This window comes from Gadus chalcogrammus, chromosome 15, assembly GCF_026213295.1.
Source record: "Gadus chalcogrammus isolate NIFS_2021 chromosome 15, NIFS_Gcha_1.0, whole genome shotgun sequence".
NCBI lineage: Eukaryota > Metazoa > Chordata > Actinopteri > Gadiformes > Gadidae > Gadus > Gadus chalcogrammus.
Window position 1 is genome coordinate 7,307,463 of NC_079426.1, and position 71,106 is coordinate 7,378,568.

Below are 71,106 nucleotides of genomic sequence, written 5' to 3' on the forward strand. Positions count from 1 at the left end.
TTATCTGACCCTTCTGGCCCAGCCCCTGTGTTCCCCAGCCCAGCTGAGACCATGTCTTTCTTCAGCTGCACCGTGGAGATCACCAACTCCAGCTCCAGCGTCCTCTTGCACCCAGAGTAAGCCCTTCATCGATTGATAAACATCATCAGGGTGTTGAAGCCATGCTAAATTGTCGAGGCAAGTCCTTGGTCACATTGGTATGTTGGTTTGGGTGACGTTAGAATGTCACTTGTCTCTGTCCCCATCTTCAGAAGGATCCTGCCGAGGGGGAAATGCTCCGTGCCCCTGTCACCCCTTCTGAGGCCGGGCTCCAGCGGCAGCGCCTCCTTCATCAGCCCCGCAGGCATCGACTTGGACTGTCAGTTCACCTACAACCTGCCTGACAAAGTCGCCATGCTGGCCGTCTGGTTCAAAGTGCCTGCTGAACGCAGCAATGATTCCAACAACTACCAGGTTGCCCTCTTTGACCCAAGATCGTGTGACAAGAAGAATCTCCTCCAACGCATGGGCCAGGGCTCAGAGAAAGAAACTCTGAGCACCTGCTGTTACGACTTGGTGGTCCGAGCCACCATGTCTGACACAATCAATGCCGTGCTGAAGGTGGACGTCAGCGATCTTATCCTTTATGACAAAGGGGAGAAGTAGTTTCAACCACATCAATCAGATAGTTGTCATGAAACCAAGTTTTAAAAATCAATACACAACAATGGATGTCTGAGTAGGTTACCCTCTTAAAAAATGTATTAAAGCCTTAATCATGATAATTAAGTGTTGTGTCATTATTTACACCTCTGTTTATCTGATTACTTATTTTATACGAATTACCCTATTTTCCTATAAGCCACAGGAGCGTGAAAATGTGGTTGAAAGAGGCTGCTTCCTAGTGTATGTCACATTTTATAAGGCAAAACTTCCTCACCTTTTACACGTACTGCCCAACGCTGGCGTAAATCCTGAACAAACTGTTGAATAGCCGCGTTGCCGGTCAAATGTTCAGGGAGTAAGCGTTTGTAAATAAGTGTAATTGTTTTTGAGTATTTGAGGGTTTTATCCTTTTTACTGTACAGGAAGTTATGGGATGGAGAGGAGACCGTTTCTTATGAAGGTATTATTGCAGCAAAAGTCTTTAGCACCTGTAACTGCAGAATTTGAATGCGTACACTAAAGTCACAGTAAATTTGAAGTCGTATATATTTATTTTGCATGTGTACTCTAAAGTCATAATGTGTAACAGTACATTTGTAGTCGTAATATTTTTTATACCATTGTAAACACAAAATAGGGTCTACGAGTACGTAAATCTGTGTTACAGGTGCACAAATCCTTTTGCTACAATTATTACAGCGCAGTTGGTGCAAAACACATTCGCACACCCGTGTTTCATAATCTGAGAACATGCCCAAAAGGTGTGCATTCGTAAACCCAAATTTGAACTAATGCATCAGAAGTTGCACATCTGTGAACGCCATGTTAATTCGTCATTTTAATGAGCGAGCACAAATCCATTTTACAACTGCTCGAATCTGCTCCTTCAAGTCTCAGCTGTGTTTTTTTTTGCAGGTTGTTTTGCACCACGTCTAGGTGGTAAATGTGTAGCAAAAGTATTCGTATCCGTAGATGCCAGAGCGTCCCCGAGCGGGACAAAATAGTCCCGCCCATAATTTCCTAAACCAATGAAAATCGCCGGCAGGGATGCATTTCTCAAATTACACTGGGACCCACCGCGTGCCAGCCATGGAGCTATAAAGATCCCAGCATACTCAGCGCGGGATATGTTTCTTTCTGGAGAAGTGAAGAGGGCGTCCTACTGAACGGAGGTGGGTATCCTACATTATGTTAAATGAAATGACTTAGTTCAAGTGAATTCTCCCCAAAGAATTGCATTAACATTTCTGAACTTATGTTATGGCGACCATTAAAATAGGCCTACATTGAAGGACATTTGCGGCATGTTAAGGAAATACTTGGGGGGAATTCACTTGAACTAAGTCATTTCATTTAACATAATGTAGGATACCCACCTCCGGGGCTTATTTTCCCGATAATGACCTGCGTTCCATGCATTATATATCATCTCATCTCATCTCATCGTCACCCGCTTATCCGGGGTCGGGTCGCGGGGGGAGCAGCTCAAGCAGGGGGCCCAGACTTCCCTTTCCCTGGCCACATTGACCAGCTCTGACGGGGGGATCCCGAGCTCTCTTCTCCAGAAAGAAACGTATCCCGCGCCGCAGAGGGACTATTTTGTCCCTTTCCTCACCTATGGTCATGAGGGCTGGGTGATGACCGAAAGGACGAGATCGCGGGTACAAGCGGCCGAGATGAGTTTTCTCAGAAGGGTGGCTGGCGTCTCACCTTAGGGATAGGGTGAGAAGCTCAGCCATCCGTGAGGAACTCGGGCTAGAGCCGCTGCTCCTTTACTTAGAAAGGAGTCAGCTGAGGTGGTTCGGGCATCTGGCAAGGATGCCCACTGGGCGCCTCCCTTGGGAGGTGTTTCAGGCACGTCCAGTGGGGAGGAGACCTCGGGGAAGACCCAGGACTAGGTGGAGAGATTATATCTCAACACTGGCCTGGGAACACCTCGGGATCCCCCCGTCAGAGCTGGTCTATGTGGCCCGGGAAAGGGAAGTCTGGGCCCCCTGCTTGAGCTGCTCCCCCCGCGACCCGACCCCGGATAAGCAGATGACGATGAGATGAGATGAGATGATATATAATGCATGGAACGCAGGTCATTATCGGGAAAATAAGCCCCGACAGGGCAAACAGGCGACCGACGCGCAGCGGAGGTGTCTTGCTTCGACCTGAATGACCGGCGACGTTCTATACATTATCCCGCTTATTACAAGGCTACTTGCCAAGACGAAAAAACAACTTCACATGGTGTGTCTTTTTACAATTTATTTGTTAGAGAAATAGTCCGCCAAAGACGTTGACGTTGCTTAACAACCGAAGACGCTGGGGTTGACAAGTTACCGGACTACTACCCATGCAAGTGAACGGAGCGTTCCACGGCATTCAGCAGACCCGTGTAATAAATGCCTATAATATTTCTGTTTATGGCATAGATTTCCTTTCAGATTAGGCCAATAAAGCAATGATTTAAAAAAAAAGTGCGAATGGAAATTATTGCGGCTGGCAAAAAATGATCGCTCATTTTAATTTATCGCGCAATTAATTGATTTATTGCATATCGCGACAGGCCTAGGGACACGATTCAATAGATTAACTTGTGCGCATGAGCACGAAATCATGTGATACCGGGTTGCCAGGATACACACATGAGCAGCATGCATGACCCCTCAGAGAGACACTAACTTTTCCTGTGGGGGGCATCGAATCGAAGGCATAATGAAGAGAGAACACCATCTTTTATAGGTTGTGAAACAGACACCAGACAATACATCCGCCACATCGCTGACACCCCAACATATAGATGTGTTTGTTTTTAACTTTTATATAAATTTGTAATCTAATTCCACTTCCTGTATACATTTCAATATTATACTTGCCAATATCGGAAATTCCTCAGATACTGCCTAAAATGCAGTATCAGATATCGGCGAGTAGGCTAGTCTATGCGCCGATCCGATACTATCACATGACTATCAGCTCATATACTACACAGGCAAAGAACATCACAGACACTACGGTGTTATGCTGCGTTTGTTAACGGTCGGTCGGGGGTCAACCATTCAAACAAACAAATGGTTAATGAGAGTAAGTAAATATAAACCACACCAACAAACAGGGGCCAATGTTTCTTTTCCTTTCTTCTCCCCCCCGGTTGTGTGACATGATCAGACCCCACAAGCAATTACAGGCCAATGACAAAAATCAAATCAAATACATTTGTTACCATGGAACCGGCAAAGTTAGCTGCCTTCGTAGTTATAGCTCTACTAGGTGTTAATTTATTATTGAATGATGGGCAATCTGTCATGGACTGTCTGTTTCCTTGTCTTGTTTTGGTGTGTTTCCTGTTTTAATTTGGTATCTATCTTGTTTCTCCCCATGTCCGGTCAAGTTGCCCTCCTGTGTGATTACTGCTCCCTCCCCTAATGTGTTTCAGCTGTTACTCGTTGTGTGCCCTGTGTTTGGTATTTAAGCCCTTTGTCTTCCCTTTGTTCCTTGTCGGATCATTGTAGTTTGTGGTGAATTGTGTCCTGTGTGTTACCTGTGCCACCCGTGTTACCCGTGCCACCCGTGTTACCCGTGCCACCCGTGTTACCCGTGTTACCCGCGTCACCTGTGTTCTCGGTGTTCCTTGCCTTTTGCGTTAATAAATGATCCTTTACCTGAACTGTCTGCTATTGGGTCCTACCTGCCTGCCTGCTAACCGTGACACAATTGGCAGTTCGGCCAAAGTACAATCCAAGGTCAGTTTCCTGGAAAACCTTTTTCTTTCTACTTAAAGTTAAAGGTTAACATTTTGAAGGAAACCAACCAAAGAACCCTCAGAGCTGTCTGTCGCCTTGTATGGTTGATGCCGCCGTCGGTGTGTGAATGTGTGCATGAAAGGGCTAACGGTGAATGTTAGGCAATATTGTAAAGCACTTTGAGTGGCCACTAGTTAAAAAAACGCTGTATAAATGCAGTCTATTCACCATTTATCAGGCTGATCTTTGGCGTATTTCTTTGACACCCAAACAAGATTTTAATTAACAAGAGTACGATAATACGAAGTACAAAATACAGGGAAATGTGATCCAAATAAATCATGCCTCCTGTTTCTGGCTCATCACACGCAAAGATTGCATGGTCATTGTTGAGTGAGGCTTTGGATTAGTGTATCCACAAGAACATCATTCTGTTTACAACCTCACCAAACTTAATAACCCATGAAGTACGCTGACTGAGTCGGAACCATTGACAACGTCTCCTGGGTTCAAAAGGTTGCAGAGATTAACAAGTTCCGGGAAGAAAACAACGATTTCATGTAGGATATAATTGAGGATTAAATCATAAGTAACATGTTAGTTATTTATTAAATTCATAGCGAAAGGTGAGGTGAGGAGAAGAAATACTGAGGCTAGGCCAATGAGAGGCAGCGATAGTGTGGGTTGGAGATAAGGTGGGCATCACCAGGTCTTGATTCCCTGAGTGAATAAAACCTGAGGTTGGAGAGAGCTCCAGCACAAGTTGACTGGTACCCGTTCGGAGCATCACTCTTCAGCCCCAGCTCGCTGCCTTCCTCATCGTCGCTTCGTCCTTTTTTTTTTAAACACTAAAAAGGGTAAACTATTTTTTCTCTTGCATTACAATTCAAGGGTTCCCATTGTAAAAATCTGACTTTTTCCAAACTTTACACTTGGGATGTTAACAGTTAACTGTTTAGCTGTTAATCTCAAATATAATTTGACAGATTAACAGATAAAAAAACGAACTGTTTAATTGTTAATCTGTCAATTTATACTAACTACAAAAAGATATACATCTATAAAAATAAAGAGTTGGCCCTAAATATTCTAATTGTTTAAGTATCCCTCGTTAATTTTGGAATCAAACATTATAACTGTAATTTCGGTTGTAGTTTAGTTCATCAGAACGTCATCAATTATTGACGTTATTTTGCCTTAAAGATTTCCTTTACCTTTAATATGTGAGGTTGTCAGGCATGATGAAATATTAATGCATACTGTTGTTATGTACTTTACACATATTAGGTATATCCAGGCTTTTAGCAATTCAGTTTCAGCTTTTTTCCTCTCAACAAAGAGTATTGAGATCGTCGAGACTGACAAAGCTGTCAAGATTTGTCACAAGGAGGACTTTAAACTAACCGATAGCCTGTTAGCCTGCTATATTCTAACCGTGACCAATTGGCTTCATAGCTGGTATCATTAGTTAGTTGTAATAAAAGCCTGAGTAATAATCTGCTTTATTTAATAATGCTGGAAGTATATGCTCACACAAGCTTGACAACCAGTGGACACACAACAAAAACAGATATAGGTGTTTAACTATTTGAATATACCTTTGGAAACTTAACTATTATCTGAAGTTGGAATTTGAGATCATGCATTGGGGCCAGTCTTTTTTTCCAATGAAGAAAAGCATTAAAAAACATTTTACCGGTCACAGAATTCCATCCATTTTTAAAGCACTTTTATTCTTATAATTTAATGGTTTATGAGAAGTAAACAGGTGTCGGTTATCTGTTGGAAAACAGGTAGAACTCACTTTACACACAGAAACGATGAAAAATGTAGATTGGAAACATTCCGCCTCTTTGAATTCCTTAATTCTATATTTCGCTGAAATTGCACTTTATTATGAGCATTTAGCAGACGCTTTTATCCAAAGCGACTTACATCGGTTAACAGCCAGCTCGTCAGGAGCAGTTAGGGTTAAGTTTCTTGCTCAGACAGAAATCAACACTCATCTAGGAGGAGCTGGGGATTGAACTAGCAACCTATCGGTTACAAGACAACTGCTCTACCTCCTGAGCTAAGCCGACCTATATTAATTCACAACATAAATAATATGGCTGATTCACTTTTGATAATTGGTGACGTCGCTCATTATTTTGTGTGTTCTCCAGCCCAGCAGAGACCATGTCTTTCTTCAGCTGCACCATGGAGATCACCAACTCCAGCTCCAGTGTCCTCTCGGACCCAGGGTAAGCCCTTCAGCGATTGATAAACAACATCAGGGTGTTGAACATGTGCTAAATAGTCGTGGCCAGTCCTTGGTCATATTGGTCTGTTGGTTTGGGTGCCGTTCAGAATGTCACTTGTCTCTGTCCCCATCCTCAGGAAGTTCCTGCTGGGCGGGCAATGCTCCGTGCCCCTGTCACCCCTTCTGATGCCGGGCTCCAGCGGCAGCGCCTCCTTCATCAGCACCGCAGGCAGCGACTTGATGGCTGTAATCGTCTACAACCTGACTGACCAACGCATGCTGGTCGTCTTCTTCAACGTGGCTTCCGACCGCAGCAATGAATGGTGCAACGACTTCGCTGTGGGCATCATTGACCCGATCGAGTGTGACCACAATCTCCTCAAACTCATGAGCAAGGGCTCAGAGAAAGGCCCTCTGAAGGCCAGCAAGGCTGTTGCTTGGTGGAACAGCTTGGTGGTCCGTGCCACCATGTCTGACACCCCCAATGCCGTGCTGAAGGTGGACGTCAGCAACGTTCCCCTTTCTAACAAAGAAGGGAAGGCCTGCTCTAAGTGATGACCGGCTCTGTGTGAAGACCCCCTGTAGTTTCAACCACATCAATCAGATGGTCGTCATGAAACCAGGTTTTCAAATCAATACACAACAATTGGTGTCTGTGACTGTGTAGGTTACCCTCTTAATAAATGCATTAAAGCCTTAAACACAATAATCAAGTGTTGTGTCATTATTTACACCTCTGCTTATCTTACGTCTTTACTTCTTTTGTACACGTTACCGCATCTTTCATAAATAAGGCCGCATTTATTATAAGCAGCAGGAGCGGTAAAATGGGGTTGAATATTTCAAAACACCACAAAGAAGCTGCTATGTAGTATATGCCACATCTAAGAAGGCAAAAGTTCCTGACCTTTGACCGAACTGCCCAATGCTGGCGTAAATCCTGAACAAAACGGTTGAATAGCCGCGTTGCCGGTCAACTGCTCGGGGAGTAAGCATTTGTAAGTAAGCGTAATTGTTTGAAGATTGTTTGAAGGTATTATCCTTTTAACTGTAAGACAGGAAGATATGGGAGATAGAGGGGAAGCAAAGGACCAAGGGCAGGAATCAAACCCCGGTCACTGCGGTAATGACTGGGACTTAGTAAAGGTCCCATGGCATGCCACCAGGTGTGATTAGCCGCTACAAGCCATTTTGGAAATCTGCTCCTTATGCCATCAAAGGTGGGCGTGTCCATCTAGATGTGTGACGGATAGATGAGCAACGTTTGCTACAGTCCACTGGGTAGGCTGGTAGACTGATCTATCCAGCACACATCTAGGTGGACGTGCCCACCAGTGATGTCATAAGGGGCAGACTCCCAGCCTTGGCTTATGCACTTCATTAAGGTAGACCCCAGACCAGTGACGGACTGGGATTAAAAAACGGCCCTGGCATTTTCACCCACCAGCGGCCCACACAGGGACGCGCACGCATGCGCGTGCTCGCAACACACAGATATAACTTCACCTGCACGGAAATAACACACTTTTGTAGCCCCATTGGTGATGAACGTTCCTCACTGTCCTTCTGTATTACTCCCTGCCCCTGGTCTGTTTACTTAGTGTCTTGTACATTACTGTTAGCACTGGTGCTACTAGCTGAAGCTGCACTTGGCGGCTTAAAAAAAAAATCGGTCAGTTTCGCACATTTTTCACTGTCAGCCAACAGTAATTTCCTGGATTTCTCTCTCTTTTTCTCCGCTCCTCCCTTCTGTCGCTTAATTCCTCGATTCATAGTTCGTACTCATAGTAACCTCAGCAGACTGGTAGGCCTATCTTCCAACTTTTAACTTCCAACACAAGTCATTGCTTCATTAACTTTTGTAAACCAATAATACAATTTAAAATACAGTTTCAAACATCAAACAATTTCAAACATTGCACTTTTTAAACATCTGATTGAATAAGGCTACGAAATAATGTAGACCGATGTCAATATTAAGGGCAACCATGACTGTAGTATATAGACTCATATCTGGTATAAATACTTATTCGTTTCCTATTATGAAGCATGAATAGGGATTTAGAGACTGCTTGATAGTTGGCCGAGAGATAATATGGGGCCGCGTTGCGACGAAGCGGCCGCGCAAACCCGACAAGCATGACTCCCCGTGATTGGCCGGCCCAGGATATACAAATGTTCAGCACGGTTTCCGTCGCCATCGCAGAAACTATTTCACAGAATACGGTTTCCATGCGACTTCAGGTAACTCCATTTATATGAGCAATACCAAGCTCTGTAAGTAGCTAGGCAGCTCTATGTGTATGTACGGTTTTCTGTGTGTGTGTGCGTGTGCGTGCGTGTGTGTGCGTGTGTGACCCGGGACCTGAAGATGACGATCTCCTCGGGGGGGTCGTGGCGCCGCCTGTACTGCAGCAGGCAGATGTTGCAGGTGTCCTGCCGCGGCACCAGCCCCCGCGTCACGCTGGCCCGCAGGTGGGCAAGGGACCAGTGGAGGTCGTGGTTCAGCAGGCTGGTGGTGGTCTCAAGGAGGGTCTGAGGGGGGGGGGAGGGACAGAGAGGAGAAAAAGAGAGAAAGAGAAAGAGCCATAAATAAACAGGATAATTAATTTATAATGACAATAATTAATCATATACGGTGAATGTTAATCAATATTTTTTATAATGTTTACATTTAAATTGAATGTATGTCTTCTTTCCATATTTGACCTTGTGATCTCTGTTTAGCACTGACCCCTGTCCTGTCCTGGTGCGTTGACCCTGTGATTGGCTGCCCTACTTGAGGCCTCAGACACTTAAGGCGTGTGAGTTTGTGGTGGTACCTGCTCATAGTTGAAAGTGTGAGTGTGTGTGAGTGGTACCTGCTCATAGTTGAAGGTGTGAGTGGTACCTGCTCATTGTTTAAGGTGTGAGTGTGTGTGTGGTACCTGCTCATAGTTGAAGGTGTCCAGCATACCCAGGATCAGACCCTGGATCTCTGACAGCTTCCCTTTACCGTACACTGGGTCCTGAGACGCACACACACACACACACACACACACACACACACACACACACACACACACACACACACACACACACACACACACACACACACACACACACACACACACACACACACAAATAAAATCAATAAGCATCCTGCCCATCCACTATAGAGGATAAAAAAGCTCCAGTATTAAGGACAAAAAATGATCAAATCCACCCTGCCGCAGATGTTATTGTTATTCTTTTTTGATTTCCTGTTTATTAAATCTTTTTATTCTCCTCCCCTATCTCCGGCAGAATGCAGCTGGGACTTGAATGTTCACCCAAAATAGGACTTTTAGGAAAGAGGAGCTTTCTGTAAACGACGGTGTTATTTCAGATAAACGTGCCTATCGGAGCATGTTGGAGAACTCCCGCCAGGCGGACGCAGGTGAGGGGGGAGTGGCCTAACGTACACACCTGCAGGATCCTCTGTATCCCTTACCCTCAATGTTATGTATGCATTAGACAGTCAACAGTATGCATTGTTATTCCCATGGCCTAGGGGGCGCTCTACAGCACCGGTTAAGTGTAACTGGTAACATTGTTCGGGTGCTAGTAAATCAGAGTTAAAATGGATATCAACGTCTCGACCTGCGTTCAACACGCACATGATGCACGACAAAACGCTTCCAGAGGGAGCAAGGAACGGTACGCTCAGTCAGGGGCATGAAGTGTAAACAACAACATCTGAATAATCTAAACTGGTACTCCCTGTAAAATGGGGGTGGATTGACAGGTAACGCATGGATAGAAAGTGCAATTATATATACAACCACCAGATGGCGCCGTTTCAATTCCATTCAAAAAGCTTTATGGCACGACTATTGTTGTGAACATTATTGCCAATGCATTACTTATCTTTATTTTTTGTACCTGATGGAAGTATGTTTTCTTTCCCCACGAGAGTTTTGTACTTTGTTAATGCTAAATAATAATAAAAATAAAGATAATAATATAATAATAATAATTATATATATATGCATATAGATAATATATATATGTTTTTTTTCAATACATTGTTAGTCAAGGCGGGGCCCTAGTGTTGTTAAGGCGGCCGCCTTAACCATACAGTGCTGGGGGAAACACTGACAATACAAACTTAATACATGAACGTCAAACATCAGAGAAGATGAATGACGATGGAACGAGCTGATAATCATAGAAGAGAGAGATGGGGTTGAGGCGAGGACAGACCTTGTTGTAGGGGAAGGTCATCCACACTTTGAGGGAGGGCTTGAGAATCTGAAACAGAAGAAATTGGATTTACATTTACTTTGATACATGTGTTAATATTATATGATATAGATATATGATATGTTGGTAAATACGATGGTTTCAATCACGTGCCATAAAATAAGTTAAACTGACCATCTTGGGACCTCTTGACCAACAATTCTACAATACCTAAGAAACCAGTTGCTTTTTTATTTTTATCATTAATGGGGAAAAAACACCAACATGGCTTCTTTGAATGTGTGTGACGTCATACACTGAAACCATCCTTCCCAATTGCATTTGCTGCTTCTTTTTCGTTCTGCTATAGTTGCGTTATTCGGCCGCTGTTGCCCCCAAAACGTTTTAACCGGGATCATCAGTTCATGCATCCCATAATGACTTCTATTCTCCGCCGACCCTGAACCAGAGCCCTTACCTTGGTGAGGGAGCCCATGGCCAGCAGGGAGTAGGGTGTGATGGGGTGGTCCCTCAGGTCCGGGGGGGTGTGCAGTGGCTCGATGCAGCACACCTCCCCCTTAGAGCCGCTGAAGAGACAGCGCGAGTCGCACGACCGCATGCCCATCACCCTCCTGGCAGAGGACGACCAGACCGTCAGGACACACGTGTGTTTGATACGCTCGGTCACCCTTCTTACTTAAAGCAGCACCCGTTTATTTCCGTCCACTAGAGGGCAGCAGATACAATCATCCTTTCATTAACGCCAGGTTATTAGGCTAATGGTCATTTTTCATAATTCAATTAAGCGGGCCATTTATTTATTTATTAATTAGACATTTTTATCCAGAGGGAAAGTGGTTTATACGATTTCCAGTGCATTTGAGAAAAAAAGTCTTTCAGGAGCAGGTTGAGATTAGGCCATTAGAAGGAGGTGTGTTGTGTAGTACTTGTTTTCTCCAGGTCATTAACATGTTGTGTGGTACTTGTTAATTGCATGTCATTAACATGTTGTGCAGTGCTTGTTAACTCCAGCCCATTAAAATGTTGCGTGCAACTTTTTAACTCCAGGTCATAAACATGTTGTGTAGTTCTTGTTAACTGCAGGTCATTATCATGTTACATGTTAGTACTTGCTTGGTGTATTTGTATTTGTATTTACCTGAAGGCCAACTCAAACACTGATCCGCCGCTGTCGTTGTTGTTCATTAATATCTTTGCTGACTGAAAACTTTTTTATTTAGTGTTTGACAATTTTACATTAACATGCACTACTGGAGTGTGTCCTAAAACTTTAACGAGTAATATTTTAGTGTGTACTAAAGCCTTAACAAGTAGTATTTGAGTGTGCACTAGCACCTTGACATGCAGTACTGAGTGTGTAATAGTACATTGACAAGCAGTAGTGAGTGTGTACTAGTATCTTGCCAGGCAGAAGTGAGTGTGAACTAGTACCTTGTCAGGCAGTAGTGGGTGTTTACTAGTACCTTGACATGCAGTAGTGAGTGTTCACTAGTACCTTGACATGCAGTAGTGAGTGTGTACTAGTACCTTGACATGCAGTAGTGAGTGTGTACTAGTAGGCCTACCTTGACATGCAGTACCGCGGTCCCAGGGGGGTGTGCGTCTGTGATGGTCCTCAGCAGCTTCCCATTGGCCAGATCCCACATGGTGATCTGAGGAACACACACTCCACTTCAGAATACTGTAATTTGGAAAGTATTTGTTCTTCGTCAATATCTGTTCCATGACATCTAAGTGCATTGCTGTATAAGAAGAGAGGATCTTCCTCTGTGTGTGTGTGTGTGTGTGTGTGTGTGTGTGTGTGTGTGTGTGTGTGTGTGTGTGTGTGTGTGTGTGTGTGTGTGTGTGTGTGTGTGTGTGTGTGTGTGCGCGCACGCACCTGCCCTTTGGCAAAACCACACAGCAACCGCGAGCAGTCGTGGTTGACACTGAGGGCGGACACGGCGCCAAACTCTGCCTCAACTTTTGCTCTCTGGATCGCCGGTGTGTTGCGGTGCGTTCCGTCGCTCATCAGCATTCAACGACGCTGAAGTTGGCATCCGATTCGCAGCATCCGATTCGGCTTGAAAACCACTTAGAATCTTCAAATCGGTCCTGATTGAAAACCACTACACCTATACTCTTCAAATCTGGACTACATTATCACAGTGAGGCTATACATTATGTAAAACATAGTTTCAGATTTTTGAAACCTTTACCCTATTTGTGAAAATGCAATGCGGTCTGGACCCCTAAATGAGCCTATATTTCATTTTCACAAATAGGGTAAAGGTTTCACAAATCTGAAACTATGTTTTACATAATGTATAGCCTCACTGTGATCATTTAGTCCAGATTTGAAGAGTCTAGGTGTAGTGGTTTTCAATCAGGACCACATCAATGTGGGAACACATCAATGTGTTCCCACTGCACACATCAATGTATCAATGGAAGAGTAACCATAAAGGGGATTCCCGTGTGGAATAAACGAATGAACAAGTAATACATACATATTAATAATTACAAAAGGGAACAAGGCAGACGTGCAGCAGAGCAGCGACGTGAAGCAGGACAACAGGTTAGTTCAGATGCTTATTTGTCTACCTTGTGCCAACTAGCTAGACAGATTAGAATCTGAGATGATTGAGCTGAACAGATAGAATCTCTTTCATACAATATATTTGTTTATATTATGCATTTTTTAAATGTGTTGCTGTGCTTCACCCTAGATGAGTATGAGAACCCAAATACCCCACAGACATAGCAATGTATAAAGGGTTGGTTATACACATGAAAGGGGCTAAAGAAGATGATGATGATGAATGGTCCAGGATACACACACAAGCAGCATGCACCCTCAGAGAGACCCTACCTTTTCCTGTGGGGGGCATGGAATCTAAGGCATGATGAAGAGAGAACACCATCTTTATAAACACACACCAGACAATACATCCGCCACATCGCTCACACGCCAACATTTGGAAGTATTTTTTTTTAACTTTTATATAACCCTTTGTAATGAAGTTCCCCTTCCTGTATACATTTCCATATTAAACTTAATGAAGTTAATTAGATAAAAAGAAAGAAAGGTTCCAAGACAGGGCTTTCAAGAACGTATGGGGATGCAGGATATGGGCCAACCTCTGCAGCCCCTATTTCCTGTTTAGTAGATTTGATCCGATACCGATACCAGTATCGGTAACCGGCTCTGTGGGCGTCTTCACCTAAAGGCCGATTTAGGGTCGTTTTAGACGCAGAGACGTAAGCACGTAATTTACACAAGGGACTTGTTTTAGACAAGTTTTGATTTACGGTTCCCTTAAGGATTGCGCGTGTTGCAAGGGGATTCTCCGCCAGAAGAGTAGGGGGAGCAACGAACGAATCTGTGGGCGTGGAAGTGGAAATCGCTGGCTTGTTTATATTTATGCACTTCCAGTATTTTCGACGAGAGTAGCAGTAGCTAAGTTTAGGTCAGCGGTCTTTTTCCACACTCTGAACGAGTTGAGGGAGCTGGAGCTGAAGCTGATAAGACTCCTGAAAGGATGTGGTTAGCTGGCCAATCACAGTCTTTGCGAGCTGCGTATGGCCGTATGGTTTTAGTCGCATAGTCAGGAATTTTGGGCGACGCACTTAAGCACGTAAGGGGGGATATTTTACCGCGCAAGGGGGGGTTATGTATCTTACGTGCTTACGCGTTACGTCTAAAACAGAGCATATATCGGCCTTAAGACCTGTCGAAAGACCACAAACCCCACAATGACCCCAACAATGATCAACTCAAGCTGGCCATCGTATCGTAGGGTGGCGGGGCCACCCTACAATACAAGGGAGAGTAAGTTGTGATCCAAGCCGAGATGTCCAACACCGGCACGGCCTTGCTGAGGGTCAAAGTCAGTGACAGGAAAGAGGAGTGTTGCTCTGTGTTCAGTACTCCCTGTAGGTTCAACCACATCAATCAGATGGTCGTCATATAACCAGGTTTTAAAAATCAATGCACAACAATGCACAAAAGTAGGTTACCCTCTTAAAATACGCAGCCTTAACCATGATTATGAAGTTTGTGTCATTATTTACAACCCTGCTTATCTTACGTCTTCTTTTGTACACATTACCTTATTTTTTCGAAAATAAGGCCGCATTTATTATAAGCCGGGCGGTAGAGCGGTAAAATGGGGTTGAATGTTTCAAAACACCACAAAGAAGATGCTCCGTAGTATATGCCACATCTAAGAAGGCAACACTTCCTGACCGTGTACACGTACTGCCCAATGCTGGCACAAATCCTGAACAAAACTGTTTAATAGCCGCGGTGCCGGTCAGGCCGGCCAATGTTTAATCAGAAACCTCTAATGTGAATTAGCACATGGGCTTCACTTCGTGAAGGCATTTGGATACTAATGTGAAACTGAATGTTTCATCACTCGAACACATATCACTGAAAACTGCACCGATTTTTGCTTTGCTTAGTGTTTGCAACTCCCAGCTATAAGCCAAGCTTAATTTTCTAACTTTTTTTACATTTTTATGCATATGTATAATGGGTAGTCTGGCTATTGCCAGACCAAGCTCAATCGTAGATTGCAGGTTGGTCTTGGGAAGCTGCAGTCATTTTCTTCAGCACAAGAGGCGTGATCAACGGGCCTAGTTCAACTGACTCTGTCTATACGCGATTGGCTGCTGGCCGTCGCTTCCTGTCTACATTGTGTTAAACCAGCCAATAGCGCGCCAAGGGGAAAAGGCAGCTTGGACTGGAGCCCAGTAATGGAGCTAAGGTATCAGGTGGGGGAACCCGGGGCCACTGATAACCTGATCCTTTCGAACTTTTCTTATTTAGCTTACTAATTATGGGAAGCAGAAATTTGCACTGGTTTAAAATGTAAGTAAAAATACATCCCAAAATTCTGAATATCAACCTGATGGATATAATATATTGCTTGATTTTGTTATCCTTAATATGAAAATCGTTTTTAAATTATTTATTTTAGTTTCCCTGTGGGACATTTTTTTGGTAAATTTTGCCCTCAAAATTGCCCTCTAATGAAAAAACAGAAACCTGGAGATTGGTTTACTGCAGAGATGAATTCATACAATGAATTCATTAACACTATCGTCAACTGTTGAAAGATTTTCTGGTGACTACAACAATGATGGTATTGTGCAAATCCTAAACGTTAATGATGCCAATTGAATGGGTCCAGGTTATAGCGTTTCAGTCAAAGGTATTGTGGCGGGAACACTGATCCTTCCCTCCGTTTGAAGGCCGAAGTAGAAAGAGCAGAGCTTGCGGCGTGCGTTGCGTTTTTAGTAAAAGTAGGCTGGAAACTCGAATACCTTGTAGCATTGTTAACTTCGAACAGCCAATGTCTCTCAAAACAAGCATCGGATGAAATCCTTGTCAGTGTTCACAAGGCCACTGAATACAGATGTTGCCATTCCCCAACCCCCTTTTTCTGGAACAAGTTCTAAGGCCCATAATAAAAGGGATTGAATTCAGAAGCAGATGCAATCTCTGCAACTCAGTCTCCATTTGAAGTCCAATCGGAGCGCTCGCCCACAACCTTCTGCTGAAGACAGTGACTTATCTTCTGGAAACATGACCAAGGTATTGCAAAGAACTAATTGAATGGACACAACTACTTAAACAGCAACAGCATGCTACCTCTGTACCCCACAGAGAGATTGTTGTTTTTGGAGACCTCCTGCAATATACATCCTTCATCAGAGCACTTGAGGACCACTGAAGGACAACACAAGTAACAAAGGGATGCCTGTGTTTTAAGAAACAAGAGTTCCTTCGGTTCTGGAACACGAAACAAGGAAATGTAGAAGAAGTTCCAGGGAGAATATGCAAATTTCATTGACAAAACACGTTACAGGGAAATGGATTCCATTCTCTTGCTGATTAGAGACAAAGATTGTTGAGTGAGGTATCACGTCATTTTGTTTACAATGTCGCCAAATTTGTAATCCGCTTGAAGTATGCTTACCGCATCGGAACAATTGACAACGACTTCTGGGTTTGAAACAAATTATGCAAAGTTCCGAGAAGAATATAAAGATTTCATGCAGGATGTAATTAATTATAAATCATTAGTACCATTTAATTCATTTCTTAATATCCCCAGCTGAAATGTGAGGAAAGGTGTATTGTACAATACCTTTGGTTATAGATTGTCAAGATTTGAAAAAACTACAACCTAAAGTATCGTACAATTGCACGTTGCCTGGACAAGTACAACACATTGTGCAATCTCTCTATGATGAATAACAACTCCTTAAAGAACAAGAGAGAGGGCATGGAAGGGAAGGTCCCCCCCCCCCATGTTTTCACATGAGCAGGTGTATTACACTGCAGAGATGAGCCACATTTGTTCACTTAACATTTCAGAATCATTGTTTGGAAGAGGTTTTAATGATGAAATTATGTTTGAACGATCCCCTTTAACCAAGAAGTTTACAAGAAGTATAACCAGCCTAATCAACCGCTCTCTTTCATCCAGGCAAGAAAACAACAACTTTGACCTTCTATAAGTTTTGAAACAGACACCCGACAACACATCTGCTCCATCGCTGTTTTTCAACTTTTTGTAAGGTAATTCCCCTTCCTGTATATATTTCCATATTATATACTTAATTAGGTTAATTTGATTTAAAAAATAAAGCTTCCAAGACAGGGCTTTCAAGAAGGGATGGGGATGCAGGAACTGGCCAACCTCGGCAGCATATTTCCTGTATAGTAAGGTTGTTCCGATACCGATCAGAATCGGAATTCCTCTGACACTGTCAAAAATGCAGTGTTGGCGAATTTGCGAGTCTATGCGCCAATTCCGATCACATAACTAGCTCATTTACTACACAGGCTGAGAAAATCGGAGGAGGAGCGATAGTGAAGCTAGGCCAGTTCTTGATTCCCTGAGTGAATAAAACCTGAGGTTGATGAGAGGTCCAGAAGAAGTTGACTGATACCCGTTCAGAGCACCACTCTTCAGCAACACCTCGCTGCCTTCCTCATCGACGCTGAAAAGGGTAAAAAAAAAATCTCTCGCATTACTATCAGCAAAAAGTTTTATTTACATCCCAAATTCAAAAAGACTTTTAGTTATAACATCTAGTCCTGACCAGTCTGCATTTATTTTGAAAAATATTCAGAACAATTACTAACCAGACGTTAATGGGTTCCTATAGATTTCCTTAACTTTACACTCGGGATGTTAACAGTTAATTGTTTTACTGTTGACCTCAAATATAATTTGACAGATTAACAGATAAAACATTTTTTAAACTGTTTAACTGTTAATTTAGACTAATTATTGAATAAATCCTCACATTCTGTTTTTTTATATTAAAATAAAGAGTATCCTCAAAGTATCCTTTGTTAGTTTTGGATTCAAACATAACCGCACTCTGATACTTCGGTTGTTGTTTGGTACATCAGTACGTCTTCAATTATTCACGTTATTTTTCTTTAAAGATTGTCGTTACCTTTAATATGCAAGGTTGTCAGGCATGATGTACTCTTAATGCATACTGATGTTATGTCTTTGACACATATAAGATATATCCACGCTTTTAGGCCATCCTTAAAAATATACCGACTGGCCGGTTGTAAACTTGCGGCAAGCAAATCAGAGGCAGAGTTGGCAGGTGTTGTTCACACATATTCGAAAGCACGTATCGATTCTCGAGTCAACAGTGAGAAACAGGAATGGTGAGCCAAAATAATCCAAAAGAGATTAATTGAACAAGCACATGTTTCTTTTACTTTGTATCTGAAAAAAAAAAAGATAGACCTACCCACAACCCTTTTTTTGGGGGGGTGTTACTGCAAACAAAAATATTTTTAAGCATGGCCTTGGCAATTCAGTTTCTGCTTTCTTGACAAAGCTGTCCAGATTTGTCACTGGCAGGACTTTAAACTAACCAATAGACTGTTAGCCTGCTATATTCTAATCGTGACCAAGGGCTTTCATAGCTTCTCTCTCTCTCTCTCTCTCTCTCTCTCTCTCTCTCTCTCTCTCTCTCTCTCTCTCTCTCTCTCTCTAGATATAGATCAACATCTAGATTTATCTATATCTATATATCCTTTCCAACTAAAATGTTTCCCATGTACATTTCTACATGCAATGTAGCAGCTCTCATTGATTAGAGTGGGAGCGTTTCCTTACGGCTCGACGCAAGGCGAGTGGTGTTACAACAACTCCTTAAACAACCAGAGAGAGGGCTTGGAAGCCGAGAGGGGGTATTACACTGCTTACTTTGTTTACTTAAGTACTGAAGAGTACTTTACATTTCAGAATCACAGTGCAAGAGTTTTTAATGATGACCTAGAAGTTTACTAGAAGTTTGTGATTGAAGTGATTGGAGCCTAACTGCTCTGTTTTCAACAGCAAAGCAGAGACCATGGCCAACCCACAGTAAGTGCACCATTGGTTCATTTAAATGGAGAACACACAGGAAGTACAACCCTCTCAATTTCAGCAGAGTTTTCTGCTGATGTTTGAGTGATCCCCTTTGAGGAAGAAATTTACTCGGAGATGAAAGAGAATGGAACCTAACCAACTGCTCTGTTTCATCCAGGCTAGAAGACCTTGTCCGTGGCTGCTACGTGGAGTTAAAAAACTCCTGTTCTACCGTCACCCTCACTAACCCACAGTAAGCCTGTCATTTGTTCAATTATTTGCCAGACACACAAACAGGGAGTACAACTCTCAGATTATATATTTTAGGGACAGGAGAGTAATGGGGCTTGGATCCCAGCCATAAAGGTACTGGTTTCAATTCCCCATGTCGTCAGTTGGCATCTTCGACCAAGATGCCCCCTAACCCCTACCTGCGCCTTAATGACAGGTTTCTAAAACTCATTTGAATTCCTTTTGGATAAAGCGTCAAAGCGTCATTAAAGCAAATTTATTAAACCATACTTATGTTATCATAGTTCATGTTTTCTTACCCCATCAGGGTGTTAAATTTGGGGACAATAGGTTATATAGTTATCAATAGTTATTCCTATCTTCAGGTTGTACATCGAAAGAGGGCGTTGCAGTGTCCCCCTGGCCCTCAACCTGGGACCGAAATCCAGCAGAATGGCTACATTCGTCAAGACCAGCGGCACGGCCACCGGCGCGGTGGGCGTCCTTACCTACGACCTGGTGAAAGCCGAAGCGCAGAGCAACGCCCGTAATATTCAACTGAAGCTGGCCGTCATGTACTCTGTGCCCTTTAACCGTAACAGTTATACAAACTGGTTTGCCATTGGCCTCATGAATAGCCAAACTAAGTGCTGCCAAGAGCTCTACTCCCGTATGTACTACAATGATGTAGTACAGTATGGTGATTTTGACCGTGCCCAAGGGGGCGGCAGCAGCCTACAAAAGGAGAGAGACCATGTTGTGGTCCAAGCCAGCATGTCCGACACCGGCACGGCCTTACTGAGGGTTGAAGTCACTGAAAAATAGAGCAGGGCGGTTAATCAATTTTTAATCATAATTTGAATTGATGGTCTAGGACGATCTTTTTAAATAAAAATCTATAAAAATTAAATAAAGATAAAATTGAACTTTTTTATTTTTTATCAAGTGCAGTGATTTTAATCTGGTGTTTACAGTAGCGCCACCACTTCCTTCTCTGAGGTCCCGTGGTCCATAGTAACGCCCCCTCCTCTTTAGAAAAAGTAAAATATCAACATGGCAGAATGTGCTGATAAAAGTGAGTATGTAGAGATTGCCTAAAGTCTGTGGCAACCAAACTGAAGCATGCAGCAGAGTAGGAGATGTGTGTTATTTATTTTGCTTTTGTTAATCATTGTTATTCTTCAAATACAATCCAAACTTATAAAACGGGTTTAGTTGGAAAAAATCTGAGATGTTTTAGGCCAAATCGCCCAGCCCTAGTGACAACAAAGAGAAGAAGGATGGCCCTGTGTGAATACACCCTGTAGACTAAACTATATCAATCAGATGATCGTCATTCATTAAAGCCTTGACCATGATAATTAAGTGTTGTGTCATTCATTACACGTATCTAATGCCTCGTTTCCACCGAGCAGTGCGGTACGGTTCGGTGCGGTTCAATTATATTGGCGCTTTCTCCTCGAAAACTTGGGCAGGGTCCCCAAAATAAGCACGCTGAGCCATGCTGAGCTGCACTGAGCCACGCTGAGCCTCCTATTTTCGGTACTCCTCCGTTGGGGTACCAAGTAGGGATGGGGATCGAAACCCGGTTCTGTCAAGGACCCGGTTGCACTTTTTTCAAAACCCGAAAATCATTAACGTTTGGGCTTATCGATACCACTATCGAGTCCTGTCGTTCATTTTTAAAAATATTTGTCCCCTAGGTCCTGTAACGTAATGTTCTGTCCCCCGAGTCGCGTCAAGGCATTTAAATCAAATCAATCCAATCACTGCAGCGTGTCCACCAATGTTTTTGAATGGAATTGTAAGCAAACAGGTATTAAAAGTCTGGCAGTTAACTTTGCTCACGAGGATGGCTGAACGGGCGAAAAGGGCAAAAATAATTTCTGTAAAGGGAGGAACACAACCTCAATTGCCATGCACATTAGCATTGTGCATCAAATAAAGACCAAATGCAGTACCTTCGACTGTCCGAGTTGAAAAGTATCCTCCTTCTCCTGTCACACCACAGACGGGCCCATCTTAATCATCCACTCAAAGAACGAGCCGTAATCGCACACACAGACATTGTCGCTAGCCCCGTCAGTTAAAAATACTAATCCAATTGTGAAGTCGATGATGTGTTGAGGTTGGCTCCGATTATGCTGGGGACCAGCATAATCGGAGCCAACCTCAACACATCATCACGCAGCACATCTGAAACTTTATATTTTATTTACTTTTTTTTTCTGTATTCAGTGGCCTTGTGAACACTGACAAGGATTTCATCCGATGGTTGTTTTGAGAGACATTGGCTGTCCGAAGTTAACAATGCTACAAGGTATTCGAGTTTACAGCCTACTTTTACTTCAACGCAACGCACGCCGCAAGCTCTGCTCTGTCTTCTTCGGCCTTCAAACGGAGGGAAGGATCAGTGTTCCCGCCACAATACCTTTGACTGAAACGCTATAACCTGGACCCATTCAATTGGCATCATTAACGTTTATGATGGGGACACGTCCACACCAGATTTCGTCAAGATTAGTTTTGTACCCAACACCCAACCCAACAACATTAAAAATAATCGAGTTGAATTGTTATGGATTATTACACGGGTCTTCTCAATGCCATGAAACGCTCCGTTCACTTGCATGGGCTCTTCACAACTTCCGGCGGTGAATTATATTTCATAATTCACCATTGCTAAGTATAATTCACCGCTGTCAAGGATGCCGTGTTCTTTAGAAAAGGTACTTGAATCAGGATTGCTTTTAACTCACTTTATTTGGTTTAGGTTTTGGTTTAGTCTAGTCTCTATGAAGAAAAAGGAGGCTTAGGAGAATTAGCTTACTAAGCAGAAAATTGCACTGGTTTAGAACGTAAGTAAAAATACATCCCAAAATTCTGAATATCAACCTGATAGATATAATATATTGCTTGATTTTATTATCCTTAATATGAAATTCGTTTTTAAATTATTTATTTTAGCTTCCTTGTGGGAAAAATGCCCTCAATTTTGCCCTCAAAATGGTCCTCTAATGAAAAAACAGAAAACCTGGAGATTGGTTTACTGCAGAGATGATTTCATACAATGAATTCATTAACACTGTCGTCAACTGTTGAAAGATTTTCTGGTGAATGATGGTATCGTGCAAATCCTAAACGTTAATGATGCCAATTGAATGGGTCCAGGTTATAGCGTTTCAGTCAAAGGTATTGTGGCGGGAACACTGATCCTTCCCTCCGTTTGAAGGCCGAAGAAGACAGAGCAGAGCTTGCGGCGTGCGTTGCGTTGAAGTAAAAGTAGGCTGTAAACTCGAATACCTTGTAGCATTGTTAACTTCGGACAGCCAATGTCTCTCAAAACAAGCATCGGATGAAATCCTTGTCAGCGTTCACAAGGCCACTGAATACAGAAACTGTTGCCATTCCCCAACCCCCTTTATCTGGAACAAGTTCTAAGGCCCATAATCAAAGGGATTGAATTCAGAAGCAGATGCAACCTCTGCAACTCAGTCTCCATTCGAAGTCCAATCAGAGCGCTCGGCCACAACCTTCTGCTGAAGACAGTGACTTATCTTCTGGAAACATGACCAAGGTATTGCAAAGAACTAATTGAATGGACACAACTACTTAAACAGCAACAGAATGCTACCTCTGTACCCCACAGAGAGATTGTTGTTTTTGGAGACCTCCTGCAATATACATCCTTCATCAGAGCCACTGAACACTTACTTGTGTTGTCCACTGGACAACACAAGTAACAAAGGGATGCCTGTGTTTTAAGAAACAAGAGTTTCTTCGGTTCTGGAACACGAAACAAGGAAATGTAGAAGAAGTTCCAGGGAGAATATGCAAATTTCATAGACAAAACACGGTACAGGGAAATGGATTCCATTCTCTTGCTGATTAGAGACAAAGATTGCATGGTCTTTGTTGAGTGAGGTATCACGTCATTTTGTTTACAATGTCGCCAAATTTGTTATCCGCTTGAAGTATGCTTACTGCATCGGAACAATTTACAACGACATCTTGGGTTGAAACAAATGATACAAAGTTCCGAGAAGAATATAACGATTTCATGCAGGATGTAATTAATTATAAATCATTAGTACCATGTAATTCATTTCTTAATATCCCCAGCTGAAATGTGAGGAAAGGTGTATTGCACAATACCTTTGGTTATAGATTGTCAAGATTTGAAAAAACTACAACCTAAAGTATCGTACAATTGCACATTGCCTGGACAAGTAGAACACATTGTGCAATCTCTCTAAATGATGAATAACAACTCCTTAAAGAACACGAGAGAGGGCATGGGAGGGAAGGTCCCCCCCCCCCCCCCCCATGTTTTCACATGAGCAGGTGTATTACACTGCAGAGATGAGCCACATTTGTTCACTTAACATTTCAGAATCATTGTTTGGAAGAGGTTTTAATGATGAAATTATGTTTGAGCGATCCCCTTTAACCAAGAAGTTTACAAGAAGTATAACCAGCCTAATCAACCGCTCTCTTTCATCCAGGCAAGAAAACAACAACTTTGACCTTTTATTAGTTATGAAACAGACACCCGACAACACATCTGCTCCATCGCTGACACCCCAACATTTGGAGTCTTTTATTTTTCAACTTTTTGTAAGGTAATTCCCCTTCCTATATACATTTCCATATCATATACTTAATTAGGTTCATTTGATTTCAAAAATTAAGCTCCCAAGACAGGGCTTTCAAGAAGGGATGGGGATGCAGGAAATGGGCCAACCTCTGCAGCATATATTTCCTGTATAGTAAGTTTGTTCCGATACCGATCAGAATCGGAATTCCTCAGACACTGCCAGAAATGCAGTGTTGGCGAGTTTGCAAGAATGTTTCATCACTCGAACACATATCACTGAAAACTGCACAGATTTTTGCTTTGCTTAGTGTTTGCAACTCCCAGCTATAAGCCAAGCTTAATTTTCTAACTTTTTTTACGTTTTTATCCATATGTATAATGAGTAGTCTGGCTATTGCCAGACCAAGCTCAATCGTAGATTGCACATTGGTCTTTGGAAGCTGCTGTCATTTTCTTCAGCACAAGAGGCGTGATCAACGGGCCTAGTTCAACTGACTCTGTCTATACGTGATTGGCTGCTGGCCGTCGCTTCCTGTCTACATTGTGTTAAACCAGCCAATAGCGCGCCAAGGGGAAAAGGCAGCTTGATGATTGGCTCCCGCCAAAACATATCGGAAGCAGAAAGAAATGTATTGCTCTTCTCCAGACCCTTGTGCAGGGCAAACTCAAATCACTGGTAGAATGGGCGGGGCTTCCGAGTCTATATAATGGGTGGAACAGTCATTTTTGGGGGGACGGTTTTCGGTTCGGTACGGTACGTATTAAGGTAAAGCAGGGGATGCCGGTGCCTGTAATTTTTTGAAAATATAAAAATATATAATATGTATATTAAAGTGTTCTCCCAAAATAATGTAATAGTGGCGCTGCACCACCATGTAACATTTTAAAACAGAAATTTCATTACTGAAACGGTATAATTGATTCAAACACGTTTCAATGCTTTTTCAAGCTGCGATATCCCATCGGTACTGAGTGGAGGAAGTCTTTGGGGTCCGCTTTCGGTCTGAGTCAGTCTCAGCAGAACCTCAACGTACAGCGGGTCTCACCAGACGAGTCACGGAGCGTCGTGTCAGCCAGCGTGTACTTGAGGTTTTGTTCTGCGTTAAATATAATGAGTAGTAATGGCTCTGCAATGATTTGAGGTTTTGGTCTGCGTTATATATAATGAGTGGTAATGGCTCTGCGATGATTTGAGGTTTTGTTCTGCGTTATATATAATAAGTGGTAACCCAGGTGAAAAAGTAGTATACTTTAGTGTATTATAATTATAATTTAAGTATGCAAAACTTATTACAAGTATGCCTTTACTTTTTGTGCTTAATTTAAAGTATATTTAAATGTCCCACCTGGCATGGGAAATTAACCCATCCGCTGTTTTGCTAGCACATTTAAAAAATCTGCATATAGGCCCTCAATTTTTATAGCAAATGGTAGTGGACTGGTGCCCAGTAATGGAGCTAAGGTATCCGGTGGGGGAACCCGGGGCCACTAACAACCTGATCCTTTCGAACTTTTCTTATTTAGCTTACTAATTATGGGAAGCAGAAAATTGCACTGGTTTAAAATGTAAGTAAAAATACATCCCAAAATTCTGAATATCAACCTGATGGATATAATATATTGCTTGATTTTGTTATCCTTAATATGAAAATCGTTTTTAAGGTAAATTTTGCCCTCAAAATTGGCCTCTAATGAAAAAACAGAAACCTGGAGATTGGTTTACTGCAGAGATGATTTCATACAATGAATTCATTAACACTGTGGTCAACTGTTGAAAGATTTTCTGGTGATTACAACAATGATGCTATCGTGCAAATCCTAAACGTTAATGATGCCAATTGAATGGGTCCAGGTTATAGCGTTTCAGTCAAAGGTATTGTGGCGGGAACACTGATCCTTCCCTCCGTTTGAAGGCCGAAGTAGAAAGAGCAGAGCTTGCGGCGTGCGTTGCGTTGAAGTAAAAGTAGGCTGGAAACTCGAACACCTTGTAGCATTGTTAACTTCGGACAGCCAATGTCTCTCAAAACAAGCATTGGATGAAATCCTTGTCAGTGTTCACAAGGCCACTGAATACAGAAACTGTTGCCATTCCCCAACCCCCTTTATCTGGAACAAGTTCTAATGCCCTGTTTACACCTACCCGATAGTGGGCCCTGATGGTTCCCGATGGCTAAATCAGCAGCTATCGTTATAACATCGGCAAATAGCGTGGTTGCATCGGGAAACAACGTTACTCTTCCCGGGAAGATCGTTAGACAACGGGAAGAAAAGCTCAATGATCGGGCAACATCGGGTAACATCGGCAAAGAACAAACATGTTTGTTAATTTTGGGTCTATCGGGGTAGAATCGGTTACCAGGTGTTGCTATGGGCCAATCGGCTATAATCGGGAATAGAACGGGACTACGGGAGTATAACGTAAGACATCGCAAGTCGTTCGGGAATTTTCCTGGGGTACATCAGCTATATTCGTTAATCTTCCGCGCTTTATCGTGTTTTATCGTCTATATATCGGCAACCTCAACACACGAAAGACCCTCGAGAACCCTCGACAAATAACGATTGTGACCAAATTGTGTTAAGGAAGACCCTCAATCTGCCACTTGGGTATAAATAGGGGGTGATGGATGGATGTCCTACTTTTATAATTAAAGGGGTATTTCGCCCATTTAGAACCGGCGTTCTATTATTATAAAATCGCTATTGTAATATAAATAAATATATAAATAAATATCAGTCTAAACCAGTATCCCCTTTGCCTTCTCCCGAAGGCAAAAAAAGAGAATTTCGGGTGTCTTCCCTGGCATAAATCGTTATGTTATCGTTATAACATCGGGTATTTGTAAATGCTACCCCGATAAATTGACCCGACCATACATTTTTAGCCCGATGTCACCCGAATCACCCCGACTTCCACATCGGTGGTCCATCGGCCATTAGCGGCCATTAGCGGGATGGTGTAAACGGGGCATAATGCCCATAATCAAAGGGATTGAATTCAGAAGCAGATGCAACCTCTGCAACTCAGTCTCCATTTGAAGTCCAATCGGAGCGCTCGGCCACAACCTTCTGCTGAAGACAGTGACTTATCTTCTGGAAACATGACCAAGGTATTGCAAATAAGTAATTGAATGGACACAACTACTTAAACAGCAACAGCATGCTACCTCTGTACCCCACAGAGAGATTGTTGTTTTTGGAGACCTCCTGCAATATACATCCTTCATCAGAGCACTTGAGGACCACTGAAGGACAACACAAGTAACAAAGGGATGCCTGTGTTTTAAGAAACAAGAGTTCCTTCGGTTCTGGAACACGAAACAAGGAAATGTAGAAGAAGTTCCAGGGAGAATATGCAAATTTCATAGACAAAACACGGTACAGGGAAATGGATTCCATTCTCTTGCTTATTAGAGACAAAGATTGCATGGTCTTTGTTGAGTGAGGTATCACGTCATTTTGTTTACAATGTCGCCAAATTTCTTATCCGCTTGAAGTATGCTTACCGCATCGACTTCTTGGGTTGAAACTAATTATACAAAGTTCCGAGAAGAATATAAAGATTTCATGCAGGATGTAATTAATTATAAATCATTAGTACCATGTAATTCATTTCTTAATAGCCCCAGCTGAAATGTGAGGAAAGGTGTATTGTACAATACCTTTGGTTATAGATTGTCAAGATTTGAAAAAACTACAACCTAAAGTATCGTACAATTGCACGTTGCCTGGACAAGTAGTAGAACACATTGTGCAATCTCTCTAAATTATGAATAACAACTCCTTAAAGAACAAGAGAGAGGGCATGGGAGGGAAGGTCCCCCCCCCATGTTTTCACATGAGCAGGTGTATTACACTGCAGAGATGAGCCACATTTGTTCACTTAACATTTCAGAATCATTGTTTGGAAGAGGTTTTAATGATGAAATTATGTTTGAACGATCCCCTTTAACCAAGAAGTTTACAAGAAGTATAACCAGCCTAATCAACCGCTCTCTTTCATCCAGGCAAGAAAACAACAACTTCGACCTTTTATAAGTTTTGAAACAGACACCCGACAACACATCTGCTCCATCGCTGTTTTTCAACTTTTTGTAAGGTAATTCCCCTTCCTATATATATTTCCATATTATATACTTAATTAGGTTAATTTGATTTAAAAAATAAAGCTTCCAAGACAGGGCTTTCAAGAAGGGATGGGGATGCAGGAACTGGCCAACCTCGGCAGCATATTTCCTGTATAGTAAGGTTGTTCCGATACCGATCAGAATCGGCATTCCTCAGACACTGTCAAAAATGCAGTGTTGGCGAATTGGCGAGTCTATGCACCAATTCCGATCACATAACTAGCTCATTTACTACACAGGCTGAGAAAATCGGAGGAGGAGCGATAGTGAAGTTAGGCCAGTTCTTGATTCCCTGAGTGAATAAAACCTGAGGTTGACGAGAGGTCCAGAAGAAGTTGACTGATACCCGTTCAGAGCACCACTCTTCAGCAACACCTCGCTGCCTTCCTCATCGACGCTGAAAAGGGTAAAAAAAAAATCTCTCGCATTACTATCGGCAAAAGTTACAACAAAACAATTACTAACCAGACGTTAATGGGTTCCTATAGATTTCCTTAACTTTACACTCGGGATGTTAACAGTTAATTGTTTTACTGTTGACCTCAAATATAATTTGACAGATTAATAGATAAAACATTTTTTAAACTGTTTAACTGTTAATTTAGACTAATTATTGAATAAATCCTCACATTCTGTTTTTTTATATTAAAATAAAGAGTATCCTCAAAGTATCCTTTGTTAGTTTTGGATTCAAACATAACCGCACTCTGATACTTTCGGTTGTTGTTTGGTACATCAGTACGTCTTCAATTATTCACGTTATTTTTCCATAAAGATTGTCGTTACCTTTAATATGCAAGGTTGTCAGGCATGATGTACTCTTAATGCATACTGATGTTATGTCTTTGACACATATAAGATATATCCACGCTTTTAGGCCATCCTTAAAAATATACCGACTGGCCGGTTGTAAACTTGCGGCAAGCAAATCAGAGGCAGAGTTGGCAGGTGTTGTTCACACATATTCGAAAGAACGTATCGATTCTTGAGTCAACAGTGAGAAACAGGAATGGTGAGCCAAAATAATCCAAAAGAGATTAATTGAACAAGCACATGTATGTATTTTTTACTTTGTATCTGAAAAAAAAAAGATAGACCTACCCACAACCCTTTTTTTGGGGGGGGGGTGGGGGGGTGTTACTGCAAACAAAAATATTCTTAAGCATGGCCTTGGCAATTCAGTTTCTGCTTTCTTGACAAAGCTGTCCAGATTTGTCACTGGCAGGACTTTAAACTAACCAATAGACTGTTAGCCTGCTATATTCTAATCGTGACCAAGGGCTTTCATAGCTGATACCTCTCTCTCTCTCTCTCTCTCTCTCTCTCTCTCTCTCTATATATAGATATATCTATCTAGATATAGATCTACATCTAGATTTATCTATATCTATATATCCTTTCCAACTAAAATGTTTCCAATGTACATTTCTACATTCAATGTAGCAGCTCTCATTGATTAGAGTGGGAGCGTTTCCTTACGGCTCGACGCAAGGCGAGTGGTGTTACAACAACTCCTTATTAACCAGAGAGAGGGCTTGGAAGCCGAGAGGGGGTATTACACTGCTTACTGTGTTTACTTAAGTACTGAAGAGTACTTTACATTTCAGAATCACAGTGCAAGAGTTTTTAATGATGACCTAGAAGTTTACTAGAAGTTTGTGATTGAAGTGATTGGAGCCTAACTGCTCTGTTTCCAACAGCAAAGCAGAGACCATGGCTGGCATCTACCCACAGTAAGTCCACCATTGGTTAATTTAAATGGAGAACACACAGGAAGTACAACCCTCTCAATTTCAGCAGATTTTTCTGCTGATGTTTGAGTGATCCCCTTTGAGGAAGAAATTTACTCGGAGATTAAAGAGAATGGAGCCTAACCAACTGCTCTGTTTCATCCAGGCTAGAAGACCTTGTCCGTGGCTGCTACGTGGAGTTAGTAAACTCCTGTGATACCGTCACCCTCACTAACCCACAGTAAGCCTGTCATTTGTTCAATTATTTGCCAGGCACACAAACAGGGAGTACAACTCTCAGATTATATATTTTAGGGACAGGAGAGTAATGGGGCTTGGATCCCAGCCATAAAGGTACTGGGTTCAATTCCCCATGTCGTCAGTTGGCATCTTCGACTAAGATGCCTCCTAACCCCTACCTGCGCCTTAATGACAGGTTTCTAAAACTCATTTGAATTCCTTTTGGATAAAGCGTCAATTTGGATCAAAGCACATTTATTATACCGTACTTATGTTATCATAGTTCATGTTTTCTTACCCAATCAGGGTGTTCAATTTGGGGACAATAGGAGAAAGAGGGATTTCGTGATATTTGTTGTTTGGGTCTCCCGAGTGTCATTCGTTGTTGTTCCTATCTTCAGGTTGTACATCGAAAGAGGGTGTTGCAGTGTCCCCCTGGCCCTCAACCTGGGACCGAAATCCAGCAGAATGGCTACATTCGTCAAGTACCCCGGCACGGCCACCGGCGCGGTGGGCGTCCTTACCTACGACCTGGTGAAAGCCGAAGCGCAGAGCAACGCCCGTAATATTCAACTCAAGCTGGCCGTCATGTACTCTGTGCCCTTTAACTATAACACTTATACAAACTGGTTTGCCATTGGCCTCATGAATATCCACACTAAGTGCTGCCAAGAGCTCTACTCCCGTATGTACTACAATGATGTAGTACACTATGGTGATTTTGTCCGTGCCCAAGGGGGCGGCAGCAGCATAAAAAAAGAGAGAGACCATGTTGTGGTCCAAGCCAGCATGTCCGACACCGGCACGGCCTTGCTGAGGGTTGCAGTCACTGAAAAATAGAGCAGGGCGGTTAATCAATTTTTAATCATAATTTGAATTGATGATCTAGGACGATTCTTTTAAATAAAAATCTATAAAAAAAACATTTTTATTTTTCATCAAGTGCAGTGATTTTAATCTGGTATTTACAGTAGCGCCACCACTTCCTTCTCTGAGGTCCCGTGGTCCATAGTAACGCCCCCTCCTCTTTAGAAAAAGTAAAATATCAACATGGCAGAATGCGCTGATAAAAGTGAGTATGTAGAGATTGCCTAAAGTCTGTGGCAACCAAACTGAAGAATACAGCAGAGTAGGAGATGTGTGTTATTTATTTTGCTTTTGTTAATCATTGTTATTCTTCAAATACAATCCAAACTTATAAAACGGGTTTAGTTGGAAAAAATCTGATACATTTTTTAGGCCAAATCGCCCAGCCCTAGTGACAACAAAGAGAAGAAGGATGGCCCTGTGTGAATACCCCCTGTAGACTAAACTGTATCAATCAGATGATCGTCATTCATTAAAGCCTTGACCATGATAATTAAGTGTTGTGTCATTCATTACACGTATCTAATGCCTCGTTTCCACCGAGCAGTGCGGTACGGTTCGGTGCGGTTCGATTATATTGGCGCTTTCTCCTCGAAAACTTGGGCAGGGTCCCCAAAATAAGCACCCTGAGCCATGCTGAGCTGCGCTGAGCCACGCTGAGCCTCCTATTTTCGGTACTCCTCCGTTGGGGTACCAAGTAGGGATGGGGATCGAAACCCGGTTCTGTCAAGGACCCGGTGGCACTTTTTTCAAAACCCGAAAATCCTTAACGTTTGGGCTTATCGATACCAATATCGAGTCCCGTCGTCGGGTATCCATGGGGCGGGAGTTCAGCACCATGCTTAGCCAATCAGAGCACATTACTGAGTCCACACCTGCCCAGTAGATAAGTCACAACACATAGCCCAGGGGGCTAGAACGCTCCAGGTAACACATCTTTCAGATGCCTTACTAAGTGTATCTCCACGCGTGCCCATACAATTCCTCCTCCTCCTTTGCTTCAGAGACTAGTCCAAAACTTTACCAAATAAAGTGAGTTAAAGCGATCCTGACACGGCAGACTTTTTCCAGAAGAACACGGCAGGAGTGCCTCGAGGGGGCAAATCAACATCACCCCTGCTGCTGAAGAGGTTGAGTTACGTTAAAAACAACCAAATCATCGGAGCTGCTTCCACCAGGAAGGGAGATGTTGAGACATGTTTGGCAGATTCAGGTTTATTGGCTGATAACGGTAAAACAAGTGGAGATGCCAAGCATAGTACTAAATATTATTTACAAAATCTGAAATGAACTAGTGAACTTGAACAATAACGAAAACATATTAAACCAATGATATTTTTAATGATATTTTATTTAATAATCCCTTTTTACAGATTTTTAAGTATTAAGTAAATAAGAATCATTAAGTCTTTTCCATGTTATCTGCAGATGCTGATACATGACACAGAAAAACATCTATCAACAATAAAACACTTTAGTGTTCCGAACAAGTTGTTTTTCATCAACAAATGCACTCATTGAGTACAAAAACTCGAAAAAAATCTCTCTCCCTCTGAACCAGACAGGGTCATCCATGGGTTATTTATACATGAGCAGAGTGACTAGTTCATCAGCTGGTGAACCATCCCACCACACTGCTGATTACTGCTAGTACTACTGTGTGTACAGGAGACGTATTCTCTGTACTACTCATACTCTGTGTAGGGCTAGTACTACTGTATGTATACAGGGAGAAGTATTATGTGTACTGCTGTAAGTCTGTGTACTGCTTGAACTACTGAGCGTATAAAGGGAGATGTATTCTATGTACTGCCAGTACTATGTGTACTTCTACTACTGTATGTGTACAGGGAGAAGTATTCTGTGCACTGCTATAACTCTTTGTGTAAGAGCAGTAGGATTGTATGTACTGGTCGTACTGGTTTTAGTTCTAGTGGTTTGTCCTGGCTCTCTGGCTGCCCTCCGAATCGACAAAGGCTGCAAAGTATTCTGGACCTCAAGCGAAGCCGTTTCATAGTCGGACCGACCACGTTTAGGTCACATCACATTCCCTGATCTTGGATTGTTTTCCATCTAACGTTTTGGTTGGGTTGTTTCCTGACGGCTCCATGCAGCAGGGAGCTGAACACTGGAGCCCCTCAGAGCCCCACTCTACTCCTCCACCGCCGGCGGGGGGGACAGCTTCAGCTTGAAGTCCTCGCTGTGGAACACACTTCCTGTGCCCTGGGGGGCAGGATGCAGAAGCCCCGCCTTCTCGTTGCCATGGCAATGCGTGAGCTCCGAGAGGATCGCCAGCTGGTGGGGGGGGGGAAACAAGAAAACTGGAGTGTTTAGAAAACCCTCAACTTCTCCTCCTCACGTTCTATTGGCTCCTGCTCTTAATGAGATGCAGACTCGTTGTCATCAGAACTCTGTGAGCGAGCATCAACTAACCCGAGGAGCTGCAGTCTCCCACTGGTTACATAGCAGACCTAGCGTGTAGCTTGTAGCTAGCATGTAGCTAGAGTATAGCTAGCTTGCATATCAAACACAGCTAGAATATACAAATACACTGAGTGGAGAGCTTGTATCTAGCACATAGACACTTAGCATTTATATATCATGTAGATAGCGTTTAGCTAGACGCTATCTACGTGCTAGCTTAACGCTATCTACATGAAAGCCTAAGGCTATTAATCTGCTAGCTAAACGCAATCTACGTGCAAGCCTAAGGCTATCAATGTGCTAGCTAAATGCAATCTACGTGCAAGCCTAACACTATCTACGTGCTAGCCTAAGGCTATCCAAGTGCTAGCTAAAGAATATCTACCTGCTAGCCTAACGCTATCTACGTGATAGGTAGACAGCTTTGAGCCGTGGTGTAAGCGATGGGTGTTAGCGGTGGGTGTAAGCAGTGGGTGTAGGCGGTGGGTGTAGGCGGTGGGTATTAGCGCGGTGGCCGTTAGCGGTGGGTGTTAGCGGTGGGGGTTAGCGGTGGGTCCTACCCGCGACGGCCCGTGGTACAAACACCGCAGGTGGTCCCAGGATTGGGCCTGCTGGGGGTCAAGGGTCGCCTCCACGAACAGCTGGAGGACGCACAACACAAAATGTTGTACTGCGTGAAACACAGCATCAGGACCGGGACCAGTCCACCACCTGGGGCTCAGCCAGGCACCGTCCCCTCGCCCCGGTCCATAGAGCGGGTTAAGGCTAAGAGAGCTGACGCTAACAGAGCTGACGGTTACAAAGCTGACGCCAACAGAGCTAACGGTTAGTAAATGAGAGCATTACCTTTTTCCCATGAGCCTCCAGGCCGGGCTCTCGGAGCGATGAGGTCACGTTCGTCTGGAGGGGCGGTTCGGATGAGTTTGGGGGGGGGGCGGGATACAGAGGAGGCAATGTCAGGACCGATCCATGCTGTCTGAATAAACAGTGTGGTCGGGGACTCTGGGCCCTCCTGTCCCTGCCTTACTCAGCGCCTAATCAGCAGCTGACCGTGTGACCCTATCAGCCAATCAGAGGCTATGCCTGCGTTATTACATGTGTTTAATGCTAACAGTCATCTGATGCCCACCAGTGTACTGGTGGTGGTGGGGTTCAGTTTTTGGTCATTTCTAATCTTTATTTATAATAATATATTTGTGTTCTTCAAGGCATCGTAGTGTTTGATGTTCTTTGTGTAGTAAATGAGTCAAGTGAAGGTATCGGATCGGCCCGTTAACCGACTGCATTTTAGGCATTATCGGAGGAATGTCCAATCCTGGTACCGGTATCGGACCGACCCTAATCAGGACAATGACATCGTCTGGTCGCGCTCACAGGAAGGCGCTCAAACACGAGGGGGTCTCCACCGACCTGGGCTAGAGAGGTGCTCCGGGCTCGCCTCTGGTCTGCCATGGCTCCGCCCCTTCCTCCCTGATTGGACGAGCACTTGAAGCAGCTCCACTGCTGCGGTCGCTCCGAGCCGGAGCCACTCCCACAGTCTTTGGCCTGCAGGCACTGGCAGTGGTACAGGTGGCCACAGCTGGAGGCAGAAACACACAAACACACACACAAACACACAAGGTCACCAACAATTCATTGAATCGGAATACACAATGTATCAGGATTTACAAATGTTCAGCACGGTTTCTGTCGCCATCGCAGAAACTATTTCACAGAAAACGGTTTCCATGCGACTTCAGGTAACTCCATTTATATGAGCAATACCTAGCTCTGTAAGCAGCTAGGCAGCTCTATGTGTGTGTACGGTTTTCTGTGTGTGTGTGTGTGTGCGTGTGCGTGGGTGTGTGTGTGTGTGTGCCGAGCCCTCGGGTTGACCCCTGACCTGAAGATGACGATCTCCTCGGGGGGGTCGTGGCGCCACCTGTACTGCAGCAGGCAGATGTTGCAGGTGTCCTGCCGCGGCACCAGCCCCCGCGTCACGCTGGCCCGCAGGTGGGCAAGGGACCAGTGGAGGTCGTGGTTCAGCAGGCTGGTGGTGGTCTCAAGGAGGGTCTGAGTGGGGGGGGGGGGGGGACAGAGAGGAGAGAGAAAGAGGAAGAGAAAGAGCCATAAATAAACAGGATAATTAATTTATAATGACAATAATTAATCATATAAGGTGAATGTTAATCAATATTTTTTATAATGTTTACATTTAAATTGAATGTATGTCTTCTTGCCATATTTGACCTTGTGATCTCTGTTTAGCACTCACCCCTGTCCTGTCCTGGTGCGTTGACCCTGTGATTGGCTGCCCTACCTGGGGCCTGACTCTTAAGGCTTGTGATTGGCTGCCCTACCTGAGGCCTCAGACTCTTAAGGCGTGTGGGTGTGTGGTGGTACCTGCTCATAGTTGAAGGTGTGAGTGTGTGTGAGTGGTACCTGCTCATAGTTGAAGGTGTGAGCGGTTCCTGCTCATTGTTTAAGGTGTGAGTGTGGTACCTGCTCATAGTTTAAGGTTTGAGTGTGTGTGTGGTACCTGCTCATAGTTGAAGGTGTCCAGCACCCCCAGGATCAGACACACATACCCACACACACACACACACACACACACACACACACACACACACACACACACACACACACACACACAGACACAAAAGGTAATACGCACACACACAACCGTGCATACACACACAGACACACACACACACACACACACACATATAAATGAATAAGCATCCTGGCCATCCACTATAGAGGATAAAAAAGCTCCAGTATTAAGGACAAAAAAATGCCCAAATCCACCCTGCCGCAGATGTTATTGTTATTCTTTTTTAATTTCCTGTTTATTAAATCTTGTTATTCTCCTCCCCTATCTCCGGCAGAATGCAGCTGGGACTTGAATGTTCACCCAAAAATAAGACTTTTAGGGAAGAGGAGCTTTCTGTTGACGACGGTGTTATTTCAGATGAACGGGCCTATCGGAGCATATTGGAGAACTCCCGCCAGGCGGACGCAGGTGAGGGGGGAGTGGCCTAACGTACACACCTGCAGGATCCTCTGTAACCCTTACCCTCAATGTTATGTATGCATTAGACAGTCAACAGTATGCATTGTTATTCCCATGGCCTAGGGGGCGCTCTACGGCACCGGTTATGTGTAACTGGTAACATTGTTCGGGTGCTAGTAAATCAGAGTTAAAATGGATATCAACGTCTCGACCTGCGTTCAACACGCACATGATGCACGACAAAACGCTTCCAGAGGGAGCAAGGAACGGTACGCTCAGTCAGGGGCATGAAGTGTAAACAACAACATCTGAATAATCTAAACTGGTACTCCCTGTAAAATGGGGGTGGATTGACAGGTAACGCATGGATAGAAAGTGCAATTATATATACAACCACCAGATGGCGCCGTTTCAATTCCATTCAAAAAGCTTTATGGCACGACTATTGTTGTGAACATTATTGCCAATGCATTACTTATCTTTATTTTTTGTACCTGATGGAAGTATGTTTTCTTTCCCCACGAGAGTTTTGTACTTTGTTAATGCTAAATAATAATAAAAATAAAGATAATAATATAATAATAATAATTATATATATATGCATATAGATAATATATATATGTGTTTTTTCAATACATTGTTAGTCAAGGCGGGGCCCTAGTGTTGTTAAGGCGGCCGCCTTAACCATACAGTGCTGGGGGAAACACTGACAATACAAACTTAATACATGAACGTCAAACATCAGAGAAGATGAATGACGATGGAACGAGCTGATAATCATAGAAGGAAGAGAGAGAAGAGAGAGATGGGGTTGAGGCGAGGACAGACCTTGTTGTAGGGGAAGGTCATCCACACTTTGAGGGAGGGCATGAGTCCGATCACAAGAATCTGAAACAGAAGAAATTGGCTTTACATTTACCTTGATAATTGGGTTTATATTATGTGATTATATATATATATGATATATTGGTAAATACGATAGTTTCAATCACATGCCATAAAATTGGTTAAACTGACCATCTTGGTACTTCTCGACCAACAATTCTACAATGTCCAAGAAACCAGATAGTTTTTAATTTGATCATAAATAGGGAAAAAACAGCTTTGAATGTGTACACTGAAACCGTCCTTCTTATTTTCTATTTCCTTTTCCTTTTTCATTCTCCTACAGTTGCGTAATTCAGGCGCTGTTGCCCCCAAAACGTTCCACCCGGGATCATCCCAGTTCATGCATCCCATAATGACTTCTATTCACCGCCGACCCTGAACCAGAGCCCTTACCTTGGTGAGGGAGCCCATGGCCAGCAGGGAGTAGGGTGTGATGGGGTGGTCCCTCAGGTCCGGGGGGGTGTGCAGTGGCTCGATGCAGCACACCTCCCCCTTAGAGCCGCTGAAGAGACAGCGCGAGTCGCACGACCGCATGCCCATCACCCTCCTGGCAGAGGACGACCAGACCGTCAAGGCACACGTGTGTTTGATACGCTCGGTCACCCTTCTTACTTAAAGCAGCACTCGTTTATTTCCGTCCACTAGAGGGCAGCAGATAGAATCATCCTTTCATTAACGCCAGGTTATTAGGCTAATGGTCATTTTTCATAATTCAATTAAGCGGGCCATTTATTTATTTATTAATTAGACATTTTTATCCAGAGGGAAAGTGGTTTATACGATTTCCAGTGCATTTGAGAAAAAAATTCTTTCAGGAACAGGTTGAGATTAGGCCATTAGAAGGAGGTGTGTTGTGTAGTACTTGTTTTCTCCAGGTCATTAACATGTTGTGCAGTGCTTGTTAACTCCAGCCCATTAAAATGTTGCGTGCAACTTTTTAACTCCAGGTCATAAACATGTTGTGTAGTTCTTGTTAACTGCAGGTCATTATCATGTTACATGTTAGTACTTGCTGGGTGTATTTGTTTACCTGTATTTGTGTGTGTGTGACTCACACTCACAACACCCATGGGAGCTCAGACGTTTCAGGAGAAAAGCCATGCAGTGGGAACACATCAATGTGTTCCCACTGCACGCATCAACGTATCAATGGAAGAGTAATCATAAAGGGGATTCCCGTGTGGAATAAACGAATGAATAAGTAATGCATACATATTAATAATTACAAAAGGGAACAAGGCAGACGTGCAGCAGAGCAGCGACGTGAAGCAGGACAACAGGTTAGTTCAGATGCTTATTTGTCTACCTTTTGCCAACTAGCTAGACAGATTAGAATCTGAGATGATTGAGCTGAACAGATAGAATCTCTTTCATACAATATATTTGTTTATATTATGCATTTTTTAAATGTGTTGCTATGCTTCACCCTAGATGAGTATGAGAACCCAAATACCCCACAGACATAGCAATGTATAAAGGGTTGGTTATACACATAAAAGGGGCTAAAGAAGATGATGATGACGAATGGTCCAGGATACACACACGAGCAGCATGACCCCTCAGAGAGACCCTACCTTTTCCTGTGGGGGGCATCGAATCGAAGGCATGATGAAGAGAGAACACCATCTTTTATACGTTGTGAAATAGACACCAGACAATACAACCACCACATCGCTGACACACCAACATTTGGAAGTTTTTTTTTTTACTTTTATATAACTTTGTAATGTAATTCCCCTTCATGTATACATTTCCATATTACACTTAATTAGGTTAATTTGATAAAAAGAAAGAAAGGTTCCAAGAGAGGGCTTTCAAGAAGGTATGGGGATGCAGAAAATGGGCCAACCTCTGCAGCCCCTATTTCCTGTTTAGTAGATTTGATCCGATACCGATACCAGTATTGGAAGTTCCTGAGATACTGAGAAAGCGGTCGCGGCACGGCAACCGGCTTTGTGGGCGTCTTCACCTAAGACCTGTCGAAGGACTGCGACAAACCCCACAACGACCCCAACAATGACCAACTCAAGCTGGCCGTCTTGTTCTCTGTGCCCTTTGACTGTTTCATCTATAGCTGAACGTTCACACCAAAAGCTGTAAAAGATGCAAAATCGCAGAATAGCTCAAACGCAACGCTGTCAAAAATATGTACAGTTCATATCGCTCTTGCGCGTATGTTTACTGGGACCCACGCCGGCGAGAGACATCAACATTCCGATTGGCTGGCGGTCATTTACAGCCGAAACACTACTAGCTCATTTGCATAGAGTTGAGCCGTTTTCAACTCTCATTTACAGCTTTACAGTTTTAAAGCTATCGCTCAAGCGTTTTATCGCTACTATCGCTTTATCGTGCATGTCTAATAGAAAGTGAATGGGTGTTTATTAGGGGTGTAACGATTCATGTGATGAATCGATGAATCGATTGTCAGTCCTACCGATTCAACTAAATCGATCTGCTAAAATAAATAAATAGAATGAATCGCTTTGGCTTCACCAACAATCGATATAAATGCTTTAAATCGTATGAATCGATTATGATTAATGTTTTAAGACTTAGTTTACACGTTTATTTTGTGAAGTGCAGCTCGGTAATCCGTAACTCTGTCATCAGCTAGTCAGCTTGCAAGGAAGTCCCACGAGAGTTTGTGCTGGTACGAACGGTGGAGGGAATATAGTTCGTGGCCACCCAACAGATGCCTGTTAAGTTAATGAAGACTGTGAATGTTAAATAAACAGCCTGAAAGATACAAAGGACTATTATTGAACACATCACAAAACATTTATCGCTCGAAATGCTTTATAGCTTTTGGTGTGAACGTACAGTAAGATCTGGTTTGCTATTGGCCTCTTTAACAGCCAGACCAAGTGCGACCACGAAGACCACCACGCTCCACCGTACAATACAAGGGAGAGTATGTTGTGATCCAAGCCGACATGTCCAATACCGGCACGGCCTTGCTGAGGTTCGAAGTCATAGACTACACCACAATGGGTGTCTGAGTAGGTTACCCTCTTAAAAAACGCATTAAAGCCTTAACCACAATAATGAAGTTTTGTGTCTTTATTTACTTACTCTGCTTATCTTACACCTTTACTTCTTTTGTAAACCTTACCTTATTTTTAAAAAATAAGGCTGCATTTATTATAAGCCGTAAATGGGGTTCAATGTTTCAAAACACCACAAACAAGCTGCTCCGTAGTATATGCCACATCTAAGAAGGCAAAACTTCCTGACCGTGTACACGTACTGCCCAATGCTTGCGTAAATCCTGCAAAAAATTGTTTAATAGCCGCGTTGCCGGTCAGCTGCTCAGGGAGTAAGCGTTTGGGAGTAAGTAGACACTTTTATTTTGTAAACAATTTATTTAGACGCAGAGGCTTTGAATTATCAGTCATGGATTATATTTTATTGCATTAATGTTTAGGGCATTCACCAGATGCTTTTTCCAAAGCGACTTACAAGGTTAGGTATCTTGGTCATGGACACCTTGTAGCAACCAATAACGTAATAACTGCCAATAACGTAATAACTGCCAATAACGTAATAATTTAAATGTAATAAAGCCAAAAAAGTAATAAATTGCCAATAAAGTAATAAAGTTGTTAAGCGTAATAACTTTTTTGCCAATAATGTAATAACGTAATACGTTGGCTGATTATTACGTTATTGGCCTTGTATCAAAAAAATCCTTTGAAAATGTAATAACTGCGCCAATAATGTAAGACCTGAGGTATCACTTTATTTTATTTTCAATTTCTGCAGAGAAACGGTCACACTTAGCCTTAATATTGCGTCTTGCAACACATGCTTAAATATCTGGTCAATTTGGATTTATATGTAACTCTTAGGGATCCGTTATAGTCCTCCAACTCTGTGAACACCCAGATGCTTCGACATCGTGAACCTTTCGAAGTTCTGCATTTGCAGTTTTCAGTATGGTATTGCAATTCAACACTGGAACGCTAGGGGCTGCGGGAATGAGACGTTAGCTGGCCAATGACAGCCCGCGGTCTCCATCGTTCTGAGTGCCTGCGGAGAATAGAATATAATCTTTATTTGTCATTGGGTTAAATACAGTGTATTTACACAACGAAACTAAGGTGCAGATCTTGTTCAGTGCTTTTAAAAATAAAATAAATAATAATGAATAAATAGGATACAGTACGAAATATTAATAAATATATAACAACAATAACCCCTCCCCCTGCCTTCCACTTAAGGCACATTTAAGTGTCCGACACCCTCCCCTCCCTCCCAGACAACAACTCTCCCGCCCACATATGTCTAAATAGAGCACTTTACGCAGTATCATAAGCTTCACATTTTGCTCTGGGATTTTTGAAATGGCCAAAACAGCTTTGGGGCCAGCCTGATCTGCAGAGTGACATTAGATTGCCTGGACAACTGCAGCATGAAGGTTAAGTATTGATGAGTACCCTTGCATATGGCGTAGGCTATATTCTCTTTTCGCCACTTTCTTTAGTCGCTATCTATAAACATTAACATTGAAGGACAAAATACATATCTTATAATAGAGAGGGACAGCCAGGCAAACAGAGAGAAAGATAGAGAGAGAATCAGAAAGACAGACGTTGGATGCAGTGTGGGTCTTCAGGACTCTTGAACAACTTGCTCAACTTGTCCAAGACCACACCTACTGGGAGCTGCTGGCTCTCAGAGTAAACAAGTCCTTATGTTGAATGCATGCAGTGAGTGTGTGTGTGTGTGTGTGTGTGTGTGTGTGTGTGTGTGTGTGTGTGTGTGTGTGTGTGTGTGTGTGTGTGTGTGTGTGTGTGTGCGTGTGCGTGTGTGTCTGTGTGTTTGACCTTGCTGAGAGACTGGACTAGGACTCCCTGCTGAGAGACTGGACTTACTCGAGACTCTCTTCAGAGACCGGGAAGCAAACATTTGGTCAGATTTGAGCTTTGATAAATGATCATTGTAGACATTGTTTGTTTGTTGCATTGTTATTCAGAACAACAACGCAACTTTTAAAGTATTGCTGCTTTGCAGGGATATAGAATGATGAATTTACTTTCAAGCCCAAGACTTAAAAACAGCCATTTAGTAAAAAAGACATAGCATTGGTTTTTCAGCTATCAATCTGCATTCATATCATGTATTTCTGTTTTCGCAGTTACAGAGAATTTATTGCGTGGGAAGGATGGCGTAATGCTTTTCATCGACTTCGATGGAAAAGCAACATGTCTGAACACATTCAAATTTCTCTTACACCACACCTTTTGGCTCAATGTTAATGTTGTTGTATTTCATATTTCCCAGTATCACCATATAAAGCCTAAACAACACCGAGCCCAAGATGAAACCCTGAGGTATCCCACATGTTATTACACTTACATTCAGTCATAGCTGATAAGTTTATCGTTGTACTTTGTTATACCTCTGGATATTCTGTTGAATTGAATTCATTGAATTCATTGAGACATATTGTCAACACAATTTGTGGTGGATGTATTTACGCTTACAAAAAGCTAAATAAGACATGAAAATAATCTGCACAGGCGTGGATGAAACACTGTGTGTATCCCTGATTGCCTTTTGAAACTGTTGCATATTCTCGAAGAAAGTTGTCCAATCCCGGGTTGCTTTGAACTCACTTCATTTATTATAAAGTCGTCGGCATGTTTCGGCATGGTAAGTGAAGCTATACGGAGGGAATTCTAGGAATCGTGTAGAACACGTGTGAGAGATAATAACTCTGGCTACTTCCAGCCACGGGCAGAGGCCCGTGACTGTCCGCGGGTGTCGCTGAAAATCTCTGTCTGTGTGGCCCCTTCCCCTAGTGTGCACAGGTAAGGGACCGTCAAGTGGGCGTGGCCGGGGTGCCGTAACGGCTTCTTCATATATTTAAAAGGCTGGAGCAGCCTCCAATAAGCTCTTGCTCCCCTTGTGGCTATGTATAGTATTTACGGCTTATATGTTTGGTCCTGCTTAATTTTGGTCTATGTGTGGGTAGCTTAGATTCTTAAAATACGTAACAAAACATTTCAGGGGTTTCCCCTGTGAGTGCCATTTTCCATGTTGTAATTTACTCAGATTTAGATATTATATTATTTAGATTCCTATTTAGTGATTCCTTATTATAGTGATTGATTAATTGTATTTTATAGTTTAGCAATTTAGTTAAGCATGTGTTAAGTGTACATGCATGCATTGCTTAGAATAATCCGAGATGCATAGGACATATGAGTTGCTTTAGAGCGCTCGCGGTAGTACTGAGCAGTGAGCTCGCGCATTTAGGGAGGGTGAAAACGGTTGATTCGTTTTGTTGTGAGTATTCAGTAGAGATGGAGCAAACACGCGAGTGGAGACTCGTTCTTTCCGTCTGGAGTGGTTGGAGCTGGAATATGTTGAGAGATACTTAACGATCACAAGAAGGGAACTTTAGCCACTACATCCCCCCAACCCAGTCGCCAAGAAAAAACGTCAGTGGTGTACGTTTCCATGAACACTGGATACGTAGCATTTCAACGTAAAAAATAGCGTGTTATACCTACAGTATCCACGTGTGCCGCTGTGGAGGCGGGTTTCGGGGTTTGGGTTTCACGGCTTTCGCGGCAAATTGTGGACACGATTGTTTAGGGGGGGGGGGGGGGGGAGACTGTTGTTGACCGGGGAGGGGGGGGGGGGGGAGACACGTTTGTTGAGGGGGGAGGACGACACACGATTGTGGGGGGACGACGACGACGACGACGACACGTTAGTTGAAGGGGGGGGGGGGGGCACGCTCGACAACGAGAGTTGGTTTTTATTGAACGCTCGACAACGAGAGTTGGTTTTTATTGAACGAGACTTCAACACGGAACAGCTGCGCGAAACGATGGTCACGTCACTCTCGGTGACGGTGTCGACAATAATGAACACACGGACAATGTTAATAGAACAACACACAACCACATAACATCCCGAACCCATTAACCCCACTTAATCCTAACAACAAAACAAGTTAACAAAAGCCCCATTTGTCAACTGAGAACCCCAATTCCCAGAATCCCCCGCGGCTCCGGAACACGGCGTAGCTTATATTAATCTTTATTATCTGAATGGGAAATGCAATATTTTAGGACAGATACACCATTAAACGCGTTTCTAATGACATTTCTAGCGAGAAATGTACATTTTCCTTACATAATCTTCAGTCAGTGAATGTGTATGATCTTTATTAATCTTTATTATCTGAATGGGAAATGCAATATTTTAGGACCGATTCACCGTTAAACGTGTTTCTAATAACATTTCTAGCGAGAAATATACTTTTTAATTGCATAATCTTCAGTCAGTGATTGTGTCTGATCTTTAGTTTTATAGTTATTAGGAGTTGATCGGCTCGCTCGCATGTTTCAACGACGTCAGGTTGCTTTCGCTAAACTAGCAGCTCACGTGCTTCCTGCGTTTGTGTTATTAAACTGTTACTTTATGTAACTTTTAATGATATCATCTTGTTAGAAACACGTATATCTGAGAGCCAACCCAGTCGCCAAAAACATACCTACGTTGACAGTGTACGTTTCGTGAACACTGTATTACGTCGCATTTCAACATAAAATAGCGTGTTATACACACACACGCACGCACATGCACAGACACACACACACAAGCACACACAAGCACACACACGCACGCACAGACACACAGAAACAGACACAGACACAGACACACACACACACACACACACACACACACACACACACACGCACACGGTGCATTTCGCTGCTAAAACAACAACAAAAAAATATTCCCTCAAATATTATTACTTTCAAAACGTTGGCCAAAATGGCCAATAATATCTTTTTTTTTTGGGATGCTTCTAGGACATTTTGACCCCAGACTGACCCCAGACTTCTGGGGGAATAGCTGAATCAATTCATTAGTCAATCAGAAGCATGTAAATATCTTTCCGGTGGGGTAAGAGGACGAACAAGGTGTCCTTCAACATCTACGCTTCCAGGCGATTGCAACGGTGCCACACATGAGCATATTCGAACATGTTTAATGGTAGTAATTAGCTGTCGAAATTGGAGGCCTTAATCAATACTGAGCAGCTATTGATTTGCTTCCCGATAAAGATTTGTCACAAATGACATGTTATTTAGCATCTACACGTTGAGCTGAGTCCAATGACACCAAGAACGACACTCTAGCTAATGGTAACATGTATTTTACATGGTACACCTAGGTCTAGGACATGATCTCGGTGTAGCAAGAGGCCGAGCTTGATCTCATTGGACTCAGCTTAACGTGTAGATTCTAATTAACATGTAATTTGTCAAAAATCTCCATCGGGAAGCAAATCTATAGCTGGTCATTATTGATAAAGGCCTCCAAAATCGACAGCTAATTACTACCCCGAAACATATTCAAATATGATCATGTGTGGCACTGTTGCAATCGTCTCGAAACGTAGATGTCAAAGGACACCTTGTTTGCTCTGTTGCACCACCGGGAACATATTTTCATACTTCTAATGGATTGATTCATATTTTAAGGTTCTCGGAGTGAGACTTTAAGTGGCTGCAGCAGAAGTGTTGAGACGAAAGATGATATCAAGAGATTTATAGAATATTCCCATTCACATTATGATTCTTCGTTGTAACATCCGACCAAACATCCTTCACATTCACAGAGCGAAGATTATGAAAGTCCAGGCTCAGCAAGTGCTCCATCTCGTTGCACCTGCACCCAGTGGCTCGCTTGCAAGATTTTGGCCTGAAGTTCTTCCCAGACCAACACCCTAGCCATCCAACATGCATATCTGAGAATCAGGCCTCTCTTTAATAATGACATAAAGTTATGAGAGAAACACACATTAACTTTTTGTTATCTCATAAGCGGCGTGGTGCCGGCTCCTTTTGACCTTTTGACCCCCGACTTCAAAAACGTGGCCACAGGCCAGCTGTGTCTACACACCTTTAGCCACAAATGTACACCTCCATCCCACAAAAAATGGGGACTAGAAACTAACCTCTGTCTTATGTACATTTACTGTACTGTTGGAGGTCACGCCCCTTTGCCGACCTTTTCGAGATAGCTAGGGATGCTAAAATGTTTACACACATTTCCCGGGGCCCCGTGTACGACATATCCGAGATTTGGAGTTCTAGCCCTTAGAGAAAAAAAGTTTTCCCAAATGGAGTGTCATTTGGACAAAGCCCCTCAGAAGTGTAGCCTGCAAGACCTAATGGTTCAGAATGTGGTGGAAAAACAGTTTTTGAGATAGGAAGGTCCTACCGCCCTGAAATTTTAATACCTTAGTCTAGGGCCTAACTGGGACCTCTGCACCGAAACTTGGCCCGGTCGGACCCCGAGGGGAGGAAGGGGGGGCCCTTCCTGCCCGAGACTTGGCCCGGTCAGACCCCGAGGGCAGGGGTCTGACCAAGTCCACCAAAAGCCTTTTTAAAAGACGGAGCGCTCCGTGAACTGCTTTCAACGCGTTTGTGCGCGCCGCTCAAAAAAAGACGCACGAAGCGTTTTTCGTTTACGTCATTAAATACGCGTCATCGCTTGTATCCATAGATTCACAGCTTCTATCTGTTGGCTCCATCATATGGCATCTGACACCTGAACGTCCTCTCTGGTTACTCCTACAATTTGCGAAATGAATCGAAGATTAATAGCGCTTCTTGCCGTGGCAGCGGAGGTTGCGGACGATCCCCCTGCGCCTGTCGTGGTTGCCCGGAGGAGAGTGTGGGTCCACAGTATTAATCGTGGTAGGGGGCAGTACGGGGAATACCACTGGCTGTGTCAAGAGCTCCGCCTGGACGAGGATCGCTTCAAGGTCTATTTCAGACTCAACCGGCAGCAGTTTGAAGGAGTGTTAACATTTATTGGGCCGACCATCGCCAAGAAGAACACCAATTATAGGGAGAGCAACCCAACGGCTTTGCATTTGTCTGAGGTGATTTGTCTGAGGGTCGGCAGCAACAACGCTTCCAGGGAAGCGGTCGCAATGAGGGAGACCTTCAACCGCTATTTTTCATCTCTGCCTGGTCGAGTGACTTGGCAGGATGGAATTTAGTTTATAATTTTTGTCTATATTTAAATCAAAAAAGGCGAAAAACCAAAACTAATAATACAATTTCTTAAATCAATCCAACATTCATGTTGCATGCTGGATTACTTCTGAAGACAAAAACACACCTTTAACACCTTCATCATCATCAGAGCATTCATTATCCTACTACTACCCAATGTAATGAAAACAAAACAACATTGTCTTAGCATTTAAATGTTTAATTAACTGATTCATTGGAAAATTATTCCAAGATATTATGTACACATTTGAAACATTTCTTATAGCTTGTACTAAATCTAAATAGAAAATTATTCCAAGATATTATGTACACATTTGAAACATTTCTTATAGCTTGTACTAAATCTAAATAGAAAATGATTCCAAGATATTATGTACACATTTGAAACATTTCTTATAGCTTGTACTAAATCTAACTAGAAACTGATTACAAATTTTATTTACACATTTAAAAAAATGTTAAATCTTAAAACTAAATCTAAATAGAAAATGATTACAAATTAATTACTCTCCAAACTCCACATCATAAAGGACCTGCTGCATCCTCATGCGCGCCTGGGCCCTTTTTTGGTTCGACAGCCTCCTCAATGATGGGACGAGGCTGAGCATAAAATGCTCATCCTTGTCCACAGCCATTGTATTCTCCTTTTCTTTCTGGATGGAGGACAGGATTGATTTCTGGAACGCAGACAGCGGCTGCTCCAGCTGTCTCCTGCGTGGTGGTGGAGGTACAGGACGCAGCGGTGTGACCAGAGTCACCGTAGAGGTAGTGGGAGGAGATGGAGGAGAGGTGTCCACAGCGGACTCTGATAGGCTGGGAGAGGGAGGAGATATCTCCTCTTCACTTTGAGCCACCACCTGTGAAAGAAAGCATACATTTGTTTGTTTAAAATGTGCAAATTAAAATGGTGAATACTTATAAATATCTCTGCATCTGGCTTCACCCAACAAAAACCTTAAGAACACTAGTATGTTAGGGTATGTTTTTAGCATATGTTTTAGGCTACTATAGCTTTTGTTATAGGCCTACCTCTCGTTGGGGAGACATACTGGGCGCTAGCAGGGCCAAGATCTCCGGTGCTATTTCCTGCCGGCTATAATCTCCCTGCTCCATATTACTAGAAGATACCCTCTCCTTCACATGGAGCTCCAGGAAGCCCATGATCGCCATATACTTCCACCTCTTGAAAGAGGTGGCACCGGCCCCACTTTTCTTCCTGTCCCTCTCTGCCTTCCTCTCCCTCAAATATTTATCCCGCAAGTACTTCCATTTCTTGCGGGACACTTCAGCTGTTGATACAAGATTATGTCTCTACAATTAGCAATTCACACAACCTACAAGGTTAATATCAAGCCTACCTATCAGTAACGTTAATACGAACTGCCAAGTTAACGTTAATACTAACTGCCAAGTAAACGTTAATACTAACTGCCAAGTACGGGTGGCAGTTTGTACCTAACGGCTAATAGTTAAATGCGATAATATCATTATTAAACATGATAATAATATAAATAATTAATAAATAATTCTCACCTGTAACGCCCAGCATAGATGAAATGTCTCGCCAGGCCTGGTTGCGTTTTGTTAGGTCGTGGTAGGCCTTCAACGTGAGGTCGTACAGGACCGGACACTCGCTCACAGCTGTTATCAAGCTTTCGTCCGACATGTTTCAGTTTGTTTCAGTTTGAGTTCGGTTTATACTTTTAGCCTTGCCTCATCCTCGATTTTGATTGGTCGTTCAAAAAAAGCGCCGATGACGTGAAGCGCTTTTCTTCAAAAGTTCAACTTTTTTCAACGGGGGCGCGCGTCTAAAAGCGCGAGGCGCGTGGAGCGTTTAAACGCTCCGGCCGGCTTTTTAAAAGGCGCGCTGCTTGCGCGTCCTGCCATAGAGAATGCATTGCAGACCGGCGCTCCGTCTTTTAAAAACGCTTTTGGTGGACACAGGCCCTTACGTTGGAATATTGGACATTCTTGTCCACGCAGTGAAGCGCAGGAGGAGAGGGAAACGAGCTGGAGCGCTGGTGCGTCTCCGTCAGCGCGGACATCGTACGCCGTTACCTGGATTATTTCTTTCTAACGTGCGCTCACTGTGTAATAAAATGGATGAACTGCAGCTACTGATGGGGAAAAACAGAGACTTTTCTTCATCTTCTGTTTTGTGTTTCACGGAGACGTGGCTGTGTGGATCGATACCAGACTCTGCGCTGCAGCTGGCAGGCTTCCATCTGCTGAGAGCGGACCGAGACTCACAACTTTCCGGAAAATCAAAGGGTGGAGGTATCTGTTTCTTCACTAACAGTGGCTGGTGCAATGACGTGACAGTGATGGAAACTTTTATCATAAACTGCAAACCCTTCTACTCCCCCCGTGAGTTTGCTTCATTCATTCTGGTCGGTGTTTACATCCCACCGCAGGTAAACGTGCAGGAGGCACAGTGCCTGTTAGCCGACCAGATCCTGAGTGTGGAACAGACAAACCCGGACTCCTTAGTTATTGTTCTTGGGGACTTTAACAAAGGCAACCTCAGCCACGAACTCCCCAAATATAAACAGTTTATTAAATGCCCGACCAGAGAGGAGAATATTCTGGAATATTTTGGATCACTGCTACACCACAATAAGCAGTGCATATCACGCCGTCCCACGCGCTGCACTGGGCCTCTCTGACCACGTCATGGTCCACCTGATCCCCACATACAGACAGAAACTCAAGCTCTGTAAACCTGTTGTGAGGATATCCAAGCAGTGGTCCAGTGAAGCGGTGGAGAACCTTCAGGCGTGTTTTGACTGCACCGACTGGGATGTGTTCAGGTCTGCCACCAACTGTCTGGACGAGTACACAGAGGCTGTGACGTCATACATCAGCTTCTGTGAAGACTGTTGTATTCCATCACGCACCAGGGTGAGTTATAACAACGACAAACCCTGGTTCACAGCCAAACTCAGGAACCTACGGCTGCAGAAGGAGGAGGCGTTTAGGAGTGGGGACAGAGAAAGGTTTATAGAGTTAAAGTATGCGTTTAGCAAGGCGTTGCGTGAAGCTAAACGTCAGTACTCTGAGAAGCTCCAACATCAGTTCTCAGCCAAAGACTCTAGATCTGTTTGGAAGGGGCTCAAGCAGATCACCAACTACAAACCAACCCCCCCTCGCTACATCAACAACCTGCGCCTTGCAAATGAGCTAAATGTGTTCTACTGTCGCTTTGATAGGCAAAGGAACAGGCCTGACACCATCCCCCACGACACCTTCTCCCAGCCTCATCCCACTGACTCCCCCACCACCAGCTCTACAGTACCTCCACACCTTCAATCCTCTGTGTCCCCCACCTCCCCCACCACAGTGACGTCTCTCTGCCTGCAGGAGTGGGACGTCCACAGGCTCTTTAAGAGTCAGAACCCCCGCAAAGCAGCCGGCCCAGACTCTGTCTCTCCATCCACCCTGAAGCACTGCGCCGACCAGCTGTCTCCAGTATTCACAGACTTCTTCAACTCCTCGCTGGAGACCTGTCACGTGCCAGCCTGCTTCAAAGCCTCCACCATCATCCCCGTCCCCAAAAAACCAAGGACCACAGGACTCAATGACTACAGACCCGTCGCCCTGACCTCTGTGGTCATGAAGTCATTTGAGCGCCTTGTGCTGCCCCACCTGAAAGCCATAACCGTCCAACTCCTGGACCCCCTGCAGTTCGCCTACAGAGCCAACAGGTCTGTAGACGATGCAGTAAACATGGCTCTGCACTACACCCTCCAGCATCTGGACTCCCCAGGAACATATGCCAGAATCCTGTTTGTGGACTTCAGCTCTGCCTTTAATACGATCCTCCCAGCTCTGCTTCAGGTCAGGCTCTCCCAGCTCCACGTGCCCGATTCCACCTGCAGGTGGATCACAGACTTCCTGTCTGACAGGAAGCAGCGTGTGAAGCTGGGGAAACATTTATCGGAATCCCAGACCATCAGCACCGGATCCCCCCAAGGCTGTGTTCTTTCCCCTCTGCTCTTCTCCATGTACACAAACAGCTGCACCTCCAGTCACCAGTCTGTCAAGCTCCTGAAGTTCGCGGACGACACCACGCTCATTGGGCTCATCTCTGGCGGGGATGAGTCCGCCTACAGGTGGGAGATTGACCATCTGGTGACCTGGTGCAGCCAGAACAACCTGGAGCTTAACCCTTTAAAAACAGTGGAGATTATTGTGGATTACAGGAAGAACCCAGCCCCATCCACCCCCATCATCCTGTGTGGCTCCCCAGTCGACTCTTTGGAGTCCTGCCGCTTCCTGGGCACCATCATCACCCAGGACCTAAAATGGGAGCTCAACATCAGGTCCCTCACCAAAAAAGGCCAACAGAGGATGTTCTTCCTGCGCCAGCTGAAGAAATTCAACCTGCCAAAGACTATGATGGTGCACTTCTACACTGCAATCATTGAGTCCATCCTCACCTCATCCATCACTGTCTGGTACACTGCTGCTACGGCTAAGGACAAGAGCAGACTGCAGCGTATCATACGCTCTGCGGAGAAGGTGATTGGCTGCAACCTTCCATCCCTCCAGGACCTGCACAGCTCCAGGACTCTGAGGCGGGCACGCAAGATTATGGCCGACCCCTCCCATCCTGGTCACAGTTTATTTGGAACTCTCCCCTCTGGCAGGAGGCTGCGGTCCATCAGGACCAAAACCTCCCGCCACTTGAACAGTTTCTTCCCCTCTTCAGTTGGGTTCCTTAACAAGTCCCAGGACCACCACTGACACTGACTCTGGCACTCATACCCATCACCAATATGTAAATTCTTATATTATTGTATCTTAAATTCTTAAATTCTTGTATCTTTACTTTAGTTTTTAATTTATTTATTCTATTTGATCCTTTTTTAATTGATTGCTTATGTTCCTGCTTGTTTATATGGTGTTATATATATATATATATATATATATCTCTTCTTCATTGTTCATTGTTATTGTCTTAATGTATGCACCTTGATCACCAAGCCAAATTCCTGGTTGGTGTAAAACCCTTCTTGGCAATTAAATCCTTTCTGATTCTGATTCTGATTCTGATTTAGGGGTGCTTCAGCACCCCTAAAAATGGGCTAGCCTCGCCGCTGATGAGCGGTAATGGCTCTGCGATGCTTTGAGGTTTTGTTCTGTGCTATATATGAGTGGTAATGGCCCTGCGTTGCTTTGAGGTTTTGTTCTGTGTTATATTTAATAAGCGGTAATGCCCAGGTGAAAAAGTAGTATACTCAAGTGTCTTACAATTATAATTAAGTATACAAAACTTATTACAAGTAGGCCTATGCTTTTACTTTTTGTATATGTCAAAGTCCCACCTGGACTGGGAAATTAACCCACCTGCTGTTTGGTTAGCACGTTTAAAAAACCTGCATATAGGCCCGAATTCTTTGTAGAAAAGGGTAGTGGATGGACTGGTGCCCAGCAATGGAGCTAAGGTATCAAGTGGAGGAACCTGGGGCCACTTAGCCCTGATCCTGTCAATTTTTTCTTATTTAGCTTAGTAATTATGGAGCAGAAAATTGTACTGGTTTAAAATGTTATTAAGAAAAATTCTGAGTATCAACCTGATAGATATAATATATTGCTTGATGTTATTATTATCCTTAATATGAAAATCATTTTTAAATAATTTATATTAGTTTCCTTTTGGGAATTTTTTTTGGACAATTTTATTACAAAGTTCAGAGAAGAATGTAAAGATTTCATGCAGGATGTAATTAATGATAAATCATAAGTAACATGTAATTCATTTCTTAATATCACCAGCTGGAAGATGAGGAAAGGTGTATTGTACAATACTTTTGGATGTAGTTTGTCAAGATTTGAAAAACTACAACCAAAAGTATCGTACAATTGCACGTTGCCTGGACAAGTGGAACACGTTGTGCAATCTCTCTAAAGCATGAAGAACAACTCCTTGAATAACAAGAAGAATAACAAAAAGAGAGGGCATAGGAGGGATGGTCCCCCCCCCCCCCATGTGACAACATGTGACATTACACTAAGCCGCATTAGTTTACTTAACATTTCAGAATCATTGTTTGAAAGAAGTTTTAATGATGAAATTATGTTTGAGTGATCCCCTTTAACCAAGAAGTTTACTAGAAGTATAACCAGCCTAACCAGCCACTTTGTTTCATCGAAACAACAATCCGATACCATCACATAGGTGAAGCTGAGAACATTGGAGGAGGAGTGATACTGAGGCTTGGCCAATGAGAGGCGGCATCAACAGGTCTTTATTACCCAAGTGTATAAAACCTGAGGTTGGTGAGAGGTCCAGCACAAGTTGACTGGTACCCGTTCAGAGCATCACTCTTCAGCCCCACCCGCTGCCTTCCTCATCGCCGCTTCGTCCTTGTTTTTTAAAACACTGAAAAGGGTAAGATCTCGCCAAACCTTTTTGTTGGTGACAGGTATAGGCAGACTGACAGGTCACGTGGTGTTGGGGCTACGTCAGTCAGGATCAGTGGTAAAAGTCAGCTGTTCACGTGCGGGTGGTTTGAATGAAATGTTTGAGATGAGAGGGGGTGGACGGGGGAAGTCCAACTTTGTTGACCGCACAATCTGTTAACATTTAACGCACTTTAGCACCGATCACTTTAGGACTATGGAACGTTTTTAACTTATCTTTAATAAACCAACAAAACGCAGTACCCATTCTTAAGTGATTCTTGGAACAAGCAGCGCGTCTGGCAAAAACAGATTTTCCCGATCTAGCCTCTCGGTGACTAAATAAGTGGTTCGATAGTCGCCATACATTTGTCAACAAAACTGTGACACAACCACATGGATTGGAGCCACGAAAGGACCCGACATGTCACAAATGGACGCGTGGAGCAGCAAAGGAATGCATGATATGCAAACAATGTAAGGAGGACGCGCACAAACAGATAACAAGGACGGACTGAAAGGATAGGCGGTAACCGTCCCGACCCGTTCCGTGACTGCTGTGATACATGATTGATTGGAACACTGTGATCTGGTTCCGCCGCTGAGTGGAAACTGTCTGTCATTGTGAATTGTGATATCACGCTGTGTTCGCGGCCCGCCGGGCCAAGCTGTGTGTGTGACAAACTAACGTGCTCTGCTCTGTCTCTATGCTATCGCCGATAGCTGTGACTGTTTTATGTGGCTGCTTTGCTTTGGATTCTCTCATTGTGATCATTTACTTGTGCGTTCAAGATGAGTGGAACAAGTGTTGGTTCAGATGTTGGGAAACAGGACATGGGAAAGAGGAAAGTAATTCTAACTGAAAAGGCTCTTGCAAATAAAATTGAGTCCATACAAAAGGAACGAAAAAGGAAAGTGGATGAAATAAAGACTGTGATAAACTCTATGAAAGAGCTCATGAAAGATGGAAAACATGTTTCAGCTGTTAAAGGGAAACTTGATGGCTTGATAAAATTGTCTCACACCTCTAATGAACTACATGCTTCCTTAATGCCTCTCATTCCTCATGATGAACAAGAAAAACAAGTCTGCGGAGGATCCCCAAGCAGGCCTCTGCTGGTGGCTAATAGGTCAAATGAAAGCCCTCTGCTACATGAGGCTGCAGAAGAGGAAAATGGAGGTGTGGAAAATGTGGAAGTGACTGGGCCTCAGTCACATAATGTTCAGGATGATATTCAGCCAGATGACAGCATATCAAACTATAGCAGCCAGAATCATGGTTCAAAATCTATCAGGTCAAAAGTGTCCTCAACTGCATCTGCCCGTGTTAGAGCCGAAGCTGAAATGGCTGCTTTAATAGCTCGAAAAAGGTTGCTCGAACAAAAGCATTAGGGATGCACCGATCCGATATTTGTATCGGTATCGGTACCGATATTGAAGAAATTTCTAGATCGGGTATCGGTGACAAATGGGCCGATCCATATTTTTTTTATTTTTTTTTTACGTTTATGTACATACTTGAATCCTATTCCTACTACCTTGCTGCTCTGATAATTGAATTTCCCATGAAAATTTTCTCACGGGATTAATAAAAGTGTATCTATCTATCTATTGGCTGATCTATTCAGTTTCTATGCTGTGCGCTGTGAGTGACGTCATAAACAAGCAACACGCCGTGCGGAGCCTACAGTGATTGCAAAATGGAGCAAGCAAAAGGATCTGCTATCTGGAGCTATTTCACTTTACCTAAGCCAGCAAGCTCCACGGCTACATGCAACATATGCAAAGTAAATGTCCCGAGGGGTGGTACTAAACCTTCTAGCTTTAATACCACAAACCTTATAAAGCACCTCAAAAAATTCAAGTCTCATGATCCCAGTCTTTTCCCCTCAATGAAACTTAGTTTGTAGCCATAATTTCGCGCTGTTTTTCTATATCGGTATCGGATCGGTATCGGCCGATACTAAACCTCAGATATCGGTATCGGTATCGGAGGTGAAAAAAGTGGATCGGTGCATCCCTAAAAAGCATGCGCTTGAGGAAGAGGAAGCCAAAATAAGGCATGCGCTGCAAGAGCAGGAAGTTCGAGTCAGAAAGCAAAAGGAACAACTTCAACTTGAAACGGACATGGCCGCATCGGCGGCAAAGCTTAATGTTTTGAGAACCTCTGGGTCAGGGGTACGGAGTGTTGCTTCTCAGAAATTGGATGGAATGGAAGCCTACTTTGAAAGTGGCCTCAACTTTAATGCAGAGACCTTTGTACGGCAAAATGTTGGAGATATTGGAAGAGGACAACCTGCAGAGTTTGGAGGCACAAGGCCGAAACAAAGGCAATGTGATGGAAACAAACATCTCCAGAGGACCTCAGCCCCCACACAGGCTCAGAGCACAGTCCGAAAGGCTACAGGAGCCCCACTGTCTCTGCATGGACACACACAATCTGCTTCCGGAAACATCAGCAGTGAACAGGACACCATGATGTCTATAATGCAAAAACAAAATGACATAACTTCGATGTTGGTGCATCAGCAATGCATTGCTTCACTACCTAAAAGAGACATCCAACTGTTTGACGGTGACCCTCTGCACAATCATGCCTTTATGCAGTCATTTGAGCAGACCATAGAACTGAGGACTGACGATGCTGTTGACCTCCTGCATTACCTGGAGCAATACACCAGGGGTCAGCCTAAACAGCTAGTCAGAAGTTGTCAACACATGACTGATGGCATTGGATATGCTACAGCAAAGGCTTTACTCCAGGAACACTTTGGAAATGAGCACGTCATAGCATCCGCTTATATGGACAAGATCTTTGCATGGCCAGCAATAAAGTCGGAGGATGGAAAAGCTTTACAAGCATACAGCTTATTCTTGCGAGGATGTCACAATGCCATGAAAGATGTATACAACCTATCTGACTTGAACACGTCTGCAAACATGGTCTCTGTGATTAAGAAGCTGCCTTACAAGTTGAGGGACAAGTGGCGAGCGAAGGCATGCGACATTCAGGAAAAGCATCGAAAAAGAACTATGTTTGCTGATATTGTGACCTTTATTGAGCGTGAAGTTAGGATCACTACAGACCCTGTATTCGGAGACATACAAGATGCTCCAGTCTTAGGGGCCTTCAAAGAAAGTGGTAGAGCTAAACCTGTGCCTCGTCCTAAGGCTAGAGGAAGCAGCTTTGCCACAACTTTCAATACTGTGGAAAGAGATGCTCATTGGGAGAACGAGGTTAAAGATAGACCCGAGAAGACCTGCCTTTTCTGCAAAAAGGGTAGACACACACTGGAGTCGTGTTTTCTATTGGAGAAGAAAGCTCACAGTGAGAAGATGGAGTTCCTGAAGAAAAATGGAGTTTGCTTCGGCTGCTTGTGCACTGGGCACATCAGCAAGGAGTGCAGGAAATGTCTGTCTTGCAAGACATGTGGCTCACGACACCCCAGCTTGCTCCATATCCACTCTAAGGAGAATGGAGATGCAGAGAAAGGCAGGAGCAACTCTGACAGAGCAGTGGACAGTGCTCTAGTCGAAGTCCAAACCGGTGGTCTTACTGGGGCCGGTGAGCAAGATTGTAAGCTTGCTATCGTACCAGTCAAGGTTAAGTCCAGTAAAGGTCAAAGGTCAGTCGAAACCTACGCCTTTCTGGACCCAGGGAGTTCAGTGTCCTTCTGCACAATGGGTCTGATGGATAAGCTGGGACTCTGGGAGAAGAACAAGGATTCTTTTACGTACCATGGGCCAAGAGAAGGTGGTTGACAGTTGCATTGCATCGGACTTGGAGGTCGCTGGATTGGACAGTGACTGGTACTGTGAAATGCCGAAGATCTTCACCCAACATCAAATGCCTGTTAACAGAGGTAACATCCCACGACAGCAAGATCTGGAAAGATGGCCACATCTGAAGCCTGTCTATCTGCCACAGATAGATGCAGACGTGGAGATGTTAATTGGCTTGAATGTTCCCAGAGCATTGGAACCACTGGAAGTCGTCCGAAGTGTGGATGGAGGGCCATATGCGGTCAAAACAATGCTTGGATGGACTGTAAATGGACCCCTTGGAGGAGAGGGCAGTGACGATCCTGTGACTCAGTCTGCAGTTAGCATCAACAGGATCTCTGCTGTCACTCTTGACGAGCTCTGGAACCAACAATTCAAGACTGACTTCCCTGAAAACAGCCAGGATGAACTGCAAGGGCTGTCAAGGGAAGACTCTAAGTTCCTGGAAATGGCTAACGAGACTGTGGAACTGGTTGATGGCCATTATGTTGTTGGATTGCCGCTGAAGGACAAATCAATTACCATGCCCAACAATCGCAAAGTTGCAGAGCAACGTACTCTCAACCTCAAGAGGAGGTTTGGCAGGGATGCGGCATTCCAAAAAGACTATACTACATTTATGGACAACCTGATATCCAGTGGATATGCAGAGAGAGTGCCAGCTACAAGTAAGGAACGATGCGACGGCAAGGTTTGGTATATCCCTCATCACGGTGTATACCATCCCAAGAAAGGGAAGATCCGTATCGTCTTTGACTGCGCAGCAACATTTCAAGGCGCATCACTAAATGCACATCTCTTGCAAGGACCTGACCTGACAAGCGCACTGGTGGGAGTCTTGACCAGGTTTAGGATGGAGCCCATTGTTCTGATGTCTGACATTGAGGCCATGTTCCATCAGGTTCGAGTGCCAGAGACAGATGCAGACCTACTTCAATTTCTCTGGTGGCCCAATGGGGACTTCAGTCAACAGATGGTGGAATACCGGATGGTGGTCCATTTGTTTGGCGCGACGTCATCACCAAGCTGTGCTAATTTCGCTCTCCGAAAGTGTGCTGAAGATAACAAACAGCTCTTTAACCAGAAAGTGTTTGACACCATCATGCACAATTTCTATGTCGACGACTGCCTGGCTTCAATAGCCTCAGAGGATGAAGCCATAACCCTTTACCAGGATTTGGTAACGCTCTGTGCCAAGGGAGGCTTTCATTTGACGAAGTGGCTGAGTAATAGTCGTCCTGTGCTGGCAGCAATACCGGAGGAGGAAAGAGCGAAGGACGTTAAAGACCTGGATCTGGACCACGACATCCTACCAGTTGAGAGGGCACTGGGAGTGCGTTGGTGTGTCCAGTCTGACACTTTTAAGTTCAGTATAAGCTTTCAGGACAGACAGCTGACACGCAGAGGAATCCTTTCTACTGTCAGCTCTTTCTACGACCCTCTTGGAATCTTGTCCCCTGTGGTTTTCACAGCCAAGAGGATCATTCAAGACCTATGCCGGCAGGGGCTAGGATGGGACGATGTCATACCAACATCTGTAGCCCAGGAGTGGGTCAACTGGCTCAAGGAGTTACACCTGTTGGAGGGCTTCAGCGTTGGACGATGTTTAAAACCGCCCAACTTTGGAGAAGCAACCAGCGCCCAGTTGCATCACTTTGCTGACGCAAGTGAGGAGGGATACGGTACAGTCACCTACCTGCTGTTGCACAATGACTGTTCTCAGATACACGTTGCCTTCATAATGGGAAAATCCAGGGTGACACCTTTAAAGCCTGTGACGATCCCACGTATGGAGTTGATTGCGGCTGTGGTGGCAGCTCGCATGGACACGCTATGGAGGAAGGAGCTGAGACTGCAGCTGCAAGACAGCGTTTTCTGGTCAGACAGTACAACAAATGGCAGACTTGCCTAGTGACAGAGTTTCGACTGGAGAACCTCCGTTCACTTATGTCGGAGTTGACTATTTTGGACCATTTGACATCAAGCGTGGCCTGAGTCTTGTGAAAAGATATGGAGTTATCTTCACATGTTTGACAATAAGAGCTGTACACATTGAAGTTGCCTCATCTTTGGACACAGATTCGTTCATCAATGCTTTATGGCGCTTCATCGCAAGAAGAGGACAAATCAAAGAGCTGCGTTCTGATAATGGCACTAATTTCATTGGTGCAGAGCGTGAGCTGAGAAGAGCTGTTGAAGGATGGAATCTGGAGAAGATCAATGATGTGCTCTCATTGAAAGGAATCAAGTGGACGTTTAACCCTCCCACTGGATCACATCACGGCGGAGCATGGGAGAGGTTAATACGTTCCATCAGGAAGATTCTCAATTCCACTTTGAGGACCCAAAGTCTGGATGAGGAGGGACTCAATACAGTACTCTGTGAGGTGGAGTCAATTCTCAACAGTAGACCTCTCACGAAGGAATCCACAGATCCGAATGACTTGGAGGCTTTAACACCTAATCATCTTCTGCTGCTTAAAGTCAAGCCCAGCTTACCACCTGGTCTGTTTCTCAAGGAGGACAACTATGCACGCCGGAGATGGAAGCAGGTGCAATACATTTCGGACCTGTTCTGGAAAAGGTGGATTAAAGAGTATCTGCCACAACTACAGGAACGATAGAAATGGACAAAGATCAAGAGGAACTTTGTCCCCGGTGACATAGTGATCATAATGGACGATTCTGCACCTCGCAATTCCTGGATCATTGGGAGGATTACAGAGACAATGCCAGACAGGAACGGACTGGTGCGACAGGTCCGGATCAAGACCCGCACCAGCCTTCTCTGCAGACCTGTGACAAAGATCTGCCTTCTTCAGGAGTCGACGGTGTCGTGAAGGCTTCCCTTCTTTTCCATGGATTTGGATTATATTGACTTTTGCCTGACATGACCTTTTTTCGTGACTTTGGATTGACTTTACTTTGGGGCGGGTTCGGTTCAAGAAGGATGAAGACCTGCAATGGCCATATGAACTATGAACTCTCTCCTTGCGCACAAAAAATCGCAAAAAAAATACAAAAATGTGAAAAATAGAAAAAAATGAAAATTGGAATTGTATTGTTTTTCTATTATGAATTTATGCGTTGGTAATTATTACTACTGTGTAATAACATGTAATAATTAGGGGCCGGAATGTTGGTGACAGGTATAGGCAGACTGACAGGTCACGTGGTGTTGGGGCTACGTCAGTCAGGATCAGTGGTAAAAGTCAGCTGTTCACGTGCGGGTGGTTTGAATGAAATGTTTGAGATGAGAGGGGGTGGACGGGGGAAGTCCAACTTTGTTGACCGCACAATCTGTTAACATTTAACGCACTTTAGCACCGATCACTTTAGGACTATGGAACGTTTTTAACTTATCTTTAATAAACCAACAAAACGCAGTACCCATTCTTAAGTGATTCTTGGAACAAGCAGTGCGTCTGGCAAAAACAGATTTTCCCGATCTAGCCTCTCGGTGACTAAATAAGTGGTTCGATAGTCGCCATACACTTTTCTTTCTCTCGCATTGCAATTGGCAAACTTTTATATTCACAGCCTAAATTGAAAGATCCTTTAAGTCACAAGATCTACTCGATAATAATATGGTGGATTCACTTAATAATTGGTGACGTGTCTAATTTTAAACAAATTATTTTGAAGATGTTTTAATGAGTGTGTTTATCTGACTCTTCCGGACCTCCCCCTTTGTTCCCCAGCCCAGCAGAGACCATGTCTTTCTTCAGCTGCACCGTGGAGATCACCAACTCCAGCTCCAGTGACCTCTCTGACCCAGTGTAAGCCCTTCAGCGATTGATAAACATCATCAGGGTGTTGAACATGTGCTAAATTGTCGTGGCCAGTCCTTGGTCACATTGGTCTGTTGGTTTGGGTGACGTTAGAATGTCACTTGTCTCTGTCCCCATCTTCAGACAGATCCTGCTGAGCGGGCAATGCTCCGTGTCCATGCCACCCCTTCTGAGGCCGGGCTCCATAGGCAGCGCCACCTTCACCGGCCACGCAGGCATCGACTTGGACGGTCAGTTCACCTACAAGCTGCTTGGCAAAGTCGAGATGCTGGCCTTCCGGTTCAAAGTGCCTTCTGATCGCAGCAATGGCAACTACTACAAGGTTGCCCTCTTTGACCCGACCTCGGATGACCAGAAGAATCTCCTCCAAATCATGGACGAGGCCTTAGAGAAAGAACCTCAATTCAGAAGCGGTCACGAATTTATAGTCCTATCCAACATGTCTCACACAGCCAATGCCATGCTGGAGCTGGATGTCCACAATGTTGTACTTTGTGACATAGACGAGTTGTAGTAGTTTCAACCACATCAATCAGATAGTTGTCCTGAAACCAAGTTTTAAAATTCAATACACAACAATGGATGTCTGAGTAGGTTACCCTCTTAAAAAATGTATTAAAGCCTTAATCATGATAATTAAGTGTTGTGTCATTATTTACACCTCTGTTTATCTGATTACTTATTTTATACGAATTGCCCTATTTTCCTATAAGCCACAGGAGCGTGAAAATGTGGTTGAAAGAGGCTGCTCCCTAGTGTATGTCACATTTTATAAGGCAAAACTTCCTCACCTTTTACACGTACTGCCCAATGCTGGCGTAAATCCTGAACAAACTGTTGAATAGCCGCGTTGCCGGTCAAATGTTCAGGGAGTAAGCGTTTGTAAATAAGTGTAATTGTTTTTGAGTATTTGAAGGTTTTATCCTTTTTACTGTACAGGAAGTTATGGGATGGAGAGGAGACCGTTTCTTATGAAGGTATTATTGTAGCAAAAGTCTTTAGCACCTGTAACTGCAGAATTTGAATGCGTACACTAAAGTCACAGTAAATTTGAAGTCGTATATATTTATTTTGCATGTGTACTCTAAAGTCATAATGTGTAACAGTACATTTGTAGTCGTAATATTTTTTATTCCATTGTAAACACAAAATAGGGTCTACGAGTACGTAAATCTGTGTTACAGGTGCACAAATCCTTTTGCTACAATTATTACAGCGCAGTTGGTGCAAAACACATTCGCACACCCGTGTTTCATAATCTGAGAACATGCCCAAAAGGTGTGCATTCGTAAACCCAAATTTGAACTAATGCATCAGAAGTTGCACATCTGTGAACGCCATGTTAATTCGTCATTTTAATGAGTGAGCACAAATCCATTTTACAACTGCTCGAATCTGCTCCTGCAAGTCTCAGCTGTGTTTTTTTTTGCAGGTTGTTTTGCACCACGTCTAGGTGGTAAATGTGTAGCAAAAGTATTCATATCCGTAGATGCCAGAGCGTCCCCAAGCGGGACAAAATAGTCCCGCCCATAATTTCCTAATCCAATGAAAATCGCCGGCAGGGATGCATTTCTCAAATTACACTGGGACCCACCGCGTGGAAAGCCATGGAGCTATAAAGATCGCAGCATACTCAGCGCGGGATACGTTTCTTTCTTTCTTTCTGGAGAAGTGAAGAGGGCGTCCTACTGAACGGAGGTGGGTTTCCTACATTATGTTAAATGAAATGACTTAGTTCAAGTGAATTCTCCCCAAAGTATTGCATTAACATTTCTGAACTTATGTTATGGCGACCATTAAAATACATTGAAGAATTTGCGGCATGTTAATGAAATACTTTGGGGGGGATTCACTTGAACTAAGTCATTTCATTTAACATAATGTGGGATACCCACCCCCGTAAACGGAAAAAGGACTTATAGTCCTTTTTCCATCAAAAAGATAATGCGCTCTAAAATGATGCGCATCAAAAGTTAGTGCGACATATGTGATGGAAAAAGGGTTATATCGCTCTAACGCCGATTTTGTCGCACTAAGTTAATTCGCTCTGCAGAGGTGGTTTTGGGAAAGTTCTAGCGACATAAAAGTAATGGAAAACGGCTGAAGCGATATAGAATGTCGCGCATGCGCATTGACAACGAGAAAATCATCTAGCGGGTCAGAAAAATGCGCTTCAACACGGGGCATTGTGACACAATTTTAATTCGCTATAATCATTCTGTTGATGGAAAACCGTTTAGGCGCTTCTTATGTCGCTACAAATTAATTCGCTTTAAGAGTTAATTCGCTTGAAAATCTGATGGAAAAAGGACTTATAGTCTGTGTACGGCTAGTACTACTGTGTGTATACAGGGAGAAGTTTTATGTTTACTGCTGTAACTGTGTACTGCTTGTACTACTGAATGTATAAAGCGAGATGTATTCTGTGTACTGCTATTACTATGTGTACTTCTACTGTATGTGTACAGGGAGAAGTATTCTGTGTACTGCTATAACTCTTTGTGTAAGAGCAGTAGGATTGTATGTACTGGTCGTACTGGTTTTAGTTCTAGTGGTTTGTCCTGGCTCTCTGGCTGCCCTCCGAATCGACAAAGGCTGCAAAGTATTCTGGATCTCAAGCGAAGCCGTTTCATAGTCGGGCCGACCACGTTTAGGTCACATCACATTCCCCGATCTTGGATTACTTTCTATCTAACGTTTTGGTTGGGTTGTTTCCTGACGGCTCCATGCAGCAGGGAGCTGAACACTGGAGCCCCTCAGAGCCCCACTCTACTCCTCCACCGCCGGCGGGGGGGACAGCTTCAGCTTGAAGTCCTCGCTGTGGAACACACTTCCTGTGCCCTGGGGGGCAGGATGCAGAAGCCCCGCCTTCTCGTTGCCATGGCAATGCGTGAGCTCCGAGAGTATCGCCAGCTGGTGGGGGGGGGGGGGGGGGGCAAGAACCCTGCAGTGTTTAGAAAACCCTCAACTTCTCCTCCTCACTTCCTATTGGCTCCTGCTCTTAATGAGATGCAAACTCGTTGGCATCAGAGCTTTGTGAGCGAGCATCATCTAACCCGAGGAGCTGCAGTCTCCCACTGGTTACATTGCAGACCTAGCGTGTGGCTTGTAGCTAGCATGTAGCTAGAGTATAGCTAGCTTGCAGATCAAACACAGTGAGAGTATACATAGAGGGTGGAGAGCTTGTATCTAGCACATAGATACATAGATAGCATGTATATATCATGTAGATAGCGTTTAGCTAGATGCTATCTACGTGCTAGCTCCACGCTATCTACATGCAAGCCTAAGGCTATCAACGTGCTAGCTAAACGCAATCTACGTGCAAGCCTAAGGCTATCCAAGTGCTAGCTAAAGAATATCTACATGCTAGCCTAACGCTACCTACGTGACAGGTAGACAGCTTTGAGCTATGGTGTAAGCGATGGGTGTTAGCGTTGGGTGTTAGCGGTGGGTGAAAACGGTGGGTGTAGGCGGTGGGTGTAGGCGGTAGGTGTAGGCGGTGGGTGTAGGCGGTGGGTGTTAGCACTGGGTGTTAGCGCTGGGTGTTAGCGCTGGGTGTTAGCGCTGGGTGTTAGCGCTGGGTGTTAGCAGTGGAGGTAAGCGGTCGGTCCTACCCGCGACGGCCCGTGGTACAGACACCGCAGGTGGTCCCAGGACTGGGCCTGCTGGGGGTCCAGGGTCGCCTCCACAAACAGCTGGAGGACACACAACACACAACGTTGTACTGCGTGTAACACAGCATCAGGACCAGGACCAGTCCACCACCTGGGGCTCAGCCAGGCACCGTCCCCTCGGCCCGGTCCATAGAGCGGGTTAATGCTAACAGAGCTGACGCTAACAGAGCTGACGGGAAAAAAGCTGACGCCAACAGAGCTAACGGTTAGTAAATGAGAGCGTTACCTTTTTCCCATGAGCCTCCAGGCCGGGCTCTCGGAGCGATGAGGTCACGTTCGTCTGGAGGGGGGGTACAGATGAGTTTGGGGGGGGGGCGGGATACAGAGGAGGCAATGTCAGGACCGATCCATGCCGTCTGAATAAACAGTGTGACTCTGGTCCCTCCTGTCCCTGCCTTACTCAGCGCCCAATCAGCAGCTGTCCGTGTGACCCTATCAGCCAATCAGAGGCTATGCCTGCGTTATTACATGTGTTTAATGCTAACAGTCACCGGATGCCCACCAGTGTACCGATGGTGGTGGGGTTCGGTTTTTGGTCATTTCTAATCTTTATTTATAATAATATATTTGTGTTCTTCAAGGTATCGTAGTGTTTGATGTTCTCTGTGTAGTAAATGAGTCAAGTGAAGGTATCGGATCGGCCCGTTAACCGACTGCATTTTAGGCAGTATCGGAGGAATGTCCAATCCTGGTACCGGTATCGGACCGACCCTAATCAGGACGATGACATCGTCTGGCAGCGCTCACAGGGAGGCGCTCAAACACGAGGGGGTCTCCACCGACCTGGGCCAGCGAGGTGCTCCGGGCCCGCCTCTGGTCTGCCATGGCTCCGCCCCTTCCTCCCTGATTGGACGAGCACTTGAAGCAGCTCCACTGCTGCGGTCGCTCCGAGCCGGAGCCACTCCCACAGTCTTTGGCCTGCAGGCACTGGCAGTGGTACAGGTGGCCACAGCTGGAGGCAGAAACACACAAACACACACACACAAACACACAAGGTCACCAACAATTCATTGAATCAGAATACACAATGTATCAGGATATACAAATGTTCAGCACGGTTTCTGTCGCCATCGCAGAAACTATTTCACAGAAAACGGTTTCCATGCGACTTCAGGTAACTCCATTTATATGAGCAATACCTAGCTCTGTAAGCAGCTAGGCAGCTCTATGTGTGTGTACGGTTTTCTGTGTGTGTGTGTATATGTGTATGTGTATGTGTGTGCGTATGTGTATGTGTGTGTGTGTGTGTGTGTGTGTGTGTGCATGGCCGAGCCCTCGTGCGTGACCCCTGACCTGAAGATGACGATCTCCTCGGGGGGGTCGTGGCGCCGCCTGTATTGCAGCAGGCAGATGTTGCAGGTGTCCTGCCGCGGCACCAGCCCCCGCGTCACGCTGGCCCGCAGGTGGGCAAGGGACCAGTGGAGGTCGTGGTTCAGCAGGCTGGTGGTGGTCTCAAGGAGGGTCTGAGGGGGGGGGGGGGGGGGGGGGGAGGGGGACAGAGAGGAGAGAGAGAGCGAAAGAGAAAGAGCCATAAATAAACAGGATAATTCATTTATAAAGACAATTATTAAAGGTTGGGTATGGAATTCGCTTTTTTGGCCATTTTTGCAGAATTACTTGAAATCCTTATCATAACCCACTTAAAGCCACTGAGTTAGAAGTACTGACATGAAAATTAAACAAGTCAATCATCTGTGGAACGGGCAGGGCTCGAAAAACTCCAGCCAATGATTTCCAGAACCACCGAGTTGCATTGGACAGTAAGTACGTCAATCAAACGGTCATACTGCACTCCCCCTCCCCCGCGCCCCACGCGAGACCCCTTCGTGCAGTACTCGTGACCCAGAGCAAGCTCCTGTTTGTTGTTATCCTGCGGTAGCTACTGGAACTAGTTAATCCACATTTGGACCTAGCAGTAGAAGACAATTTCCATGGCAGACAAGACGCCACCATCCCCATGTTGTTTTTTAATGTTGCCATGTTGTTTAACGAAAACCTACACTAGCCTGGCTCGCTCTCGCGCATCTGTGTTCGCGCTCGTGCATGATTGCGCGTCCAGGTACTTGGAATGGGTGGAGTCAGAGTCAGCGTTGAAGGAGAGGGGGTAGGACCATTTGAGTTGTGTATTTTCAAAATCTGCTGGCGTTTCGCAAATCCCATACCCAACCTTTAATCATAAACGGTGAATGTTAATCAATATTTTTTATAATGTTTAAATTTAAATTGAATGTATATTTTGTTGCCATATTTGACCTTGTGATCTCTGTTTAGCACTCACCCCTGTCCTGTCCTGGTGCGTTGACCCTGTGATTGGCTGCCCTACCTGAGGCCTCAGATTCTTAAGGCGTGTGGGTTTGTGGTGGTACCTGCTCATAGTTGAAGGTGTGAGTGTGTCTGAGTGGTACCTGCTCATAGTTGAAGGTGTGCGTGTGTGTGTGTGGTGGTACCTGCTCATAGTTGAAGGTGTGAGTGGTACCTGCTCAGAGTTTAAGGTGTGAGTGTGTGTGTGGTACCTGCTCATAGTTTAAGGTGTGAGTGTGTGTGTGGTACCTGCTCATAGTTGAAGGTGTCCAGCGTACCCAGGATCAGACCCTGGATCTCTGACAGCTTCCCTTTACCGTACACTGGGTCCTGAGACACACATACGCATACACACACACACAGAACCGTACACACACACACACACACACACACACACACACACACACACACACACACACACACACACACACACACACACACACACACACACACGCACACACACACGCACACAAAAGGAAATACGCACACACACAACCGTACACACACACACACACACACACACACACACACATAAAATCAATAAGCATCCTGCCCATCCACTATAGAGGATAAAAAAGCTCCAGTATTAAGGACAAACAATGCCCAAATCCACCCTGCCGCAGATGTTATTGTTATTCTTTTTTTATTTCCTGTTTATTAAATCTTGTTATTCTCCTCCCCTATCTCCGGCGCAATGCAGCTGGGACTTTAATGTTGACCCAAAAATAGGACTTTTAGGAAAGAGGAGCTTTCTGTAAACTACGGTGTTATTTCAGATAAACGGACCTATCGGAGCATGTTGAAGACCTCCCGAAAGGCGGACGCAGGTGAGGGGGGAGTGGCCTAACGTACACACCTGCAGGATCCTCTGTAACCCTTACCCTCAATGTTATGTATGCATTAGACATTCAACAGTATGCATTGTTATTCCCATGGCTTAGGGGGCGCTCTACGGCACCGGTTATGTGTAACTGGTAACATTGTTCGGGTGCTAGTAAAACAGGGCTAAAATGGATATCAACGTCTCGACCTGCGTTCGACACGCACATGATGCATGACGAAACGCTTCCAGAGGGAGCAAGGAACGGTACGCTCAGTCAGGGGCATGAAGTGTAAACCACAACATCTGAATAATCTAAACTGGTACTCCCTGAAAAATGGGGGTAGATTGACAGGTAACGCATGGGATAGAAAGTGCTATTATATGTACAACCACTAGATGGCGCCGTTTCCATTCCATTCAAAAAGCTTTATGGCACGACTATTGTTGTGAACATTATTGCCAATGCATTACTTATCTTTATTTTTTGTACCTGATGGAAGTATGTTTTCTTTCCCTACGAGAGTTTTGTACTTTTTTACTGCTAAATAAAAATAAAGATAAAAACAATTATATATATATGCATATATGTTATTTTTCAATACATTGTTAGTCAAGGCGGGGCCCTAGTGTTGTTAAGGAGGCCGCCTTAACCATACAGTGCTGGGGGAAACACTGACAATACAACTGTAATACATGAACGTCAAACATCAGAGAAGATGAATGACGATGGAACGAGCTGATAATCATAGAAGGAAGAGAGAGAAGAGAGAGATGGGGTTGAGGCGAGGACAGACCTTGTTGTAGGGGAAGGTCATCCACACTTTGAGGGAGGGCATGAGTCCGATCACAAGAATCTGAAAACGAAGAAATTGGCTTTACATTCACTTTGATATATGGGTTTATATATATTATATGATATATAGATATATGATATGTTGGTAAATACGATGGTTTCAATCACGTGCCATAAAATAGGTTAAACTGACCATCTTGGTACTTCTTGACCAACAATTCTACAATACCTAAGAAACCAGTTGCATTTTATTTTTATCATTAATGGGGAAAAAACACCAAGATGGCTGCTTTGAATGTGTGTGACGTCTTACACTGAAACCGTCCTTCCCATTTCCATATCCTGCTTCTTTTTCATTCTCCTACAGTTGTGTTATTCGGCCGCTGTTGCCCCCAAAACGTTCCACCCGGGATCATCCCAGTTCATGCATCCCATAATGACTTCTATTCACCGCCGACCCTGACCCAGAGCCCATACCTTGGTGAGGGAGCCCATGGCCAGCAGGGATTAGGGTGTGATGGGGTGGTCCCTCAGGTCCGGGGGGGTGTGAAGGGGCTCAAGAATTCCTCAGATACTGAGGAAGTGGTTGCGGCACGGCTCTGTGGGCGTCTTCACCTAAGACCTGTCGAAAGACTGCCACAAACCCCACAACGACCCCAACAGTGACCAACTCAAGCTGGCCGTCTTGTTCTCTGTGCCCTTTGACCATGTAATCTATAGGAACTGGTTTGCTATTGGTCTCTTTGACAGCAAAACCAAGTGCGACCACAATCTCTACCCCCTCATGTACTACGGACATGATCCTCGCTTTGTCCGTGGCGAGGGGGGCGGCTGCACCCTACAATACAAAGGACAGTATGTTGTGATCCAAGCCGACATGTCCAACACCGGCACGGCCTTGCTGAGGTCGATGTCAGTGACAGGAAAGAGGAGAAGTGTTGGCTCTGCGTTAATGGAAATTAATTTCAGTGTTCACAAAGCCACTGAATACAGAAACTGTCTGGTTTGTTGCCTATCCCCAACTCCCTTTATCTGGAGAAGTCCTAAAGCCGATTATCAAAGGGAGTGAATTCAGAAGTAGATGCAACCTCTGCAACCCAGTCTCCATTTGAAGTCCAACAGGAACAATCGGCCACAACCTTCTGCTGAAGAGAGTGACTTATCTTCCGGAAACATGACCAAGATATTGCAAAAAACGAATTGAAGACACACATCTACTTAAACAGCAACAGCATGCTACCTCTGTACCCCACAGAGAGATTGTTGTTTTTGGAGACCTCCTGCAATATTCATCCTTCATCCGAGCATTTGAGGACCGCTGAAGGGCAACACAAGTAACAAAGGGATGCCTGTGTTTTATGAAACAAGAGTTCCTTCGGTTCTGGAACACGAAACAAGGAAATGTACAAGAAGTTCCAGAGAGGATAGGCAAATATTATAGACAAAACACGGTAGGCTACAGGGAAATTAGACTCCATTATTTTGCTCAATAGAGACAAAGATTGCACAGTCTTGGTTGAGTGAGTCATCACATCATAGTTTGTCAAGATTTTAAAAACTACAACCAATGTACAGTAGTGTACAATTGCAAGTTGCCTGGACAAGTAGAACACATTGTGCAATCTTTCTAAAGCATGAAGACCAACTCCTTAAAGAACAAGAGAGAGGGCATGAAACTTAAGGAAGCGGGCGGATCCGCGTGTGTTTGTTTATGTTTGCGTCTCCCTGTGTCTCGCAAGCAGGGAACAACCAGAGTTGCGAGTGTGCGAATAACAGCCATTTGTCCCCATGCCATAAAGAAATAAATATAAAAACCTAAGATTCCATGGTCCCTATACCATATGTATTTGAAAGTAGGCAATGTCTCTTTTATAGAAGGCTTATTTTAATTCATAGAAAAAATAAAGGGTTTAACGTTAAACAAATATTAACTGTATCTATAAGATTGATTCATATCTCATGAAATCGCACCGGATCATTAGAACATTGAATCGAATTGCATCGAATCGTTCCATATTAAAATGTATCGTGCCTGAATCGTATCGTATCACGATACGTATCGGATCGTCCTATGAAGGAGAGATGCACACCCTTTTACTGGTGAAATTATGTTTGAGCAATCCTCTTTAACCAACAAGTTTGCTAGAAGTATAACCAGCCTA

The 71,106-nt window shown here is 44.0% G+C and overlaps 4 protein-coding genes and 1 long non-coding RNA gene across 7 annotated transcripts; 2 read left to right on the forward strand and 3 right to left on the reverse strand.

Annotated features, from left to right (window-relative positions):
* Window positions 1–8,989: 8,989 nt before the first annotated feature.
* Window positions 8,990–10,083, reverse strand: LOC130404572 (uncharacterized). The gene is made up of 3 exons (XR_008904240.1): window positions 10,066–10,083; window positions 9,546–9,626; window positions 8,990–9,153 (listed from the first exon to the last, which is right to left on the reverse strand). It is a non-coding gene; the product is annotated as an uncharacterized LOC130404572 (long non-coding RNA).
* A 7,617-nt stretch (window positions 10,084–17,700) lies between these two features.
* LOC130404780 (DELTA-thalatoxin-Avl1b-like) lies at window positions 17,701–20,830 on the forward strand. 2 transcript variants are annotated; one of them, XM_056609676.1, is made up of 5 exons: window positions 17,701–17,847; window positions 18,951–19,060; window positions 19,209–19,235; window positions 19,399–19,473; window positions 19,838–20,830. In XM_056609676.1, the coding sequence occupies exons 3-5, from the start codon at window positions 19,222–19,224 to the stop codon at window positions 20,274–20,276; spliced, it is 528 nt and encodes a 175-aa protein (XP_056465651.1). In that variant the 5' UTR covers window positions 17,701–17,847; window positions 18,951–19,060; window positions 19,209–19,221; the 3' UTR covers window positions 20,277–20,830. The 2 variants fall into 2 exon arrangements, with proteins under 2 accessions (XP_056465651.1, XP_056465650.1); XM_056609675.1 differs by lacking the exon at window positions 18,951–19,060 and having other exon boundaries at window positions 17,702–17,847.
* A 7,618-nt stretch (window positions 20,831–28,448) lies between these two features.
* Window positions 28,449–31,498, forward strand: LOC130404818 (cytolysin tenebrosin-B-like). The gene is made up of 4 exons (XM_056609733.1): window positions 28,449–28,581; window positions 29,876–29,908; window positions 30,072–30,146; window positions 30,547–31,498. The coding sequence occupies exons 2-4, from the start codon at window positions 29,889–29,891 to the stop codon at window positions 30,983–30,985; spliced, it is 534 nt and encodes a 177-aa protein (XP_056465708.1). The 5' UTR covers window positions 28,449–28,581; window positions 29,876–29,888; the 3' UTR covers window positions 30,986–31,498.
* A 722-nt stretch (window positions 31,499–32,220) lies between these two features.
* LOC130404605 (vacuolar protein sorting-associated protein 8 homolog) lies at window positions 32,221–35,973 on the reverse strand. The gene is made up of 6 exons (XM_056609424.1): window positions 35,955–35,973; window positions 35,319–35,488; window positions 34,847–35,015; window positions 34,283–34,336; window positions 33,997–34,077; window positions 32,221–33,307 (listed from the first exon to the last, which is right to left on the reverse strand). Exons 3-6 carry the CDS (start codon window positions 34,886–34,888, stop codon window positions 33,164–33,166), a joined length of 321 nt encoding a protein of 106 aa, XP_056465399.1. The 5' UTR covers window positions 34,889–35,015; window positions 35,319–35,488; window positions 35,955–35,973; the 3' UTR covers window positions 32,221–33,163.
* Window positions 35,974–47,708: 11,735 nt separating this feature from the next.
* On the reverse strand, window positions 47,709–49,300 carry LOC130404604 (transcription factor Adf-1-like). Of its 2 annotated transcripts, XM_056609422.1 has the most exons (3): window positions 48,905–49,300; window positions 48,401–48,660; window positions 47,709–48,228 (listed from the first exon to the last, which is right to left on the reverse strand). In XM_056609422.1, exons 1-3 carry the CDS (start codon window positions 49,035–49,037, stop codon window positions 47,875–47,877), a joined length of 747 nt encoding a protein of 248 aa, XP_056465397.1. In that variant the 5' UTR covers window positions 49,038–49,300; the 3' UTR covers window positions 47,709–47,874. The 2 variants fall into 2 exon arrangements, 1 of the variants encoding a protein (XP_056465397.1); XR_008904244.1 differs by lacking the exon at window positions 48,401–48,660.
* Between the last annotated feature and the right edge of the window lie 21,806 nt (window positions 49,301–71,106).

What these genes read in the sequence shown, in the direction of transcription:
- LOC130404604 (XM_056609422.1), bottom strand. Translation starts at nt 49,037, where the DNA reads ATGTCGGACGAAAGCTTGATAACAGCTGTGAGCGAGTGTCCGGTCCTG. An exon ending in ATCTATGCTGGGCGTTACAG is followed by an intron (nt 48,661 to 48,904) that starts GTGAGAATTATT and finishes TTGTATCAACAG; the next exon opens with CTGAAGTGTCCCGCAAGAAA. An exon ending in GTATGTCTCCCCAACGAGAG is followed by an intron (nt 48,229 to 48,400) that starts GTAGGCCTATAA and finishes TTTCTTTCACAG; the next exon opens with GTGGTGGCTCAAAGTGAAGA.
- LOC130404780 (XM_056609676.1), top strand. An exon ending in GTCACCCTCACTAACCCACA is followed by an intron (nt 19,474 to 19,837) that starts GTAAGCCTGTCA and finishes TCCTATCTTCAG; the next exon opens with GTTGTACATCGAAAGAGGGC.
- LOC130404818 (XM_056609733.1), top strand. Translation starts at nt 29,889, where the DNA reads ATGGCTGGCATCTACCCACA. An exon ending in ATGGCTGGCATCTACCCACA is followed by an intron (nt 29,909 to 30,071) that starts GTAAGTCCACCA and finishes TGTTTCATCCAG; the next exon opens with GCTAGAAGACCTTGTCCGTG. An exon ending in GTCACCCTCACTAACCCACA is followed by an intron (nt 30,147 to 30,546) that starts GTAAGCCTGTCA and finishes TCCTATCTTCAG; the next exon opens with GTTGTACATCGAAAGAGGGT.
- LOC130404605 (XM_056609424.1), bottom strand. Translation starts at nt 34,888, where the DNA reads ATGGCAGACCAGAGGCGAGCCCGGAGCACCTCTCTAGCCCAG. An exon ending in GGAGCACCTCTCTAGCCCAG is followed by an intron (nt 34,337 to 34,846) that starts GTCGGTGGAGAC and finishes CCGCCCCTCCAG; the next exon opens with ACGAACGTGACCTCATCGCT. An exon ending in TGTACCACGGGCCGTCGCGG is followed by an intron (nt 33,308 to 33,996) that starts GTAGGACCCACC and finishes CCCCCCCACCAG; the next exon opens with CTGGCGATCCTCTCGGAGCT.